This window comes from Pinus tabuliformis, chromosome Q, assembly GCF_031772625.1.
Source record: "Pinus tabuliformis cultivar Carrire ecotype Pingquan chromosome Q, CPIR1, whole genome shotgun sequence".
NCBI classification, from domain to species: Eukaryota; Viridiplantae; Streptophyta; class Pinopsida; order Pinales; family Pinaceae; genus Pinus; species Pinus tabuliformis.
In genome coordinates, this window is record NC_142296.1 from 282,210,400 (window position 1) to 282,282,488 (window position 72,089).

Below are 72,089 nucleotides of genomic sequence, written 5' to 3' on the forward strand. Positions count from 1 at the left end.
TACTCATTCAACAAGGACATATGGTGGGCTATCATAATGAAACAATCTTTGGTACTATCTGGAGATACCCCACCTATGATAAGGAGATGTACTACATTGTGCAAGCCTATCAAAAATGAAGGAATTATATTCTAGAGAAGGAGAAAATCATCCACATTGAGCATATGCCTTCTCAATTTATGCAAATATAAGGGTCTTACATAATGATCACCATAAAAAATGGTCTAGTTACCTTTAACAATTCCATTTGAACATCAAATACAAGAAGGGAAACACCAATCATGTCGCAGATTGCCTTAGTCGACCCTTAATTGTGGCACTTACCACAATTCTTAACTATTGTGGGGATGAGGCCTATGAGTGGCCACATTTATAAAAAATTAACCCAGAATCTCAGCCACACACTAGATGTGGATGGAAAACAAGAAACTTCCAAAATTCCACCTCTAAGATTCGCTACTATGCTACCTGGGCCACCTTTGTGTTCCTACAAGTGAACGTGCTAAGTTAATATGGGAGGCACATTATAGTAAGGTGACAAGGAACTTTAGTGTGGAGAAGATATTAACAATACTTCAATAATATTTCTGTTATCCAAAGCTTCGACAGGATGTCCAGTAGTATATCAGATCATGCACTGTTTGTGTCATTGCTATAAAAAAACATAAAAAAAAAAGTGATTTTACACTCCTCTACCTACAACAAACAAGACATAGGAATCATTTTCCATGGATTCCGTGTTAGGTTTTTCATCCACCAAACATCAAAATGATTGTGAGTTTGTGGTGGTCGAGAAGATCACCATTTTGACACCGTCCAAGAAGCGTATCACAACTAAAGTTATTGCTAAACACTTCTTTGAGTGTGTTTGGGTCCATTTTGGGCTACTTTAGACCATTATTTTAGATAGGGATAATAGGTTCCCTTTCACCTTTTTGTCCATACTATGGTGTCTCATGGATACCAATTTGACCAAATCGATGGCCTTTCATTCCTAATTAGATAGACAATCAAAAGTTGTATACAAAATTTTTATGCATATGAAGCTCCAAGTAGTCACATAAAATGGATAAAAACCTTCCATATGCTCAGCATAGCTACAACAAAGCCCGCCACAAATCTATTGGCCATATTCCTTTTTAGGTTTGCTTGAGGTTCCAATCGTTGGGTGCAATTGATGTAGCTATGTCCATTACATCTACACTGGCTAAGTCCTTCCATGCTCACACTAAGGTAGATAGGGCATCCAAATTGGTTTAGTAGATCCAACACCTTCAATAGTAGGCCTACGATATCCTATAGAAATCCAATGCCAAGTATAAGAAGTGACATGACAAACACACAGTTACACACAAGTTTTAGGTTGGTGATTAGGTGTGGTTACATCTGTGTAAAGATCACCTCATGGGCCCCAAAAGGAAGCTTATACCACTATGATATGGCTCACGCATAATAAAAAAGGAGGTGGGTGATAATACTTTTGAATTGAACGTTACCTCATCCTTGTGCTTGCACCCAATGTTGAATGTGGAGTTACTTTGACCATATTATCTACCTTTATTGGACACCGCAAAGACAATATCGAAATTTCTGCCCCACAGAGCTCAATCTTGATTGTGTTGAATCAGATACTCCCCACAACACATCCAACTCTTATGGGTTGTGACAGTTGAGAAGCTTCTTCACCAACACATTTGAGACCATTTATTCTTAAGTGGGAAGAATTATCTAGGTGGATATAAAAGTCAATCCATATACTCCAATGGATCAGAGCATATTTCTCCATCTTGTATGTTTTTTCCACATTTTTTTTTCCTGAATCTTAGGACCATTTTAAGGCACTAAATGGTATTTTGTTAACATGGTAAGGACCTAGGCTCTCCATAGGTCTATCCTAGGTTAATTTGAAATGTGTAATTCTCTCTTAGACCTTTCTAATAGGTTATCGAGCGTGTCAAACATATATTGTATTGAAAGGTTATGACTCGAGAAGTTGATGTTCCAACTAAACCAAATGGGATTCATTATCCTTTTGGCGTTTTATCTTCTAGAGTTATGTTTTTGTATGTTTCAGGTTTCCTCTTTGCTTTTGATATTAAAAAGGGCCTTTCAACCTCATTGTAACTAACTTTGGAAAAGGCACATAATAGTCACATCTCTTTGTCGAGATAAAGTACCACAATTTGAGCTACTTAGTTTTTATTCAACATTTTTATAATTTCATCATTTTCCATTTATTAATATAAATTAAGTTTCATTATCCCTATGTGTTTTGGTTATAAATATGCATTTCATTTCATTCTCTTCACAAATATGGATCACATTCAAAGTGAATTTAGATTCCACATCCAGAGAGTGCCAACTGTACACAATTTTGAGTAGACCCGCATCAAGAAATATTGAAAATATATTTTAAGAAACATGTTCTCCATGTATTTTCGATTTTTATTGATGTATGAAGACTGAAAAAAATGTGTACTCTTGGATGTAGAATGAGTGTCTACACTAAATTTGACTAAAATTATAATGAGATAAGTAAAACATACAATAAAAATTATAATTTTCATTTTTTCATTTAAAACTTCATAATTCTTATTCTATTATTTTTTTATTCTCTTTAGGAGGCCCATTTTAGATCTCAAAATTCTTTTACTAAAATTACATTGAAAATCTACTCCCACAATACCCGAGAAATTCTAATTACTTTTTGAGATCAAGCCAATAAGCAATTTTTTTAGGTTTCTTACACACACTTAAAATTCAATCCAACCACGGGGGCTTCCCTCAATGAAACTCTGACATATCACGTCCATTCAAGACATATTAAACAATACCCCTAATTTGACTACATATCGGAATATAGGTCTAAAATCACATTGTTTAACCCCCTACCAATACTAACCCAATACACCTTCACAAATAAAAAATCCCTATTTTCAGTAGATATTTTAGGTATCTATTTTTTCATTAACATTTTCATTATAGCCATTTATATTTTTTCATTAACTTTAAGCTCCATTTTTTATACTGCAAATATAAAACTTTTTACCTCTATTATATGATCAATATATTAGGTCATTTTTTCCTCAATATATATCCCCCAATATAATTGTATGTGGTATAGTGTTGCTCCCCATTGAAGCCTCATAATTCCAAGAATCAATAATTTTCTAAAAAACATGTAGAGATGAATTCAACAACCATCAATTATATCATTTCACAATAATAAAATAAAACTAAAACCTAAGTATTACTTTAAAAATGATGGATGCAAATTCTTAACAAACTATAGCTTTGATATTTTCAAAAAATATAAGGTAATATTTAAAAATAATAATTTCAGTAATTATTAAAAACATGTCTTACCACAACCTTTTTTCCATGTTAAGAAAACAATAAGCAAATTTCTATAATATCACTTAGATTTTCTTGGCACACCCATACCATGTTCAACAAACATTCACATACGTAGACGAAATGAAACAAAATAAAAGTGTTGTATATATTTTAAACAACTTATGTAATGCTCCTTCTGCCATGTATATATTCATTGGAAGAGATATTGGAGAATGCAGAGCATCTAAGTGCTAAATTATATGATGATTGGCTTCCTTATATGTCAAACGACTCTTTAAAATTATTGGTTAACAAGCCATCATCCAAGAAAAGGAAAGGCCATTTCTAACTTAGCAACTTAACATTAATGAGTTTATAAATTTTCATGGTGGCAAACAAAGAGTCTATTAATATGCAATTGCCAAGGAAATTAACCATCGAAGAAAAGGAAACACCATTTCTAACTTAGCAACTTAATATTCAACCGCGTTTTTAAATTTTCATGGTGGCAACCAAAGAGTCACTATTAATATGAAAATGCCAAGGAAAATGAAGATATCGGCAAATGCACATGCTAACGATAAAATTTGATTTTTCACCTTATATAAGCAATTCAATACGAATATGACCATAGAAAAGTGTTTTTATTAGTTAATTGTCAAGAAAATGAAATTTACAAAAGTGAGGATTGACTCAAGGTTGTTGATGTGAGAGAGCGGGAGAAATGCGGCGGCCAGGGTTCCTCAGCAAGCGGAGTTCGATTCGTATGGAGAGGGGCAGGGGAGGGAGCTCAAATTCCTCCTACAAAGACACAGTAGCCAGCGGAAGTAAGGGACCAACTGGAAACATTAAAAGCGATATGAACTACAGAATCAGGGACAATGAAAAGGAAATAGATGGGACCAGAACAAAATAAAACAGCAGCAGAAAGGACAAAGAGGAAGAAGACAAAAGTCTGGGTTCAAGAGACAAAAAACTAAAAGGACCTTGCAAACCAAAAGCAGAAATCACTCCCCGAGTAATATTAAATGATCCTGCTCTGCAGGAGCACAGGGAACATATGGGAACCTACGCCATCATCTGTAAATTCATGGGACTATGGCCCACTAAAAAGGCTTTATAGACGTGGATCAAGTATCATTCGAAGCCCAAAGGAAGCATTGACCTACATCTTGGGTCAAAAGGATTTTTCACAGTAGTGTTCTCCAACATCGAAGATAAAGACAAAATATTTGAAGGAGGACCCTATTTTTTTGCTGCAGCAGGTCTCTACATGAGACCTTGGAAAATGAACTTTGTCCCAGAGACGGAGACTTTCTCTTCAGTCCCTGTTTGGGTAAGGCTCTACTTTCTACCTCTTGATTATTGGCAAACTGAATCGTTGGCTGCCATTGGTAATAAACTAGGATGCTATGTCAAAGGTTCTGAAGCCAAAAGAAGGGGAAAATATACCTCCTTTGCTAGAATCTGTGTGGAAATGGATCTATCAGGAGTGCTTTTGGATGAAGTTATCCTGGAAGTTTTGGATGAGGAGTGGGTGAAGGTGGTAGACTACGAGCATATACCTTTCAAATGCTAAAGATGCCACGAACATGGGCATCTGCTAAGAGACGGCCCTTTCAAGAAAGAAGATAACAAAGAAAAAATCAATACAATGAAGGACATTGAATGCTTTCAGAAAGTGGCCAGTAAAGGAAGGGGAGGAAAAAAGGGACCAAAAAAACAACATACTGAGGGGAAAAAAGGCAGTCAGAATAAGTTTAAAGTGCTAGAAGAGTCGGTAGAAATCATAAGAGAAAATCAAGATCCAGAGGAACATGCTAAAGAAAAAGAAAAGAAAGAGGACATAAATCACTCTCCGGCCATTGACTCTCTAAAAGAAGCAATAAGAAGTGAAACAGAAATGGAAATGGATCAGGAAATGACTCAAAGTGAAATAGATCTGGAAGAGCACGAACTACAAGAAATCCTCGACAAGGAAAACTTGGATCTGGAAGGATTCCTGATGCAAGGAACCAAAGGAGGAATAGATTCTCTACCCCAAGAAGAATGCAACAGAATACAATAGTTGTTTTTATGGGAAACTCAGGAACAAGGGCAGGAGAATGGTAAGAACATCCACAAACAGGAGCACAGAGGGGTGAAAATAATGAAATTATATCCAGGATTAGCCACCAAAAATCCAGGAAAAAAGAAAAGTAGAAAAAAGAAAAATGAGCTCCTAATGGAGTGTGGAAAGTTAATGATAGATTCAGTTAAGATGAAATATCTAACCAGTTACTCCTTTACAAATCTTTAACTATGAAGTTCATATCATGGAATATCAGAGGTCTAGGTAGTAAAAGAAAACAGAGAATGGTAAGTAACAGAATGAAACTAGCAATGTCAAACATAATCTTCATAAGAAACAAAATGCTCCATTCAGCAAATAAAATAAATCCATAACAAATGGCTTAGTAAATTTGAGTTTCTAGAAGTTAAAGCAGAAAACACAGCGGGGGGCATTCTTACTCTTTGGAACCCCCAAAAAGTCATCATTGTAGATGTGGAGGCAACGAGAAATTACTTATCAGCTATCATTCAGCCAATGGGGATGTTTGATACCTTCCTGGTTATGAATGTCTATGGTCCTCAGAGAATAGATGAGAAGCTTAGATTTCTGAACTCCCTGGTAGATCTCAAAAGCAGACATAAAGAAATCCGTTGGGTCATTGGAGGAGACTTTAATATGATTAAATCTCTTTCAGAAAAAAAAGGAGGCACCAGAATCCTCAGTATAGATTCAGTAGGATTCAATTCTTTCACAGAAGACATGAAGATGGTTGAATCTAAAATGCATAATGGTCTTTTTACTTGGAATAACAAAAGAGGAGGTAATGCTCAGGTTGCCTCTAAGTTAGATAGATTTTTGATCTCCGAGAAGTTGATGCTCACAAATTCAGAAATATCTACAAGTGTTCTTCCATTTGGTGGCTCTGATCACTGGCCGATTCAATTAGAAATCAAGGGAATTGATGCTCCCAAGAACAGATCCTTCAGATTTGAAAATATCTGGCTCTCCCACCCAGATTTTATCAGCAACATTGAGGAATGGTGGTTCGAAGATCTACAGATTCAGGGCTCCAAAATGTTCCTCCTCCATAAAAGGCTAAAGCACATAAAAATCAAACTCAAAGAATGGAACAAGAAGGATTTTGGTAACATTTTTGCAAACAAAAAATCAATAGAGATCAAAATGCAGGAACTAAACCAAGTAATGATCACAGAACGTTTTGATAAATCCAAAAGTGAGCAAGTTGAAAAACTCAACCTTGATTGGGAGAATTTGTGTAAACAGGAGGAATTTTTTTGGAGACAAAAGTCCATAGTTCAATGGCTCAAAGAATGTGAACGGAACACTAGGTTTTTCCACCGTTCCACCATAGCCAATAGAACGCACAATAGAATCTCATCAATATTGAATGAAGATGGGGAGCTTCAGACCACTCACAAGAATATCGAAGCTGTGATGGTTCAACATTTCAGCGGTATCACAAATGAAAATAATCTAGACAGAGACCAACACATCAAAGAAATTATAAAGAATATTCGCAGGATGGTGTCTAGAGAAGATAAATTTAACATGAACAAACCAGTAACCGAAGCAGAGGTTAGTACAGTGATCAAATAAATGCAGAATGGAAAAGCTCCAGGTCCAGATGGTTTCAATGTGGACTTTTTCAAAGCCTACTGGAATGTTGTCAAACAGGATATTTTGGATGTGGTTGAGGAATCCAGAAGAAGCAGATCCATTCTATAATCCCTCAACACCTCTTTCATCTCCCTGATCCGCAAACAGGACTCAGCCCTGACTCCTGATAAGTTCAGACCCATTGCTTTATGCAATGTTGTTGGGGAACAGTCTAGTTATGTGGAAGGAAGGCAAATCCTGGATAATATTATTTAGGCCCACGAGGTTGTTCTCTCTCTCACCAGCAAAAAGCAAGCCGATATGATCATGCAATTAGACATTGCAAAAGCGTATGACAAGGTGAACTAGATTTACATCAAAAAGGTAATTTTCGTGTTTGGGTTTGATCATGACTAGATCGGATGGGTTATGGCTATGGTTACTTCACCTAGCTTTTCTATTCTGGTGAATGGCGCGCCCTCGGAGATCTTCACTCCTTCCAGAGGCCTCAGGCAGGGAGACCCACTCTCTCCCTTTCTTTTCATCCTCATGATGGAAGGATTGGGCCGAACCATTAAAACTACTAAAGTTTTAGGAAAGATCAAGGGCCTTCAATTAATGGAGAACGTCCAAGCCTTGACTCATCAGCAATTTGTGGATGACACAATGCTGCAGGGTATCCCCACAGTCAGGGAAGCTACAGCGTACAAAAAAAATCTTAAATGGCTTTGCCTTGGCTTCAGGTATGGAAGTCAATCTCTCCAAATCAATTTTTTTTTTCTTTAGCACTAACATTGCTATTCAAAGGAACATCTCAAGAATTTTGGGCTTCCAAAGGAAGGTCCTCTCTTCAAAGTATTTGGGAATCCCCCTTACAGATAAACCAATGCGCAAGAGTATCTGGGAACCGGTGCTCAACAAGATGCAAGACAAGATCAAAAGATGGACTTTTAGAGTGTTGAACCTAGCTGGCAGATTGATTTTGACGAAGGCAGTTCTTCAATCCATCCCTATTTTCTTTCTATCAACCCTGCCAGCTCCCAAAGGGGTTTTATAGCAACTCAGGAACATTTAGAGAGACTTTCTCTGGGGCAAGGAGGAGACAAAAAAGAAATGGGCCCTCGTTTCTTGGGATAAAATCTGTAAACCCAAAAGTCATGGAGGCCTAGGCTTAGATGATCAGGAGATTCTAAGTAATGTTTTAGGAGCCAAACTCTGGTGGAGATGGGTTAAAGAACCAGGGGTGCAATGGGCTAAAACCTGGAAAGAAAAATATGCCAGCTCCTAGCAAACAAGTGATCTCATTAGAATGTCAGGGAACATAAAAGGCTGTCACATCTGGAATAAAGCCTGGGATAACAGAAGCCTAGTTCAGAACAACAGCTTCTGGGAAATTAGAGCAGGTGAACAAGCTCTCTTTTGGGAAGATAAATGGCAACAAGAACCAATGTTGTTAAGGGAGGACTTTATGAGCATCAAGCAGGAAACTGATTCCCAAGGACTAATAAAAGTCAGGGATTTCTGGAATCTTCCTCATGACACCGAGAAATGGAGAAGCTGGAGGAAAATAGAATGCAGAGGGGACGACCCCATAAAGGCAAAAACAGAAGAACTCATGAAAATTTTAGAACAGAGGAAGATCTTGGTCACAGATGGGCAGGATCAGTTAAGATGGGGACAAAACAAAGAAGGCATCTTTAATATCCATGAAGCAAAAAGAATTACCCTTAACCTAGATCCCTACATTTCGGCTAAGTCCTGGCATAAACTTTGGAGCCACCAAGGATGGATGAAGATCAAACTGTTTATGTGGTTAGTTCATTACAAGAAAATATTAACTTGGGAAAACATTTAGAAAAGGGGGATTTATGGGGCCCTCTAGATGCCCATTATGTGATGCTCAAGAGGAAACAATGGAGCATATTCTCAACAACTGTACTTATATTAACTGGCTGTGGGATTCTTTCAACATCATTTTTCAACAAACAGACAAAGATAAAGGTAGCATCATTAATACCCTAAACAAGTGGAGAAAAAACTTTTCAGAGAATGAGATCCTTAATTTGGCCTGGACCTTGACACCAAGCTTCATTATCTGGAATGTTTGGAAGGAAAGGAATAAAAGAATTTTCAAGGATGAAAAAACTACTGCCCTTTGCCTGATGGAATTAATCTTAAAGTAGATTAAGGAGACCGTCTCCACCACCATGCACAGTTATCCCTCGAATCCTCCCACTGCGCTCGAATTGAGAACTCTCAAGCAATTGGGAATTCATGAGATCATCCTCGAGGGTCTTAGCAAAAAAGTACGAGTGTTGGAAAGGGAAAAGGAATTCTGGCATCCTCCACCAAAAGGTTATTTGAAATGAAACATTGATGGGGCTTCAAAAAGCAACTCGAGGACAGCAGGTTATGGAGGTGTGTTAAGAGATGAAGAAGGAAAAATAATTTTCACTTTCCACTGCCATTTAGGCAAAGCCACCAACAACATGGCTGAATTAATGGCGTTGGAACAATGTCTGGAGCTGCGTAAACTCAATCACAACTCCAATGTTCTCATAGAAGCAGACTCAGAGATTTCTATAAATGTAGTTAAGAAAATCAGCTATGGGACAGCGCCTGAAAGGGTGCCAAAACAATGGAGACTTATACAAGTGTACCAAAGAATCCATAAGCATCTCCAATGCCTTCGAACGGTTAGCTTCTATCATGTTCGGAGGCAGGCCAATAAACTTGCAGATCTACTGGCCAACCAAGGAGTGATTAATTCCGAGTGCAAAATAGACATGAAATGGCAGGAGACGCCTCCTAGTAGGCTTAAAGCTATCTGCGAGGCTCAAGCCACAGAGGACAAGGAAATTTATGATTATTGGGCTCGCGGGGTAGGAAATGATTAATTGAAGATAGTGAGATGGATATCATAGCTCTTCAGGGTGAGCGTAATGGTAATCACAATTCCTTTTTTAAGGGAGTGTTCCTTTTCCTTTCTGGATTCCAGGTTCAGGCGTGGAGAAACAGTAAGCGCGGAAGGAATCTCGGCTCTCCCGGCAGTAGGGATATTCCACTTTGTGGGGTTTGGAGGGATAAACCGCTTCACTGGCAATTTTCATCTGATCGCACTGCTTTCACACAGAAAGCGGTATTTTCTTTTTCGGAGCGATCACAATCAGATTCCTACACGTGGCAGGGAGGTGGTTTGGGAAACCGCCCTTCCCCGCTCACTATCGCGGGGTCTTCTTCTTCGGTGTGAAATAAACCTCCACCGTAGGATTCAGCAGATGTTAATCAACGGTCTAGTTTTTGTGTGCAACTTGGAGGTTTGGTTCCGCTGTACTTCTGATGTCTTGTCAGAGCATTGTCAACCCTGGCCGTCAGTTTGATTGCGGAATGAACAGCCCAGATCATTGGGCTCTTCCACTGGGTTAATTGCTTTTCCATGTTCAGCTAAATGGCTTGCCCTAAGGGCTCTCTTCTAGGTTTTTTTGTCTCCTTGGCATCGGGGAGATATTTGTTTATATTGTAAACTATTTTTCCAATTATTGCAATAGAAGGATCGACTTTTGCCTCAGCAAAAAAAGAAATTTACAAAAGCGAGAACAATGTTTGAAATTTTACATCATTGAAATCATATATATAATCATTAATTTATATATAAATAAATCACAAATAACGTAACATACTTATAATCCAAGAGGAACAATAATATATAATTGTTCATTTACATATAAATAACAAATAGCATAGCATACACAGAATCCAAGCGCAAAACGAGGTTACAAGGGTTGTTCGCTCTATTTTGGTAATTTCACGTTCCAATATTCTTCATAGCTTTATATACATAAAACTGATATTGATTTATCATATTACATTTGCATAACTTTCATCAATAAAATGTGATATTAGATGAATTAGAACCATTCTGTTTTACAAATTAATCAATCTGTTTCAAGTATATAACATTTTAATGGTGTTAATAAAATTTATTGATGTGTATAACTTTCAAGTACATAAATTTTAATAGCTTTCACATGGGCGACCATTGAACTGATTTCACTGACAGACGAGGTAACTGTTCTGCAGCCGGTATCACAGCGACTGAGTTCTGTATGTGCTCTGGCCGAGATGGTGACAGGTTTGGAATCCTGAATTGGCTGCGGCCGAGATGGTGACGGGTAGTGCGGTGATGGCAGCGCCTAACCAGCCATACATAGGGTATTCAATGTACATCATAATTATGGACGATTGGACGCTTTCCCCACTCCTCCGCGAAAGGGAAATTTGCAAGCTCTCTCAATTTGTCCACCGCAACAATGACAGTCTCAAGCCTCGCCGCAACTTTTGTGAGAAGACATGCAACCGTTGCAAGAGAAAAGTTGTCCATGAAGGCCGCATCCTGGACTGCTTTGGAACTTCGGACTGCAACAGAACCATCCGAAGTAAGAGGCCAGATCTTGTTTTTTGTTTGCGTCACCATTGGCCTTCTTGATTCTCAAAGCTTGTGGGTTTTCATATTTAGAGGAAGCCGTAATTTTGACATTAATGAAATTTGGTCTTGGGTCGTCTTCCACAATCTGCCACCTTTTATTGTCTATAAATAGCTGTGGCTGGGAATTCAAGCAATTATGTAATTCCTCCACTGCTTTATTCAAGTGCTGTTTCATAAGATTAACTCTGGTTCTTCAGGTCATGGTTTTGATGCTGTCCGCCAATTCTATTATAATCTTGCAGGCTTGGGCTATGATGTTTATGCATGGCTCTTTCAGGTGCTGTTGCATGAAATACGATTCCTGGATTCAAGTGATTTACAAGCACTAGCTGAGCTGTGTTTCCAAAAAAAAACCTTAATTCTAAATTTCAAGTTCCTAACAAAAAATTCTGTCAAGAATACCTAAATCTCAGAGTCTAGGTATATTGATTCCAGGGATATCTGAATCCAAATCGCCAGTGTGGTGCGAACTCCCATCTAGCAAAGTTGGCCTGCCAAAGACATATTAGGACGTTTTAAAACTATTTTTTGATTTTTATTTTCGTAAGTATGATGGAATTAGATACATGATATGTTTTTTTCATTTCCAAATTAAATATATTTCATATTAATATGATAGATATATCATTAAATTGAGCCAATCTCTGGAACCATGGCCGACAGCGGCCAATGATCTTCGTCTTCGAGCCCATTTCGTCAATAGCCACTTGTCTCCTACCGTCTAAGACCGACCTGCAACAATGTAACGCTCTGCATGCGCTTGGTCTCTGCCACCTTTTGCTGGATATTGGTGCACTTTGCGTTTTTGCCCTTCAAGCTTACTATCTCGTCTTTTCCTTATCTGTGTTTTTTAGTGCATATTACGGGGTTAGTTTCATTTTTGTGCATATTTCGGGGCTTAGAAGGCTATCATTCAGAAGTTAAAACATGGGTAGGTTTCTGCGGCTTTGAGGCGACCTCTTTCAGAGGACTTTTACAACACCAGTCTTCCTTCGGTTCACACAAGTCCCCCACAGGCAGTGAAGTTATCTTTTGCCAATTCTAGGAGGGCTCTGGTCTCCTTTCACTGAGATTCTTCCTTCTCAATAAGGTAAAAATGTTAAAAGGCCTCATCAGCAGAATTAGAGCCTCCTTTTTCATTTACAGCCCTTGTCAGGACATTCGCTTTCGCATAGGAAAATGGTGGTGTGTCTTCCAAATCTTCTGTTGCTGTTTCGACTGCAACAGCCCAACTGAAGCGAAATAGCTTCTCTGGTTCTGCCTTCGAATCCCCTCGGGTCTCCAGGGATTTCCGGCTTCTTTTTCCGGCAATAAGAAATTCAAATCATCTTTTCGGGGTCACATATCTCATCCATCTGAATTCACAGGCTTTTTCCTCTTGTTTCCTTTTAATGATCCTACCACCTTTTTGCTTGAACATGGCATTTTGGCGGCTGGTTTTCGTCACAAATCCCTTCAAGGTACTTTTCTAGAGTTTTCCCTATTCAGTGTTTTGTCCTTCTCTCTGCCAGAGACTCTGGAGATTGACCTAATCCTGTACCTTTCATAGTTCCCTCCCTGCAGAAGTTTTATTATCCAGGTAACATTCTCCGTTGGGCTTCCTTTCCTTGGGATCTTCCAAGGTACGGGAGATCCCCTTTTGGGATTTTTCTTCTGACCAATGATGGCAGAAGAAAGTGACTCTCCCGCCACGAAAGCTCTTTTCGCCGCGGCCATTGAGGCTGAGTCTGCTCGGAACCTTGCCAGTGGGAATCCAAGGTGGCACAACTCGCTGTCAGACTCTCTCCCCGCGGGGCTGAGGGACCCTCCCATTCTTGGGAACCTTAATCAACACAGGGGGCGCTATAAGCATAAAGCCCCGGTCAAGACGGTTCCTCCTCCCAAGGCGATCTCTGTCTCGGGTCCCTCCCTGGTGGATCGCATTGAGAGTCTCCAAAAGCTTGCACTGGTGGGAAAATGGTTCTTCCCGGAATTGGACGAGGACCAAATAAGGAACTGGGTTACAAAGTCTTGGTCTCCAATCATTGGATACACTCCGATTATCTCACGCCTCATGAAGGACTGGTTCTCGTTCCACTTCCAAAAGGAGGCTGACTTGGAGCTGGTTTTGAACAGACCATGGGTCTCGGGCAGAAGTTTTCTCTCTCTTTCAAGATGGTACCTCGGCTTCGATCCTCTCAAAAATACTCCCTCTCACAGCATGATCTGGGTAAAGCTCCCTAATCTCCCTCTTGAACTGTGGACGCCGGAGATCTTAGCCACCATCGGAGATGCCATTGGCAAGTTCATTTACGTCGACCCATGGGTTCGGGGGGAGAGGGATAAAAGAATCGCCTGGATTCTCATTGAAAGACCATACAAGGGCGGATATCCCGACCAAATAGAAATTTCTTGGGAGGGCTCAAAGATATGTCAAAGGCTTGATTTTTGGGGCATCCCGTTCCGCTGCTCCTCTTGCCATCGAACGGGTCACCTCATTAGAGATTGCCAATTCCGCCGACATAGGAAAATATCTCTTCTCTCGCAAAAGGTAGCGCAAAAGGATTCTGACTCCCACTCTGAAAAAGCCTGTCCCCCGGGGGAAAACTTCTCCTTCAAGTCCACAGATCTTCGAAGCTCGCAGGATGATTCTCTGTTTAGGCCTGAGTCGCCTAATTTTGCAGGTTTTAAGAGCTCCCCTTTATCGGCCGCTCTCAATGAAGCAGCTCCCTCCCCTCCACTCATGAACGCGGCCGGTTTCTCCAGTCCTCCAGTCTTAGAACAGCTTGAAGAGGACGCGGTCCCCCCTCCTCCGGCGATGAACGTGACTGATTTTGTAGTGGGATCTCACCCAATTCTCATCTCCTCTTCCTCGCCATCTCCCATTCGATCGCCTCCTCACATCCAAAAAGGGAAAGAAGTTCTGTTGTCCCCGACCCCGTTCAACTCTCCATCTGACTCTCCGCTCAACAATTTTGACAGTGATATAGACCAGCTTCTCAATCGTCAACCTTCCATTCTCGAACCACTCACTATCCACAAGCCTTCCTTCCCCAACATTAGTCCCAACTCTGCCAAAAATATCACTGTAAGGAAAAAGCATAGAGGTGGGAGCCGTCATTTCAGAGGTAGGACCATCGCCTCCGAATTGGGTATCTCAAATCTCCCCCTGATAGATGTTCCAATCTTCGAGTCATCTCCTCCTCGGCCTCTTAGAGCGAGCGCGGCTGGTCAGCCATCTAAATGACCTTCCTTATCTCTTATAACATCAGGGGTCTGGGAGCCGCCCCAAAATTTCTGGCTCTAAGAGAGACTCTTGTTTCTGCTCGGCCCTCCATTATCTTCATCCAAGAAACAATGCATTCCAGCACGACTTCATTGGCTTTCTTCAGAAAGATGTTTCCATCATGGCACATGGCCGCCACAAATGCAGAAGGGCTGTCTGGAGGTTTGGTGGCTATGTGGGATCCGCTCATGATCAAGGCAAAAGCCTATAAGTGCAGCGCCGACATTCTCATCTCGGCCTCCATCAGAGGAAGATCACAAATCCTTAATATGTTGAACATATATGCGCCCTACAGGCACAGACTCCCTTTCTGGGATTCTTTGTTCAATTCGGAAATTTTAGACATTGACTCTTTGCTTATTGCAGGTGATTTTAACCTCACTCTCAGCTCGGAAGAGTGCTGGGGTCACTGCCGTCCTGTGGACAGTATGGCCGACAGGATGAGAAGGGAGCTCCTAAATAGGGACCTAGTTGATATTCCCCCAGAAATCATGACTCCCACATGGGACAATGGTAGGCTGGGCACAGCCTACATCGCAAAAAGAATTGACCGCTTTCTCCTACACTCCAGCATCATCCAAAAGTGGGGAATGCCAGTCGCAAAAACTGGAGGGGACTTTTCTTCGGACCACAAGGCCATTTTCCTGGACTGGGGGCATTCCGACCGCAGAATGGGCTACTCCTTCAAATTCAACTCTACCCATCTCCAGGACGAATCCTTCAACGAATTCATCAAGTCCAGTTGGGGGGACATCATCCATGCACAGGACGCTTCTTTTCTCACTTTTCGTGACAAGATTCAACTGCTTAGGGAGAAAACAAAAACATGGCAGTTTGAAAAGAAGCGAAGCGATTCACAGGATCTTCTCCACACCAAGCTAGAATTAAGTCGGCTGGCTTCTTCAATTCATCTCAGTGGCCTGACGTTCGATAAAGCAACTCTCATCAGCTCCCTCAAAAGAAAGAAACAAGATCTGCTCAAGAAAGAGGAAGCATCTTGGAGGTTAAAAAGCCGAGCTATTTGGCTCAAGGAGGGGGACAGGAACACTAGATTCTTTCACAACTTCGCAAACGCCCGCAGATCAAAAAATGCAATATGGAAAATCGAGGACGGGAATGGGGATTTTCTTTTCTCCCAACAGGATATATCCGCAGAAGCTACAAGATTCTTCAGGGAGCAATACAAAAGGCAACACAATGATCTAAATGACATGCTATGGGCAGTAGATCACTTGCCGGTTATGTTTGACGATGCTGCCAATGATGATTTCTACAGGCCCATCACGGAGGGGGAGCTTTCCGAGACTCTCAAGAGCTTCAAAAAAGAAAAGAGTCCCGGGCCAGACGGCTGGCCGGTGGAATTCTTCACTCATTTTTATGACCTCTTTAAAAATGATCTGTTGGGCATGGTGGACGCCACTCGCCTTTCGGGTAGCATTAACAGTGCTCTTTCGGCCACTTTTATTGCTTTAATTCCCAAGCAAGACAAATCTACATCATTTGGGGATTTCAGGCCGATCGCTCTATGCAATTCTCTATACAAGATCATCTCCAAAATTATTGCTGAAAGAATGAAGAAGTTTCTAAACATCTTCATAACAAAGGACCAGCATGCATTCCTAAAGGACAGGCTCATCATGGACGCGGTCGCTATGGCTCAGGAATGCCTCTTCTCTATTTGCACAAAGAACACTGATGCTGCAGCTCTTAAAATTGATCTCAAAAAGGCTTTCGATTGCGTGGATTGGAGCTTTCTTAGATTTCTCCTTGCAAAAATCGGTCTAAGGCCCATGGCAATCAGCTGGATCATGGCGTGCGTCGAAAGTGTCCGCTTTTCTGTGATTATAAATGGTATCCTGTCCACTTTTTTTCAGGCTGAGAGAGGGCTCCGACAGGGATGCCCTCTCTCCCCCCTCCTTTTTATCTTAGTGATGAATTGTCTTAGTTCTCATATCAACCATGCTGTTGCCGAAGGTAGATGCAAGCCTGTTAAAATCTGCAAAGACATCTCCCTTTCCCACAATCTTTTCGTTGACGATATCTTAATCTTTGCTATTCTATGCAAATCCACCTGGGCCTGCCTTTTCGTGATTTTCAAGAAGTTTCAGAATGCTACAGGCCTCAAGATCAACTGCGGGAAATCAATGCTATACCATAATGATACAAACCCCATTATTGCCCAGTGGATTGCCGACCGCTTTCAGATCAATCTTGCCCAAATAAAAGATGGTTTCACTTATCTGGGGTTCCGCTTAAAAGCCAAGGGATATCGATGTCGGGACTGGACTTGGCTGGTTGATCGTTTCTACAACAAGATCTCTAGATGGGAGATGCGTTTTCTGTCCCTTGCTGGCAGATTCATCTTGGTTCAGGCGGTACTCTCCCAACTAGCGGTGTATTGGAGTCATCTATTCCTCCTCCCAGCTTCTGTTATCAAGAATATGAAATCCATAGCAGCTAATTTTCTGTGGGGAGGTCGATCGTTCCACTCTAAAATCCACCTTGTCAAGATGGACTCAATCACCAGACCGAAAAAAAATGGTGGATGGGGCCTTCTGAACATGAGTCTTTTTGGGAAAGCGCTCATTTGCAAATCTCTCCACAGGGGTTTATATGGGAACAGTCCATGGAGTACACTGATCAATCAAAAGTACCTCAAAGGTCGGAATCTGGCTTACTGGCTCAGAAGGTCCTCTCTCGGCATCAGGAATGGATCCCCCATCTGGCTCAGCTTCAAAAAGATCCAATCCTTTTTCCTGCAGAATTTAAAATGGACCTTTTTCTCAGGCTCTAGCGTCTTCATTGGCATAGATCCCACCTTATATAATCTAGAATCCATGATCCCTCCAATTTTACTTTCCTTTTTTCACACTAGGGGCATCTTCACTTGGGACAAACTTATTCTTTCTTGGTCCTCTCTTGAGCCTATTTGGAAATCTGATATCCAGTTAGCCATCCCCCCTCCCCTTCGTCCTCTTTGGCTCTCATTCACATCCAGATCTTCACAACGAGGGATTCTCCAATTAGGTACCAAGGATGAACTGATCTGGTCTACTGGCTCCTCAATCCATCCCATTTCCGTCTGGTCCCTCTACTCTGCTTTATCAGCTGTCTTCCCTCCTCTTCCCCCTGTCTTTCCTGTCAATCTCTGGAAAGCCCCTTGTCCTCTAAAATCCATCCTTTTTTCATGGCTCCTCTTCTCCAACAGGAACCTCTCCTGGGATGTTCTTCAAAGGAAAGGATGGAACGGACCTGGCAGATGTCAACTTTGCCTTGCGGAGCTGGAAACGAACATTCACATGTTCTTTCTCTGCCCCGCCTCCTCTGCTATCTGGTTTGAACTATCCTTGTTTTATGGTTTTCCTCTCAGGTTGTTTTCCTCTGTTCAGGAAGCTTTCTTATGGTGGGGCTCCCAATGCCCCTCCTGGCATGCTCTCTTCATCATTACATGCTGGAACATCTGGAAGTGGAGGAACAGTCGCATCTTCCAGGACTGTCGCCTGCCGCTGGTCTCAATTATTCCAACCATTATGGGATCTATGCCCACTTCGCTCTAATTCGGTTCCTTTTGCTTTCTATTTTTAGTCATGCAACATATTATCGCTAACAGCGCATCTGTATTTTTGCTTTTATATTAGTTTTTTGTCACAACTGGACCAGCGCCTCCAGATCTTTTTGGATGATACTCTCTGGTCGCACATCTCTCTGTTTCTATATGTAATTTTGGATGATACTCTCTGGTCGCACATCTGTCTGTTTCTATATGTAATTTCTGGCTGAGGCTATATGCTTCCATGTATTCACGAACTATCCGTCTAATTGGGGACCCATCTGATCTGCTATTTTTCCTTTGTTAGACTGCTTGAGGCATGATGCCTCCATGTATTCCGATCATTATATATTCTTAATATAATATATATCGCTTTTCTCTTCTGAAAAAAAATATATCATTAAACATCAACTCAATATAATATATGCAACATTATAAATTTAATATATCGATATTGTTAATATTAATATTAATATTAATATTAATATTACAAAATTGAAATTGAAATTAAAATTAATATTAATATTAACAAAAATACGAATATATTATTAACAATGTTGTAAATATTAACAATTTCAAAATATTTTCGAAATTAACTTGACAAATGCAAATGATATATCGCTAATAAATACACTTGACAAATGCAAATGATATATCGCTAATAAATATAGAAGAAGCATTCTAGGAAAAAAAATATTATTCGATTTATTCATTCTTAACATAATCTATTAATTAATGATTCTATAAAATGCTTAAAAATATATGTTTAGATCACATCAACCTCAAAATATTTTAATTCTAAAACACCATTTCTCCCGCATGTTATATCACATCAACCTGAATATATTTTAATTCTAAAGCACCATTTCTCACACATGTTATATCCAATGTTTTACAACTCGGACTCGGACTCTGACTCGGCCGAGGATCGACTCCGACTCCGACTCCGAAACGGTAATGACTCGGCCGGCTCGATTTCAATGACTCGGTCGTTGTAAAAAATACATTAAATATTTTTTTTTATCAAAAAACATAATTTTAAATATTTTAAACATAATTTTAAAGATTTTCATTCATGTTTCCAAACACACAGCATTATAATATAGATGGAAGACAACATATGATCAAAGTAGGCTCTTTGCTTCTGTTCAATTTGTACATTAAACCTTGACTGTCAATCTTGACATTGTCACTAAACTATACAACAACCACTGTTGCCCTTGACACAAACACTGCAATGCTCACAAATGAATATGCAATAGGGAGCTCATGGCGCAGTTGCTAAATCAACTATGCCAAGCTGCTTTCAATCTTACACTGCTGCACTGGTGCCGAAAGGATGCTGCGAGCAGTGAGGCTCAGAGCTAGATGTCTTAGGTCAGCTCTATGACCTTGAAAATATCTCAACCTCTGCCCAAGGAGGCTTACTGGTATGCGTCTTATAGCTGCTCAGATATAGCAATGAAGCACCTTCCAGAGTGCTACAACAATGATGAAACATAAACCTTTACTGCCCCCTATCTTAGAATGAAGGACTGTTGAATCTTGATGAAGTAAGCCAGGACTCATAACCTTAAAATGACCTCGGAATATCTGTCTGAAAGAGCAAAGTTTATACTGAAAACTCGAGATTTGTTTAAGAGCAGCAATACTTGTGAATTTGAAGGGGGGAATGTTTGACCGAGGAAATGTGAACACTATTTTGGGAGTGGCCAACTCCAGATAATGCAACACAAATATGGCAATTTCATAGACATGTGAACTTTATCAAAAGTTCATCCGAACATTTAGTAAGATTGTAGCACCTATGAATATTTTGATGACAGCAGACAATAGGTTTTAAGATCCAAGGTAGCTGAAGAGGATTTCCAATCTCTTAAAAGTTAAAAGATGACTAATGGAAGCTACAGTTTTAGCCATTACAGATGGTAACAAACTTTTCAAGGTTGAATCTGATGTTCAAGTTTGGTTCTTGGGGCACTAGTTAGCCAAGAAGGACATTCCAGTGCATACCACCATGAAAAGTTTAATCAAGAAAAAATTAAATAGAGAATTTCCAATCAAGAATTATATACAATTATACAATATCTATGTCATCAAAGGCAATACTTGATGGCTAAGGAGTTCATGCTATATAGTATATATAGATCATCAAGCTTTGCAACACACATCAACTTCACATCATGCCAAATAGTTAAATTAATTGCAAAGTTTTGTTTCTAACTTACTAAGATCGAACACAAGGCAGGTAAAGCTGCAAAAGATGATGATCATTGTAGGACAATGGTTCACATCAAATTCGTATCAAATGACACTGTAATTGCAGTCACAAGTATGGGTATGACAGAGCAGTTTATAAAACAGGAGGCAAGGTTTATGACAGAGCAGTTTATGACTGAGTCAAATTGGATCCGGCCGGGTTGACCGAGTCACACATGACTCGGCCGAGTCATTCAATGACTCGGCCGAGTCATGTGTGACTCGGTCAACCGGACCTGTTACTTGGCCGGGTCACTCCTCCAACAATCAACTCGGTTTGACTCGGCCGTTTCGGTTTCGAAACGGCCGGTTTGTAAAACACTGGTTATATCACATCAACCTGAATATATTTTAATTCTAAACGTTTGCATAAATTAAGGCAACTCATACAAATACAAGTCATTCTAATCACGGTTGCCAATTTTGAAAATATTCTTGAATAATAGAAAAATAATTTAATTTTTTTTAGTCTATCCAATTTCGAAATATTCCAGAAATGAACAATACAAATTCCAATGGCAGATCAAATAGTGACTAACAGGAATTCAATTCCTGTCAAACAAAGGAAAAACAGGATTTCAGAAAAGCACTATTCAATTTATTTATTTTTCACATGATTTTTTGGAATATCAATTATAATATATTAATGGTTTCGTTAAATGCTGAAAAGACGTCAACCACCATTTCAGATCCCGTTTTATATATATAACGTCAACCTGAATATATATTAAATTTAATCTTTTGAACTGAAGTGAATCTAAATTAGCATTTGCACTAGATGTTACAAAGGAAAAGCAAATACAAATACAACAAAAGAATACTTTGATAAAGAATAAAAATATATTGAACGCTCAAATCAATGCCCCATTAACTGGAAGCACTTAGTAGACATATCTATCAACATTAGGATTATACACAATGATCAAGAAATTTCCCATATACAAACAACAACTTCCACAACAACCTTTTGTCACATCCACATTTTAAGAAATGAGAAACCATTGTAATCCCTTCACGATAGCTGTGTAACTTTTATATTATGTGGATAAGAAAATATTAACTGTTGTTTCAAACTACGCAGTGTAACTTTTATATTGTGTGGATAAGAAAATATTAACTGTAGTTTCAAACTACTGTGTGTTGTCCACTATATTCATGTCACTGAATTATTAGATCTAGTTATCTTCTGATATGCCATGTTTGTGGTCTTTGAGTTCACCATTCAACAGCAACAACTTGGTAGCTTAGAGTGATTGCGACAGCCAACATTCCATAATATGTAAAATAGAGAAAGGTGAAGAACATGGTGAATATATACCAGAAAAATTTCAGTGCAACCACTGAAATCCTATCATGGTGTACGTGAGCAATCCATACATGGCTGTTATGTAGGGAATCTCAATTACAATCTGAAACAAACAGCATATTGTGCAATTTAGATAACATATTGGTATATTTCAATCTAATGTAGTAATGCAATGTCAATATCTATTATAATTTATCAAATATAATGTATTTTCCTGATTGAAATATTTATTATTAGAATGAAAAATAGGTGAAGTTTTAGTTGTAGGCTATCATATATATATGTGTGTGTGTGTGTGTGTGGGCGAAAGAAGGTAGAAAATCATTTTAAAGTTTGGTTGAGAAGGTTTATAGTCATTAAGCTTGCCTGTGATAGAGTATAGGGTAAAGCAGAGTACATTCCAGCTGCGTTTTCTCTATAAAAGGCAGTTCTCTCCACAACGACTATGGATTGCACTAAAGAGGAATTAGTGACTTCCAGAAATAAAGTTGCACCATACAAAGCCCCCCTGACCTTTAACAAGTCGTTTTTAGTTTCTCTGCAAAAAATAAAAACAAAACAGTTAATACTTATTGTTTTTAAAATTATCGGGTCCCATGGCAAGAAAATAATGGCAAGAAATATTTTATGCCAATTTTGTGATTCTGGTCATGAATTTGTTCTTTTTAATATTCAAAAGGATTTTTACATTAAAAGGTCTTAACCCAAAATTCCTCCATCAAGTTGCAATGCTTCAATTTTGGCATCACTTCTGATATATTGTTTGGAACATCTGTGGATCATGGATATATAATACTAAAATTATAAGCCATATAAACTTTCTATTTATTATCATTGCTAAGCAAATGTTTGTCGTACTTACATTTTCATTCCACACTGCCAGTAGATGGTGCCAAAAAAGAGTGCCGATATAAATGTGAAGAACAAACGGACTAAATTGTAATCTGTGCTTCGCCAATATGTCCAGTGCTTCTTCCACAGACAAGCAGTAAATTGGGCCCATGTAGATTGGGCAAACTTGGTTGGAAAGTAAAGATCCGTGGCACCTTGAACTTGTGTGGATAATTCTTTAACTAGCTCTATATGATACCTACAAAAAAGATAACACCATATCACTCAAATAATTGATCTAATATGATATTCATATTTCTTTGAAATCTGTTATGGGCATTATAAGAGCGTTTGATCTGGACTTACTGGAAAAGAGGAGACTTCTTATAAATTTCAGCAAAATCTATCTCAAGGCACTCCTCAGCAGCTCTAAAGCTGATTTCTAGCATCCATGTTGCAGGGTTACATTTATCAGTAATCTTTGTCACACCTTCAATAGCCTGTCCAGGACATTTCAAGTTGCTAGATTCAATGAGACTTGGATAAATTGTAAGATGCCTTAATAACATATGCTGCATTAGCAAACATTAATCATATACCTGGAAGTACTCTATGACATGGATTGAATGGCGACCTAGTGGACCGCCATATATAATTTGACCACCTTGTTTCATCAACAACAACTGCAAAAAAAGAAAGAATGCTATTGTAGTTGGGATTGTTTGGGAAAGTAAGCATCATTAAATATTTGCAAGGTGTTGTTCAATAAGCATTGCTTTACACACATGATTATCAGGTTTTACCTAGGTGTCCAAATGCATTGCCCTTCAGAGTGGGCAGTGAAAATTGTTTTAAACATTGATATTGGTGGGCTTCTAAAAGATCTTCCTTTCTAGAAATTTACAGAACCATCTACTTCTTCCTACAATCCATCTTATAACCTTTTCAAAACTAGCCATTTTGCTAAAGACCTTTGATATTAAATATTTTACTCCATGGCCTTGGATTTGAAATTTAAATATAGCTCTCCGAACTCTAGATACATCACTACCAATTGGCCCCCTATGATTATTGTCAGTGGTTTGGATTTCTAGTGAAAAATATTTTTCCTTCCATGACATGTGGTCTCATGCATGCTTTCATATTTTTTTTGTGGGTGTCTGATCGCAATTTCAGATTTGGCTATATTAACAACCTGTAAGGAGTTAGAGATGTATCTTACCTCATCAAATCCTTCAAAAATATCTATACTTGGCTGATGGATAGTACAGACTACAATTCGGCCTGTGTCCACTGTATTCCTAACTGTACGCATGACGATAGCTGCAGCTCTAGCATCCAGACCAGATGTCGGCTCATCCATGAATATGATTGTAGGATTTGCAACAAGTTCTACAGCAATAGTTAGTCTCTTCCGTTGCTCAGTTGATAGACCACTCACACCAGGAAGACCCACCAATGTGTCTCTCAAGCTATCAAGCTCTACAAGCTCCAGCACTTCATCCACAAACATCTGTTAAATAGAACAATCTCAATCTTAGGAAACCCAATATTAAGAATGAAAGAAAGAAACTATATTAAAGTCCACAGGTGGTTCATAAGCAGCTGTCAACATTTCTGTTGCATCAGGAGTATATTTTTAAGATTAAAATCACCATAAATATTTGCCTGCTTGCTCTTGGTATCTATTTCTAGTGAAAGGCGCAAGTAAGCAGAGAACACTACTGATTCTTGTACTGTTATCTGAGGAAAGTGAATATCATTTTGCTCGCAATAATCTGAAACCCTGGAAAATGTCTCCTGTACCTTTGGAAAACCAGAGATATGTATATCCCCCTCAATATAACCTCCCGTTTTTCTTCCATAGCACATCCATGAATATGATATTCATATTTCTTTGAAATCTGTTATGGGCATTATAAGAGCGTTTGATCTAGAATTACTGGAAAAGAGGAGACTTCTTATAAATTTCAGCAAAATCTATCTCAAGGCGCTCCTCAGCAGCTCTAGAGCTGATTTCTAGCATCCATGTTGCAGGGTTACATTTATCAGTAATCTTTATCACACCTTCAATAGCCTGTCCAGGACATTTCAAGTTGCTAGATTCAATGAGACTTGAATAAACTATAAGATGCCTTAATAACACATGCTGCATTAGCAAACATTAATCATATACCTGGAAGTACTCTATGACATGGATTGAATGGCGACCTAGTGGACCGCCATATATAATTTGACCACAATGTTTCATCAACAGCAGCTGCAAAAAAAGAAAGAATGCTATTGTAGTTGGGATTGTTCGGGAAAGTAAGCATCATTAAATATTTGCAGGGTGTTGTTCAGTAAGCATTGCTTTACACACATGATTATCAGGTTTTAACTAGGTGTCCAAATGCATTGCCCTTCAGAGTGGGCAGTGAAAATTGTTCAAACATTGACATTGATGGGCTTCTAAAAGATCTTCCTTTCTAGAACGAAGCCACTGGATATGGTGCCAGAATCGAACCGTTCAGTCTCTTCAAGTAAAGACGGTATTTCTGCAGCAAAACATGACTTATTTCTTTGTAAGGGATATGCCTGAGAATCCAACAAGCAAGCTTTCCTCTAGTCACAACATTCAGTCATAAGCATTCTGAATTTGCATCTGCCCAAACCTAAGAGAATTGGATTTTCTAAACAAGTGCCTTGCAAATGTTCAATCTAATTAAATTTATTATATTTTTGTTTAAAAATTAAGGATTAAACATTGTTTTTTATTTTTATATGCATCAAGTAAATAATTATTTAATAAAAACAATAAATTGAATCTAAAGGGAAATTCCAGTCCTTTACTATACATCTGTAACAATTTTTATGTGTATTCAATTTTTATGTGTATTTTGTCATATAGTTTTCATACCAGCATTTTGAACCGTACATTACAATGAATCAAAATAGTTGAATTTTATCATTACTATGAGAAAAAGCAGTGATGAAAGAACAAGGCTGGAAAGGGTTGTGGGCTGGCAATGGCATTAATCTACTTCGGATAGTTCCTACCCAAGCAATTGAGCTTTGCACATTTGAATCTACAAAATGATTTTTAACATCTGTCCAAGACCACTGGGAGAAGAATGGATGTCCCCGAGTTCAAATTGTTGGGCGGACTCTAGATTTGCCAGTATCCTGGATTTCCCCAGTTGCTATAAATGGTGCTGTTGCAGGTGTCACTGGCACATTGTCTTGCTATCCTTTGGAGGTCTTGAAGGTAGTTTTTTTGCTTCTGTAACTAGTAACGCTTTTATACAACTTTCTAGAAAGGTGCTTGAAATAGATATTCTACTAAGGATCCAAGTCACATTTCTAGATATATTGCATACTCAAGCAGGAATTTCTTTGGCAATCTGTGAGTCAACTCAGTAAAGGTAATTTCTTTCTTATCTTGCAAATCAGGACTGTTTCACTGTGCATCCCGGAGTGTATCATAGCATCATGCACGCTCTAAGGAAAATATCACAGGAAGAAGGTCCAGGAGCTTTATATGCAAGCCTTGTACCCACTATAATTGGTATGGTTCCCTACAGTACATCTTATTATTTTGTATATGAGTCAACAAAGAGAGCATATTGCAGATCATGCAACAAGAAGTCTCTGGACCGGGTAGAAGCACTTCTTATTGGAGCCTTTGGAGGTGGGTTCGCTTTCTAGCTTATGCCTACTTTAAACGGAATAAAACAAAGTAGTTAATTATTAATCCACATAAGATTTCCTTAGTTATTATTATGAAGTTCATTAATTTATTGTAAACCACTTAGTCCTGACTTCTTGTTTCTATATGGGCAGGGCTTACATCCAGTGATTCAACTCACTACAAGAGTGTTTAGACGGTAACCTATGTCTACGTGAGTAGTCACACTCCTCCAACCTTTTCTCTGCCTTCCATAATGTTTTTCCTCAGCAAATCATTTAAGTAGGACTATATCTCCAAAATAGACCTTGCAGGGATACCATATATGTGCTGTAATATAAATTTTGTATTGTTTCTGAGTTTGGGTCAGAAGCAAGGTGCATTTTACTGCCCAGTATGATAAAGATGTATAGCATTTATATGTAAGGCTGACTTGACTTTTTCTTTTCTTTCTCAGAATGCTGACAATGGCTGACATGAGATATATTATATATTGATCTAATATAATATTTAAAAACACAAATAAAATATCAACCCAACTCTTTGTAACATCCACCCTTACCAATCAAAATAAAGAAACAAATAAAATTCATAATATAGAAAAGAAAATTAAAGGAAAAACAATAAGCATTAATATTACACACACCAGCATGATTAATCGTTAATTCAAGATTTTTAGATGCCTAGAGATTTGTATCTCAATTTCTTTTTGACCTCTCTCAAAACTTAATAGATCTAAAATTAATATGAATGTGCACTACTTAATACCTCAATTTCTTTTTGACCCTTCTCAATACTTAATAAATCTGAAATTAATATAGATCTGCACTATTTAATAACTTAATAGATCTGTAATGAAATTAAAATAGAACCGCACTAGTTTAACTCACTACAACACATTATTTAGAAAACAACCTGGGGACACCATCCATTCACAAATTCAATCATCACAATTCAACTGCTTAAGATATGATTGTCAACTGTATAAATAGACTGCAACTATATTCTCACCATGGTTCGGTGTTGAGAAATATAATAATCCAAAGTTCGTAATTTTTTGTTTTCTTATAGCATAGCTGAGAAATGCATTGCATTCAATTAAGTAGGATTATTAGTTCCATGGACCTTGCAGGTGTAACTCATATATTTGGGTAATAAATTTGTGTATATTGTCTTCTGTATTTTTATAGAACCTATCAATTATGTGTCATTTAACTCACTTGGACACAATATGTAGGACATAATCTGTGTTCACTTAAACAGACATACTGGCAATTGACAAATTCGATCATCATAGTTCATCTACTTGTAATACGGCTGTTTAACCAACACTGTATGAATGAAATGCAACTACAATAGCATGGACACATCCATGACCATTCATATATTGCTTCTTTATCAGCCAAGTAATATAAACTATCGCATTTGTTACATCCATTCACCGGGTAAAGCAATCGCACTGGGATTTTAATCCTACAAATATGGAAGGGAGCTTTCTATCAGACGTTTTCCTCGAAAGTTTTAAATGCTATACGATTCACGTGGCAGAACGTTCGATCTCTCTAGTTTATGCAATCATATTAACCATGGAAAGAACTATAACACTGGCTCCTGTCTTTTTCCTATCTGGGCAGACATGAATTTGAGTAGATCTCATGCAAAATGTGCCTGCAAATTGCCAACACTCCACAAAAGCATAGTTCACAGAGGGATTGGATACACAATATTTTTAAGACTTCTTGTTTGTAGGATAAAGGATCTACTTCCATGCAGTGATTTGACCACCAAAATCTATAAAGATGTATATGCTTTCACCACATACTCAACTATAGACAAACAGACAAACAAACATAATAAGAAATTAAAGTTTTATCATACTCAACTACGGACAAACAGACATAGTAAGAAATTAAAGTTTTATCATACTCAACTACGGACAAACAGACATAGTAAGAAATTAAAGTTTTATTTTCCATTCTTTTTAGGAGCTTCTGCCCAACTTTTCCAGCATTCACTGTGCTCTTGGGTATAGAGAAAACAAAAACATCCAAAACACATTTAGGACACATTAAAAGATCAAATAAATATCAATGTCATATATTGCAATCATGTTAATGCCTGCAATAATTTGGCAGGCATTTGTAGAACAAAAAATTAGATTCCATGGAATAGCTCATTCCACATAATTTACAAATGTTGCAACAATGAATCATTCAAAACAAACAACAACTGCCTACAATTGGGGACCAAGCCAGGTCAAATTTATTATGAATGCAAATCAGAGGCTGCAGGGTATCCTAGTCGTTCAATTTCCCAGTTTCCTCGAGGAGCAACCGTGTCGTGTATAGGTACATATTCCTGCACAGAATATCCAAACTACAAATGTTTTTAATCCCCGTCACCAGAATATATGAATATATAACTAAAAGATGAGCAGTCAAAAGTTCTAATCCATTAATGATAACATTTTATTTTGGATACCAATCCCTGACCATGTTCTTTACTAGACACTGCAAACATCAAGCTAGAATCACTTCTATAACATTCTCCCTACCTCCATCCTGGCTATAAGTTCTTTTCCTGTTGGAGAAGACACAACAATATGCCGTGCAGAAGGCTTTATAAATCCCTCTTCAACACCCTTATCAAATAAGGCAAGCAAGAAATTGTAATAGCCATCAACATTAATTAAACCCACCTACACTTTCAGTAAGTTATGACTGATCAATACTCTCAATAATTGGCAATACTCTTGAAGATCAATGGTAAGGGTACTGAATGAACTCTAAAACAATTCAACATTAAACAGTGGATATGTACCGGCTTATCATGAATGCCTAGTTGTGACCATGTGATCATCTCTAGCAGCTCTTCCATTGTTCCATAACCACCTTCAATCAGCCAAATCTTGAAGAAATCAGGGAATGGAATATCAAAGGATTTGGAAGTTTTATTATAAATTATCTGCATACTGTCTCTCACCAGGCCCTAATCAATGCATATTTACCATTAGCATAGATTCATCGTAACCTTTGATCTATTAAACATAGAGAGATATACTTAACAAACAAACAACAAGAGATTCAAATTTCTAGTTACCAGGTATGATGGATCTATATCAATTTAATTTTAAGTTTTTTTACATAATTACAAATGGCCTGAGCTCCTTTCTTAACATTGATAATTGGACCTTCACATTTTATTTTCATTTTAGTTTATTAGAATTACCTACCGTCATGGCACATTTCAGTGGCTATGGAGTGCACCTGGCTTCTCAAGGTGCAATTAAAAACTAAGCAATTAACAGCAAACCATCCTATTTATCATACCCCAAAAAGTTTCTTAAAAATGCGAAGTATCAAATCACCTGGAAGAGCAATAAAAGCATCAGCTTGATGAGCCATTTCAGCCTTCCTTTCATGCATGTCAGCAACAGTCTTTACTTCAACGGCTATATGACCAGATATCTGTGATATAATTTACCATCTCAAACAGTTTAGGTTGTAGGATCTTTATGAAACATCGTTAGAAAAACTATTTCAATTACATAAAAAGCCAGAATAGTCATGGCCATAGCATCAAAAGCACATCAATCAGTTGCAATATGCAAAATCCTAATCATCCAATTTCAGAGCAATCAGTCCTTGGAAAAGAAAACTAGAAGCCTTATGACAGAAATTTCACTGCAATACATTGTTCCTCTTAGCATGTTTGACTGATGTTATACAACAAAACATCAGGTTGAATAGGTCATTGTTCTTTATTTTATCTCCCTCTCTTATATCCTCTGTTCTGTTCTGTGTACCTTCTGATTAGCGTGATACTATTCTGGTTGGCCTGGATTTAGAGAAGTTTGAGATAACTGTCCCATTTTCATTTTGGCTTGGTTTTAGAGAAGTTTGAGACCGGTGTTCCATTTTCATTTTGAGTTATTTTTGTTTGAAAACATTTGATACCCGATCTTCTGAAACCTCAATAGGACTGATGTATCAAAGATGGACTAAAGATTAGTAATATGAGAAGGCCAGTAACCACTAATTTCCCAAACTGTTTGGGGCAGCAGATATAGACACCAATGGTTCAATGTCATTTAACATGAAAGAAAAGTTACTTGTAGATAAGAACAATCACTTGGTTGAAATTTTTGAAGTTAATTAAACAGAGAAAAAGGATGCTTCCCTTAATTTCAGAGTGACAGTTCCTTTAAGCTTCCATCATTTTCATTTAGCTTGAATTGCATTGCTTGTGAAAACCATGTAAACAAACAAAGTTATCCTATAACAGAAGAGAAGATTCACTATCCTGCGATAAATTTCACTATCCTGCGATAAATTTCAGGGTGAAAGTTCTTTCAGGCCTCTATCATTTTCATTTAATTTGAACTGCATTGATCTCAAATGCCATGCAGACAAATAATTGTATTCTATAACAGAAGACAATAGCTCCTATTCTGTCTTCAAAGGTCCTTAATCTAAACATACTAAAAACCTAGCTATACAATTACAACCAAACAGTTGAGGTACATTGAAAGAAAATTTGAACCAGAAGTACATAAGCAGTAAATCAATTATTATCATTGATTGTATATATCAAGAAATGGATGTGTCCTGACATGATGGTAACTAACTGACTAAACTTGTGAGATGCTCTTTCAGTATCTCTGCTTCCCTAGCTAAATAGATATTCATTTCTACTAAGGAAATGTGTTTAGATCTTGAGATGACTAGGTAAAGTATCCAATCCATGACTCAAGGAGAAAATTCCGTCTCTCGAAATATAGGCTTAGACAAATCTCACATCTACCCTAGAATGTAAACCCCTGTCTAATAGCTCCCACAGGTCTTAATTCATTTTTTATTAATATATCGTAATTGTCATATTTTCTTGACATTTCTTGTTAGGATATATTAAGAGTTTACAGGTTCAGTCTGATGCTAAGAGCAATGGTACATCACACAGGCAATACCTAACTTCACAAATAGTGTGATTTTATTCCTTCCTGTCGAAGGTTATTACCCAAATTCTTTTGTCTGCAATAGTAAATGAAAGTTGTGTATGGGCCCTACCCGCATGGGTCAGACAATATCCAAACACAAAGGGAAACTTTGAATCAACCAAAATGGCTAAGCCTGCAAATTCCTATGGACAAGATAGAATTGAAGGTTTAATAATCCAGATAAGCAACCTAATAAAGAGCAGAATGTGAGCAAGCACCTGAAATGGTGAAGGACATAAAAGACCAAATTCCCAAGTTATTCCTGAGGCAACCCCATTCTTGTGGCTAAAATTAGCCTTCGCGTTAGAGGGCTTGACACCCTGTTGATCAACCAAGAGCAGAAATAACACCCTGCAGAGCAACCGAGAGCAGAAATAAGGAAACTATTGTAAAACCCTAACCGGAGAACAAATCGAATTCTTCCAATTGTCAGTGGTCACTTACCAGGGTTTACGCATTCTTGCAATTGTCAGTCATCACTTACCACGGTTTACTCTCCACATTAGAACATAAATTTTCCTGTGGGGTCTTCGGATTCAGCAGGGAAGTCATTTGCGTGATGGATTCGGGCAACCTGGGAGGAACCCTACAGTAAATTTAACTCAGATTAGACATGGGAAATTGAGCTAAAATCTAAATTAAACACCTTAGGGCACGATAAAGGCTACATCTGTAGGGCAACTGTGTGAATCAGGAAATCGAAACTCCAGCGAAGCCATCACTACTGTCTGCGAAGGGTTTCGAGCGGGTAATCTCTCCAGCATGAGATAAACAGGGAGTTCAACCAGCACATGCAATCTTAACTGATTAAAATTCCAACTATAATGATCTGATCCAACGGCATAATCTCTTTTAATCGTCTAACACATCAGATCAATGGTCGAAAATAAGACACGGTGGCATATAAGGGAGTTCTTCCCAAAGGGAAATGCCTTACGACGTAATTAGTAAGAATAATTTGCTCTGGAATAATACCCACCAGAACTTCTTCTCTAGCTTTTGAATTTAACACACCCGTGTAACCCGTAGAGACCATATTTTTCTCGCTGGCATTGTTTGAAGATTCCTTGGAAAACTCTTTGACGCAGCCTACAATGTATGTAGAAACAAAATCTTTGCGTAAGTAAAAGAAGTAAATGATTACCATTAACAAATTCTGTGGTCCTCCAAGCCTATGAAGGTCATTTTTACAAAAAAGTTATTCTAATCTTAGATTTTGAAAATATTTTAGAATTTGATCAACAAGATCGAACATAAAATTGCTTCACCTTCTAGAGACATAGCAAATCCTTCGAGGTTGAGTATAATCAATTTGTGAAGATCATCTCCCGCCCAAACTGGATAGATGAGTAAACTGGTAAGTATAGCTATACCGCACCCTAAAAGTACTATCTCCAACCGTACAAGAGCATAGTTTAGTAAGGGTTCCTCGCGATATCCGAAGATGGAAATGACACTGAAGGTGAGAAGGAAGATCATGAATCCATAATCATATCTCGCAAAGAAGGGGGAAAGCCGTGTGAATGTCGCCAATCCACCTGTAATCATATGGACAGTCACAGACATTAATTAATTATCTGATTTATAATGAATAGAATGTGTTTTTGAAACTTTGATATCATTTTTTTTAATTGATTTCAAATTATTAAAATATTCATATGTAATTGAGCTCTTCCACCTTACATGTTTATGCATAACATACTTTTACTCACAAAAGAGAAACACCCCAGCAGCAAGTATAATTGGTTGGAACAGCTTTCCACCTTGACGTGCAACGAGGTTTACCAGCACAGACAAAGCTCCTCCCGGAAACGTTGCGAACATTCTGTTTAATCCTTTGCCCAAGGTTGCTCCTGCCACAATAGAAAAATATCAAGAATATTGCACAGTATATCATTACTAATATTGCGTCTATTATTAAATTTGTTACTTACCTTTTATCAAAATATTTCAAACGTTATAATTGAGTTTATATATATACACATTGGTTTTTTTTAATGGAGGCCATAATTTTGTCCATCTTTCAAATCCTTTTTGTTAAAAAATTATATTATTTTATGGTATCTAAAATCATTAAACTCTACGGTAAATTATAATTGAGTTTATATATATACCCAAGGTTTTTTTATGGAGGTCATAATTTTGCGTATTTATTGATTTTTTTAATTAAAAATTATATTATTTTATATGTAGATATAGATTTAGCACCCTACAAAATTTCTGGGTAACTGAAATCATGAAAAATTTCTGGGTATCTAAAATCATGAAACTCCATAATTGTAACATTTTCTCAAAATTTTTGTTAATTTTCTTTATCAAAATCTTTCCAGACAACCAGATTAAACTACTCTCGTTTATAACTACTCTCATATATACAAATAGGAGTAATTACCTGCAGTGAATTCGAAGATCATAACCACTGTCATGACGGCCCAGACAGTAAGGTCGTGAAAGGAGTCGAACAATATACCATTGAAATAGAAGATGGAAACCAGGACAAGTGCGATTCCCACTTTTATAGCCTGAAAAACTCTCCTTGGATCCTCAGCTCCATGTTGCCAGACTGCCTTAGAGAGAGAAATAATGTACGATTTCAGCCCTCCGAATACTTGTAGGATCTTCTCAAACACTCGCTTATGAAATCGTTTGCGAGTTGCAGGTTCGAGGTCGAAGAGGCTTCTGGAATGCCAATCTCCCATTCGAGAATGCTGATCTCCCATTCGATATTGGATACATTGACCTTCGATCTGCCCATCCCTACCATTTATTTGTTCAAATTTTACTTCACAAATTGGAAACTAATTCAACTGTATATTATAATGATCATAAAATTAATGAACAAAAGAATTTTTTTTTAAAATATGAATTAGAAATTAATTTAATTCATCATAAAAAATGATATACATAATATATATAAACACAATAGATAAATAGTTGATTCAATCTCCCAAAATTCTTGAACTCTAACAACTACACACTAGTCTTTCAATTTCTCAAATTTCTTGAACTCTAACCCAGACTAGGTTTCTAACACCACCTCCAAAATCAGTTACAAAGTGGGTAGGGAAGACTTTGCTCCTCCCAACTCTGTTGCTGAGTTGTTGGGGATTTTTGTGGTAAAATCCCAAAAAAACAAAATGACTAAACACACACAGAGACAATGCTCTGTTTCTCTCCTCAGGATCTTAGCACAAGGAAGCTTTAAAATTTCTGAGCAGACAGAGATTTCCACACATCAACAAATTCCTATTCATTAATAAAAGCAACTGCTGTTACAAATTTGTTCCTCTCTCTCAGAGGGATTCACCAAGAACATTTAACAAAAGGAATTACTCTGTCTTCTCATGAGATTTTACACTGCTGTGTGTAAAGATCTCTTTTACATTCACTGTTCAAAAAAAAACTTTACATTTACATTTACTGCTTGTTTCATTCACTGCTGCTGCGTGCTCCTTCTTTACATTGCACTATTGTGCATTACAATACAGTTCTTACATGGGCGCCTGCGTCTCCTTTGCAAAAAAAACTTTTCTTCACGCTGCTGCGTGGGTTACAATACGTTATACATCGAATACAGGAACATTACTTATATATGACAGCAAAACAAAACAAAAGAACTTACATCAGTTTTTCACTTTCCATGCTTTTGTAAAAAGGAATTAAATGTTTTTACCAGCCTTTACTTGTGCCCATACTTCCGCTGAAACAAAATTAAAAACTTCACCAAAACTTACCAACCCACAGTACATTCCATTTACTGTTTTACTGACATTTACCGGCGGTCAATAATGTAACTTTCACTTCATGTAAAATTTCATTTAATGCTGGCCTGTACTTCAACCACTGACTTCATTTAAATCGCATCGCAGAATCCCATTTGGTCGGAACACAAAATTGGGGCACACACATATGGTGCGATCTGCGATATGCGATCGGATCGCATCGCACCATCGCAATCGGGGAAATCAAGTGAACAAAGCGGAGGAACCAAGCACACATGCGATATGCGATCTGCGATCTCATCGCATCGCAAAGGTAAAAAAAATAGTTTGTTGCAGTTGAAATTATATTTCAACACTCCCCTTTAATTTCAACTGCTGGGTTATCAATCATACCCAGACATTTCCTCAAATACTCAAAACTTTTCTGTCCCAAAGGCTTGGTCAAAATGTCCGCAACCTGTTCTTGAGTGCTGCAATGTTGTAAAACGATTTCTCCATTGTTCACCAATTCTCTGATGTAATGGAACCTTGTATCAATGTGTTTCATCCGTTTGTGAAACACAGAATTCTTGGATAGGGCAATAGCTGAGCTATTGTCACAAAAAATAACTGTTGCTTTTGCCTGCTCTTGGCCTAAGCTCCTCAACATTCTTCTCATCCAAACCGCTTGACACGCTGCTGCTGTAGCTGCCACGTACTCTGCTTCTGCTGTAGACAATGCCACAATTGGCTGTTTCTTGGAAGCCAATGAAATGGCTCCTGAACCCATGTGAAAAACATAACCAGAAGTGCTTTTCCGATCATCTACACTTCCAGCCCAATCGCTATCGGTGTAGCCAACTAAGTCTGAGCTTTTTGAAAAAGTATAGAAAATGCCAAATCTTTTTGTACCTTTGGCATACCTCAGAATTCTTTTTGCTGCCTGCCAATGTGCTTCTTTTGGCTTCTCCATGAATCTGGAAATCAAACTAACAGCAAATATTATGTCAGGCCTAGTTGCAGTTAAATACATAAGGCTGCCAACTATGCTCTTGTACAAGCTAGGATCAAAATCCTTGCTGCTGTCCTCTTTGCTGAGTTTTAATCCCATTACTGTGGGAGTGATTGCTGCCTTGCACTCTTGCACATTAAACCTGCTCAACACTTCATTTACATATCTTGCTTGAGAGATAAAAATTCCATTTTCATTTTGATCTACTTCTATTCTTAAGAAGTATCTTAGCAAACCCATGTCAGTCATCTCAAATTCCTCTTTCATGACTGATTTAAAATTTTCAATGAGGTAGTCATCATTGCCTGTAAAAATCACATCATCAACATACAAGACTATAATTAAAATCTTACCATCCTTTTCTTTGATGTAGACTGTGGGTTCTCCCTCACATATTTCAAATTCATTTTCCAGTAGATAGGAGTCTATTCTACTGTACCACGCTCTTGGAGCTTGCTTCAGCCCATAAAGAGCTTTCTTCAATCTGCACACTTTGTGCTCTTGGCCTTTCTTCTCATAGCCTAGTGGTTGTTCAATGTAAACCTCCTCCTTTAACACTCCATTTAGGAATGCCGACTTCACATCCATCTGGTAGACTTTCCATTTGTTTTGTGCTGCTATGGACAACACTGCTCTCACGGTTTCCATTCTTGCAACCGGTGCGAAAGTCTCCTCATAATCTCTCCCATATTGCTGCTTGTATCCCTTTACAACAAGTCTTGCCTTATGTATTTCAATTTTTCCTTCATCATTGCACTTGGTCTTATAGACCCCTTTAACTCCAATAACTTCTTTACCTTTTGGTAGCTCAACCAAATCCCATGTCTTGTTTCTTTCTATGGCATTCATCTCCTCATCCATAGCTTTTATCCATTTCTTATCTTTAATAGCATCTTCGAAATGAATAGGATCATCAACATGACAATACAAGGCAAATAAGGAATTCATTCCTTCATTATAAATATCACTTAAATTTCTGAATTTCTTACCTCTTTCACTTGGTGTGCAAGTGCTTGAAGATGCACTTGAATTTCCTCCTTGTGGTGTGCTTGGAGAAGCACTCTCATTTCTCCTCAAGGGTGTTCCTTGCTGTCCTTGTGTTGGCGCTGCTGTTTGGGGATGTATTTCTACCATCTCCTCATCATCTTCATCATGAGACAAATAGTTTTTAACATTCACTGTTTTCTCTATGCTTCCATCCCAAGCTTCCTCCTCAATAAACTGAACATCTCTGCTCACAAAGAATTTCTTGGTGGATGGGATATACAGCCTGTAAGCTTTGGATTCCTCACTGTATCCGATGAAGATACATTTCTCCCCTTTGCTGTCCAACTTCCTCTTTAGCTAATCAGGAATGTGTGCATAGGCCACACATCCAAAAATTTTCATGTGGGTGACTCCTTGCTTTCTCCCACTCCATGCTTCTTCCAGCACTTTGTTCATTACAGCTTTTGTAGGACACCTATTCAAGATATATACAACACAGTTTACGGCTTCAGCCCAATAATCATTTGGCAAATTCTTTGCTTTCAACATGCTCCTCGCCATATCCATAATGGTTCTGTTCTTCCTTTCAGCAACTCCATTTACCTGTGGGGTGTACCTTGCTGTAAACTGCTTGTGTATTCCATTTTCTCTGCAAAAACATAAAAATTCTTTGGAGATATACTCACCTCCTCTGTCTGTTCTCAAAACTTTTATGCGCAGCCCACTTTGATTTTCCACGAGTGCTTTGAAATTTTGGAATTTTTCAAACACTTCCGATTTGTTCTTCAAGAAATAAACCCATGTCTTTCTTGTAAAATCATCAATGAATGTTAGAAAATATTGGCTGCCAGCTAAAGATGAATTTTGCATTGGTCCACATAAATCTGAGTGGACAATCTCTAAGGGTGCCTTTGCCCTTATGCTTTTCCCTGAAGGAAAACTTTCTCTGTGTTGTTTCCCCAATATGCAACCTTCACAAAAGTTGTTCGGTTTCTCTATCAATGGTAATCCCCTTACCATTCTTTTTCTGCTCAACAAGTTAAGACCTCCAAAGTTGAGATGTCCAAATCTCAAGTGCCACAACCAATTTTCATCCTTTGGTTGGCTTTGGAAAGCCTCTTGGGTAACTGCTGCAATTTCTTCTTTGTTTTTCAAATCTGCTCTTATTCTGAGAGGGAACATTCTGTTCCTCGTCATCCTCACTTTAGCAATACATCTTTTGCTGGGTGTAATATCCATGATGGTGCATACATCATTCTCAAAGAAAACATTGTACCCCTTATGGACAAGCTGTCCAATACTCAAGAGGTTACATCTCATTCCATGAACATAATAGACATCTGCTATGGTTTTCCTTTCACCTTGCTTTGTAAATATTTTAACTTCTCCTTTACCCATAACAGAAATTTTTCTATCAGTGCCAAGTGTGACTTGTGACTTCACACTTTGATCTAAAGCAGAAAACAAAGCTATGTTTCCTGTCATATGGTTGCTGCAACCGGAATCTAGAAACCATATATCTTCACTATTTGTTTCAGCCATGTTACAAGCTAACAATACATTATCTTGGTTGACATTTTCTCTAGTAATATTTGCACTAGAGCTATTACTCACATCATGCTGCTTCTTTCTACATTCACTGGCATAATGCCCATATTTTTTACAATAATAACATTGGACATTGGGTTTTTCATACCTTTGTCCTTGAGCATGATGTTGTCCTCCTTGTTGGCTACTGCCTTGACCTTGGTTCTGATTTGGATTGCTGCCTCTTCCTTGAGTAGTTGCTGGACTGTTCCTTCCACCTCTGTTCTGGCTTCTGCCTCTTCCTCTCTTGTTTCCTCTGCCTTGACCTCTTCCTCTTCCAAAGGAAATCTGGGTCTTGAAGGCTTGCTCTAGAGATGAGTTTTCATTTCTACTCAACCTCTGCTCATGTGTGATCAGTGATGCATGAAGTTCATCAACTGAAAAGTTTGAGAGATCCTTTGTCTCTTCTATGGTGGTGACAATCACATGGAGCCTTGAGGGTAGGCACCTCAATAGTTTCTCCACAATCCTCCTTTCTTCAAGTATCTCTCCATGAGATCTTATTTGTGTGACTAGGCCAATTACTTGAGTGAAGAATGAGTCAATATTGTCTGACTCCTTCATGCACAGGTTCTCAAAATCTTTCCTCAGCAACTGTAGTTTTGCTGTCTTCACTTTCTCCATGCCTTCATAGGCTGTCTTGAGAGTTTGCCATGCATCTTTGGATGTCTTAGCTGGTACTAACCTTGGAAACACGCTTCCATGCACTGCCTGATACAAGAAGAAGAGGGCTTTTGAGTCCTTCTTCTTGTGGTTCTTTAACATATCCTTCTCTCCCTGAGTTAATGCATTAAACTCATTTTCATCTGCTGGTTGTTCAAAACCATCCTCAACTATTTCCCATAAGTCTTGGGAAGCAAACAAGGCTTTCATTGTTATTGCCCAATAGTCATAGTTTTTACCATCAAATAATGGGAGCTGCATACCCATGCTATTGCTGGTGCTGGTGCCAGCCATTTTTGCACTCTTAACTATGCTTCAAATACTTCTCTGTGTATTTAAAATAACAGACTGTCCTCAACAGCAACACACAAAAAAAAACTTGAGAAATACTTTGGATTCTTTTGCCTGAGTCTTCACACTGCTGGAGAAGTTGCTGCAATAAGAATCCTTCCTTCAGCTTCTTTGAACCCTTCAAAGAGCCTGGATTAGCTCCGATACCATTGTTGGAGATTTTTGTGGTAAAATCCCAAAAAACAAAATGACTAAACACACACAGAGACAATGCTCTGTTTCTCTCCTCGGGATCTTAGCACAAGGAAGCTTTAAAATTTCTGAGCAGACAGAGATTTCCACACATCAACAAATTCCTATTCATTAATAAAAGCAACTGCTGTTACAAATTTCTTCCTCTCTCTGAGAGGGATTCACCAAGAACATTTAACAAAAAGAATTACTCTGTCTTCTCCTGAGATTTTACACTGCTGTGTGTAAAGATATCTTTTACATTCACTGTTTAAAAAAAAACTTTACATTTACATTTACTGCTTGTTTCATTCACTGCTGCTGCGTGCTCCTTCTTTACATTGCACTGCTGTGCATTACAATACAGTTCTTACATGGGCGCCTACGTCTCCTTTGCAAAAAAAACTTTTCTTCACGCTTCTGCATGGGTTACAATACGTTATACATCGAATACAGGAACATTACTTATATATGACAACAAAACAAAACAAAAGAACTTATATCAATTTTTCACTTGCCATGCTTCCGTAAAAAGGAATTAAATGTTTTTACCAGCCTTTACTTGTGCCCATACTCCCGCTGAAATAAAATTAAAAACTTCACCAAAACTTACCAACCCACAGTAAATTCCATTTACTGTTTTACTGACATTTACCGGCGGTCAATAATGTAACTTTCACTTCACGTAAAATTTCATTTAATGCTGGCCTGTACTTCAACCATTGACTTCATTTAAATAGAATCGCAGAATCCCATTTGGTCAGAACACAAAATTGGAGCACACACATATGGTGCGATCTGCGATATGCGATCGGATCGCATCAATCGGGGAAATCAAGTGAACAAAGCGGAGGAACCAAGCACACATGCGATATGCAATCTGCGATCATCGCATCGCAAAGGTAAAAAAAATAGTTTGTTGCAGTTGAAATTATATTTCAACATGAGTGGGTATGTTTCATGGCATCTCAAAGATAATTGAGTAGTTATTCAATGAAAGAACCATGATAGGATGATAACCAGAACGCAAACGGTAATTCAGAACCGTTGCAAATCTGGGCTGCAAGCCTTTACAAAGGCCAGTGATTCTAGTCTTATGCCCCCACTAATCCACATAGCTCGCTCTGGTGGACAATCGTTCACTCTGCGTCACCCACGATTGATTTTTTATTAAATTCAAAGGTGTGCTTCATGAATTATATAGCCTTTTCCATAAATTTCTTGCTACTTCGTCCCGAAGTGTGCATGTACCTTCTCCAGTATTTGTCGAAATCAGATTGTGGGGAACATAGATTTGACCTTCCGACGCTTACATATTTGTTGATTTACGACTATTTACAGGTGTGGTTCATGAATGATTTTGCTCCTTCTCCCAAGTCTGTCGCAGAATGGGTATGTTTCATGGCATCTCAAAGAGAATTGAGAAGAACCATGGCAGTATGATAACCAGAACGCAAACAGTAATTTAGAACCGTTGCAAATTTGGACTGCAAGCCTTTATAAAGGCCACTGATTCTAGTCTAATGCCCCCATTAATCCACATAGCTCGCTCTTGTGTACAATCTAAGTTCGCTCTGCGTCACCCACGATTTATTTTTTATTAAATTCAAAGGTGTGCTTCATGAATTATATAGCCTTTTCCATAAATTTCTTGGTACTTCGTCCCGAAGTGTGCATGTACCTTCTCCAGTATTTGTCGAAATCAGATTGTGGGGAACATAGATTTGACCTTCCGACGCTTACATATTTGTTGATTTACGACTATTTACAACTCACACGGTTCTTTATATTAAATATATTGAATACGGGTTAAAAACTTAAGGGTTATCCATGACAATTCGCCCTTAAGAATCAATAAGGGTTACTTATGATCTGACATTTACCCTATCCAAAATCGCTTCTTCAGAGTTGACCCAGTTCTTGAATATTTAATGCAGTATAAGATAAAAACACAATGGTTATTACTAGCAATTGCCCCAAAAGGTGCAAAGAGAGGCCGATAGAAATGTTAAATTGAAAGAATTGTATTTTGGTTTAAAATAATAAATATTATAAGGTGACGTAAAATCTGTGCACATATGTCAAGCAGGACTATACCCAGAGGTCGAGTAGGAAACCATGCCAGATGTCTCAACGAGAATGAAAGTGTTGACGACAGTGGCTTGCCTATAATGCGTCTAGGCTCTCCCATTGATTTGTGAACATTCCATCTTACTTGCAATAGTGCACTGTATCGCTCTTATACTGGTCATTTGAATTACTTGCTTAGTGACCTTTGATATTGTTCTATCTTTTTGAGCTCAGGTAAGACGTGAAGGTCCAGAACCTTCCTCGACCAGAAGGGACGAATCACTTTGAATACATAGTTTAATTAGTATATATATAAAAGCCTTGAACATAATTTCAGGAAATAGCATACAAAATCCATCCCTAGACAATAAACTACAGAAACTTTAAACAGCATAGTACCACGAAATTAACCTATTGCTTGCACTTGCATATGAGCTTGTACGCACACGCAAAAACACTTATTTGAATTCCTCTGCATTCGCCTTAATGTGATTGGCTGTTGTGGGAAAATCCTCGTCCAGAAATATATCCCAATGCCCATCCCATCTGATGAAAAACTCAGTATCCGTGAAATACTACACCCTGTGCACATCAGGCGCAGGAGTATAGAGATATCCCCGGGGTCCAAATCGAAGCACTGCTTCTTAGTGAAACATTCTTGTGTTCCTCCACATGTATCTGCCGGAAACATTCCAATGCTTCGCCATGAAACCCATTATGCACAAGTCCAGCAATCATAGCTGTCCATGTGACCACATCTCGATGGCGCATTTCCTCAAACACTTGGGTTGCATCCTCCACAGAACGGCACCTGCAATACATATCCACAAGCACACCTCCCACAAAGACATCAAGCTCATAACCGGTCTTGATAACCTGCCCATGAATCTCCATCCCCTGTTGCAGGTCCATTAAGCTTCCGCATGCCTTCAGCATGATTGAGAACGTAAAATTATCGAGCTCCGTGCCAGATAACTTCATCTGATTATAAATCTCCATAGCCTTGGTTTCACAGAACCCATTCTTAACATAAGCTCTGAGCAAAGCATTCCACATAAACATAGTCCGCTCAGAGGCTTCATCGAATGCCGCCCGCGCATCGACAATGCTTCCACAGGCAGAATAAAGATAAACAAGCTTGGCAGCCAAGTAGGGATTCTGATGAGCCCCTGTGATTCTCATGTGGGCGTGGACCTGCTTGCCTTCTTCCAATAATTTCTGGACAATGCATCAATCCAGGAGTATATGGTAGATTTGGGTATCCACAGGGATTTCTCTACTGAAGTCCATCTAGTGCAGAATGCGAAGAGCTTCATCAACCAGCCTTTCTCTGCACAAAAGAACAGTGCTTGCCAGAAGCTAGGGAAGAAGAACAGCAACAACAATTCGTAGGGAAAAAGCAGTGAAAATATCTTCAATAGTGACATAAAAGAATGGGAAAAAGTAGTAAGGCAACTCAAATGATATTTGGAAAAAGCAATAAGGCAACTCAACTGATATTTGGAAAAAGCAGTCACCCTTCAAATCAACAGTTAAAAGTGTGTCACCTGATCCAACGGAGTAGAGCAAAACTTCAAAGCAGTTAAAAGTGTTGGCGATTGTTGATCCATACCCTTAAAAACTGATATCCATTGCCATGCATTGATAACATAATAGATAAACTTCAAGGAACTAAGCATTTTGGTAAGATTAATTCAAATTCACTTGTAATTAATGTGATTAAGGAAATTAGTTGTACAATAAATAAGCAGTAATATAAAAGGAGATCTGCCTCATTGTATGCAATGGCCCCATTTGATACAAAAATCATATTTTACATCTTCCATGCATTGTGTATTTGGTCTTTCATATTGACAAACAATACCAAGAAGAAAGAGAAGAACCAATATCATCCTTAGTCGGTTAAAAACAAATATTGGTATGTTAACAAAAATGATGACCCATCTAATGACAAAGAGAGAGGAATGCTCAGTAAATTTCAAGAAAGAAGGAAATTCTCATCAAGAGGATACTAAGGGTAAACAGCCTGAAATCTTCTGAATTTGAGGACTCCCTCGTTATCTTCCACCATGCTTTAAGGTGAGACAACTATATGCAATCTTTGCAGCAGCAAAGGAGACCCTTGATAGTATCATGGGAGACATTCAAAATGCTGTTGAAGGATCAGTTCTACGATATTGGATATCAAGAAGATCCATTTAATTGTGATATTTTCACAAACACAAGAAAAATTGTTCAGGACTACACCACTGAATATAAGAAATCAGCAAGCTTGCTAAATCTCAAAGTAGAAGTTCCTCAAACGTTGATAAAAAAATTGAGGAGAACTACATGGCTACATCAGAAAGGAATTTACCCCATTTGAAGTAAAGAACCTTAATGACGCTGGTAAGAAGGCTCTCTCAGTGACTCAAAAGACAACACCAGGAATCACTGCAAAACTGCAATCATTGCAGTGTTGATTTATAGGCACACTGAGAAATAATGCTGGAAATTACACCTGAAATTATATCCTACAATTTGGAAGAAAACATCTACGAGAATGTTGAGGGACAAAACTGGAAAGTTTCCAGAAGAGAAGAATATAGCTTATATGAGTGCAGACCACCAACTAAAGAGGACACATTATTTAATCCATTGTCACATATTTAAAGGCATATGTCACCTTTTGAGGTGTTTTGGGATAAGGACACAATGTTGAGGTCTTCTCTACAGATTTAGAGGCTAGCTCTTTCCTTATGGAGATGACAAGTGGCATTGTGGGCCTATTTTATTCACTCAAAGGGAAAAAAGGAGGATACCAGGGTCTTTTGTAAAGAAATATTATTTTATTAATCAGGTTTTAATTTGAATGTTATAAATAGAAAAGAGGATTCACTTGCTAAAGTCACGGTTGGAGTTGTGGCAGTTCCTCTACAAGCTTAGTTGAAAAACATTTGGGAGAATGCAATTAAGGGGCAAATTCAATGTGAGGTTTTCGCTCTATGTTTCTCTTTTATCGATGACTAGGTTTTTTGCAAGGATTGCCATTGTTTTTCCAACTGATATAAGCTTTGAAGAAGGTCAGTCTTGCTCCAATAAGAGGACGTTAGGGTTTAGGTTTTGCTAATGGCAAATATCTTAAATACTGGCAATAATTCTAGACCTTGCTTTAGCATATCACAGCACTTGCACTTGCAACGATTATATCAGATCCGGTTTAATATTGCTAAAAAAGGAATGGATGTTTTTACTTTGAGACGAATTACAGGAATATTTTCTTAAGGCTATACTATTTAAGGGCAGATTCAGTTTAAGGCAGAATCAAGAGAGTAATACTTCACTTGGAATTATTTGTATAGCATTTTAGATGTTTTTGTTTTCATTCATTTGCAATCACTATTTCTTATGATAACATTGATATATGCCATACTTCGAAATATTATGGCATTACTTATATTGTGATCATACACACGTACTAAGACAACGTTTCAAATTGATAACCACAACTGCTTACAACCTAACACTTTGATAAGCGCTATTTGAGTGTGTCAATACCCACTGGTTCTAGAGATGTTGGATATGACTCAAATTCGCTGCATTTTTGTGAATAAGATCACTCTCTTAAGGAGTAATACGTGAAGCAAAAATGATTTATCACAAAGTCTGAATAACATTATGCTTATGGTCTTCAGTTGCAATTTTTGAATAGTATTTAAAATTGGACTTTATGGATTACTCGTTGCAATTTCCATACGTGAATGGTCTTTATCTAGACAGGGGTTTTAGATTCAGCATCACCTTGTGACTCGAATCAATCTAATTTTATAACAAATTATGCATCACTTGGGATACTTCACAATTGTTCTCAACATTAATCTACATTTTGTAATCATTTAAGCATCACTTTGGGATTACTTCACACTTGTTCTCAACATTAATCTACTTGTTTGTAACCATTTAAGCATTCACTTCGGGGTATTTCAGACTTGATCTCAACATTAATCTACTTGTTTGTAACCATTTAAGCATTCACTTCTGGGTATTTCACACTTGATCTCAACATTAGTAATAGTATAAAAAGGATAATGTGACATTCACTTCTCCTTTTGGGATTAATTCAACAATTTACTTGCAAATTCTCACATCTTTGACGAATGAATCGATTTGATTGAGTTAAGCATAAGAGTAGTCCAATCATGCTAGTATTTTCCAATTTCTCTCCCAACAATCTAAGTTTAAATTGATCATGTGGATTCCCCTGGGATAGGCAGTCTCCTTGGTCGGGCAAGGCCATCAAGGTGACAGTGAGTGGCTTGAGTATTATTCGTCTAGGCTGTCCCATTGAGGTTAGGACTTTTCCTCCTAGGTGATAATTTGAGTGGTAACAGTGAGTTTGGGTGATATTTATGAGTTAAACTTTAAAGAATAAGTCAGGATTGATTCAGATTCAGCTGATTAGACTCTGTTTCCTCTTAAAACATAGTCAAACTCCCGACTCCACTTGGACTGCGAAGAGTCTGATAACACTGCCAAGAAGCTTCGTATGGCATAAATTGCAGAGCAGTAAAGGCATTAGTGGACTGAAAAGAAAATGTCATACAGATCAACTTGGTTAATAATTTACTCAGTCCATCTATATTTAAGAAGCACATCTATAATAATTGAAAAGCCATTGACCTTGAAGAAGAGGGGATGGTTGAGGTTCTGTTATTCCATCTGTTTGAGGACTGCAAGCCAATCTACTCTTTTGGGCTTCATTATTCTCACCCACTTCATGATTAATTCAGATGGATCATCCTCTTCTGATAAACAAATTATATGTTTCATCAAGGCCTTGCTCCTTCCAGACAACTTTGGAGGCAGAGCTTCTATGAGCCTTTTTTGCGCCTTATCCAATCCATTGTCGTCTACATCAGCCCACCTCAATCCCTTGCCCTTTACTTGCTGGTTGTCTTTATCTCCCCCAACATCAGAATCTGATCCGTCCTCTGCATCTTCAACCTCAACTTCATAATACTTTTCTTCTTCGGTTGTCGCTGTTGCTGTCGTTAATGGGTGTCCGGGGCTTTAATGTTTTGGACTTTTGATTTGTGGATTTTAAATCATTTGCTACGTCTCTTTCCATCCATTTTACCTTGTGCTTTTGCTTGTTCTTGCTGGGTTTAAGGCAACCTTTGACTATCATTTAGCATCTTAGGAGGAGGAGCCTTGGTTTTGTCTAGTTTTAGGCCTTCAGCTGCTGTGTAATTATTTGAATAATGAATCTTAATATTAACTTAAAAGGGATAAATGTATTATCACTCTATTCATCAATCTGGAATTGTTCTCTGAACGATCTGTGGGTTTGTTTCAACTTTTCAAGTATGGTAGATGATTTACGAGTGTTGGTTGTGATCTGTTGGGTGCTGTAGCTAAATTTCAGTCACCTATCCCATTTTTTACAGAGTTTGTGGCTTTGTTGGCTGTTTCTTAACACTTTATGTTTGGTTTATTTGCCATTGAGGTAGTAAAAAAATGACTGGTGCTATATATCTTTTGTGCTGAGGGTGCTATATCTTGGATCTGCAGGTGATGAAGACTTTGGAAGGCCTAAGTTTTCTGGTCATGTGGATACAGATCTTTTCTTGTCTCTTGCACCTCGAATGGAATACTTTGCCCTCCTCGGAAAAGACTCTGTGGTAATTTCATCATACCATTCAGAGAGACAAAGCCAAAGCAAGAACATAAAGATCTTATTAACATGCTGCCTGATGAATGTCTTTTTGAAATATTCAGGCATCTACCAGCAGCTTGAGACCGCAGCGTATCCGCGTGTGTCTCGAAGCGTTGGCTTATGCTCCAGAGCAACATGCGGAGAAGTGAAATCAAGAGATCCAAGCCAAGCCCCAAAACTTGTGGAGAAACACCTAATAGAGACTGCTCAGAACAGAGTACACTGTGTCAAGAGAATGCAAGTTTTACCGAGAACAATTTTGAAGAGTTTTCCGATGATGGATTTGGTGAAGTGGAATATTTAGAGTCAGAGTCAACGGAGTTCGACGTAGGATGGAAAGGAACAGGTGAAAAGCAGCCAAGGTGGGCTATTGGAGACCTGTCCAGGTGTTTGGAAGGAAAGAGAGCTACTGATATTAGGCTTGCAGCAATTTCTATAGGCATGGGTGGTCGAGGAGGACTAGGCAAGCTCAAAATCCGAGGAAATCACCCTTCCCGAGGGGTGAGTGAGCTAGGTCTTAGTACAATTGGTCTTGGATGCCCAACACTCAGGGTCTTATCTCTCTGGGATTGCCCTAATTAGCGACAAGGGACTGTTGGCAATTGCTAAGGGCTGTCATCTATTGGAAAAGCCTGACCTGTTCAACTGCCCATTGTTAGGAGACAAGGGTTTGGAAGCTATTGCAGAAAATTGCCCTGACTTATTAACCCTCAACATAGAAAGCTGCCCAAATATCAGAAACAAGTCCCTGGAAGCAGTTGGGCAGCACTGTCCCAATCTTAAATCCTTATCCGTTAGTGACTGTTCTCTTGTTGGTGACCAAGGGATTATGTCTTTAGTGTCGAGTTCAACAAAGCTGGAGAAGGTGAAGCTGCAGGCCGTAAAAGTTACTAATCATACTTTAGCTGCTATCGGACTTTACTGCAAGAATTTAACTAAATTAACATTTGTAAATCTCCAGAAAGTCACAGAGAAGGGTTTTCAGGCTCTGGGAAATTCTTCAGTTATGCAAAATCTGAAACTGCTGTCAATTACCTGTTGTCGAGGATTAACAGACCTGGGTTTGGAGTCCATCGGACAAGGTTGCCCTAGTGCCCGCAAGTGTGACCAAAACTGCAATTTCGCTTGAAAATTTACAGTTAGAGGAATGCAATATGATATCTCACTTTGGCCTAATAGATGCTTTAGGAAGCTGTAGTGGAAAGCTGAAGGTGCTCACACTTGAAAAATGCACCGGATCAAAGAGTCTGGACTTAGGGAAGTTCCAGTACCCACCTGTGAACCTTTGAAATCTCTTAATATTCGCTCATGCCCATTCCTTGGAAATGGATGCTTGGCTTTACTGGGACTCTGCAGGCATGGCGCAAGATGCCACGGGCTTAGGAATCTTCTCGACCTCGACGAGACACATACGGCGATAGACAGGCAGGAATGATAGCAGAAGCGAGGGATATCGACCCCTGCTAGGCGGCCATAACAAAAATTCCTACCATTCCGCCTGAAGGATGAAGACCATAACAGAAATGCTTGAACAATTTCCCGCTGAATGTGGACGACATGTGGACGACAGGTGTCAGCCTCAAAAACAAAAGGACGACGAAAGTTTCTCTCAAAGGAAGGCCTATCGGCCTAATTAACTGGTTGGAAATCTAATCAACTAACATTTCATTTAAAACAAGTCGCATAGTGTGTAACCAGACCAGCTGTGCAGTATGGAACATTTTGCATAATTAATTAATTTATTTTTAAGTTGTAAATGCATGGAAATCTAATTAACAGACTTTTCATTTAAAACAAGTGGCATAGGGTGTTACCGGACCAGCTGTGCAGTATGGAACATTTTATATAATTAATTAATTTATTTTAAATTAAAAATAGAAGGTGATCTGCAATGCAAATATACACTTATATATATAGATATATAAATGCTATTGATTTTGAAATAAATGGTATCATTTATGATTCTTCCCATGTCATACTTATTCGTTACATATTTAATAATTGATTTTGAAAGTATTATTTTTTACATACAACGTAGCATGTCATCTCTTATGTGTTAATTAATTAAAGTTGAGACAAATGTAGACAATTATTTTAAGTCTTATCATTAAAATAAATAAATAAATAATAGCATAAAACCAGGGTAAAAATTAAAAATTTGATATTGGTTAAAATAATAATTATAAAAGATTTATCTAATTTTTTTAAAAGATTTATTTTTATGGTTGCAAAATTATATGGTTGTGTTATAATAAAATTTAATTTTGTTTTGAAGAATGAGTTTTTAGTAAATTATAATTTTTAAATTTATATTTAAAAACCCTTATGTATTTCTTCTAAATGTTTTAATGGCAAACAAAACGCTGGAAAAAAAAATATTCATTATTTTTTTTAGTCTTAAGAGTTTGGATGGATAGAATATAAAAATATATATTTTTCTTTTAATTTTATTATTTTTGATATTATTAGATGTATCATTTTCATAAATATTTATCAAATCCCTTGGTTGTGACCTCCTTTTACTAATAGTTACTTGTTGAAGTAAGCTACTAAATTCATATAGAATTAAAGGAAATAAATAAATAAATAATAAAAAATAAACTATGTTTATGAAACATTTTAGAAATTACAAATTCTTAAAAAAAGGTGTTACATCATATATATATATATATATATATATATATATATCCCTTGGTTGTGACTAGTTTATTAATAGTTAGTTTTTTTTTGCTTAAGCAAGAGTCGGTCCTTATATTCACTTATTTGTATAAAATAGATTACATATAATACATTAAACCCAAGGTAGAAGAGGGCCAAAGAATTTGGCTATCACTTTGCACCTTGGGAAAAGAGCCAACGACTCGAGAACTAAGCCTAGTACCCAAAAAACTTCTTGAACCGTCATCCTAGATCCAACGGTCGAGGAACAAAACGACACAAAAACACGTGTCCCTGAAAAAACTAAAAGTGGACCCAAAGAGGAATTAGAGCCCATCGTATAAAGATTTCAGGTCCGCTAAGGAAGCTAGGAATATAACCCGGACCCACTAACGTGCACAGTGAAGCTAGGCCATTGATCTACAACTGCTTGATCCACCGGCTGAGAGGAATATCGGGTTGAAAAGAAGCAGGAGGAATACCCGCCTGATGAAGGCAGTATTCTCTCTCCTCCTTGAGCCGAGCGTTGAGCGATTAGTGGCATCGGGTTCATTTCTAGAAAACCACTTCGAGTGTTCCATCTTAATTGTAGCATGACTAAAATTACCATGGATTCGCTGCATCCATTGCCAACCATTCAGTGGAGAGACACATGTGTGCCACTGCCACGCAGCTTTGATCAGAATGCTTCCATTTTTCCTAACTGCATGCTCGTCATCCCAGCTCCCTACAGAGTCAATGAGGAGTTGATCTGTGGTATAAGATAGGTTTATATAAATCCCTTTGCTGTAAATCATCACCCGCCCGAGAACCCTAGGTATGTACCATTCTAGGCTGATAATATGGACAAAGGATTGGGTGCTCTTTTCATTAATGTCCCTGGATTGCTGCTGCATGTAGACTGTACAACAACTAATTCCAAAACTTTGCAAACTATTAGAATCCCTTGTTCTGGTAGAGTTCTCGGTCCACATTCACCTGTCTGAGACACTCATCCCTCAATCTGCCCAGAGGGACCTCTTTCCATCTATATTTATTGCTGCTTTTAGCACAGAGAGCTCCTTCATTGGCTAAAATGTTCGCCAATTTGTTGGCTGTCCGTTGCACATGCGTGAAACTTAGGGTTCTCATGTTCTGAAGGTGGGATTTGATCCTTTGATAAACCTGAAGAAGCCTCCAATATCTTGAAACTTTTTTCGTAGCCGAGCCATAACAGATTTTCTTGACCGAATTGATAATCAACTCAGAGTCTGCTTCAATTATGATGTTATGAAGATTGTCGTTCTTCAAGATTTCTAAGCATTGCTCAAGGGCCATGAGCTCTGCCATATTGCTTGTGGCTTTCCCCAAATTACAATAAAAAATGCATTGTATGCAACCCTTTTCATCCCTTATCACTCCCCCATAACCAGCCATGCCCGAATTTCCTTTTGAGGCCCCATCTATGTTGCATTTCATAAATCCCTGAGTGGGAGGATGCCAGAAGTCTTTATCAGTAACAATTTGATTTGTATTCTTGTTATTGCCTTGAGGAATAAGTCCTTGCATACCCAACTGAAGTAGTATCTACACATCAGCATTTGAAGGGAGATTCTTAGGGGGTTTTTGCATTAGAGTACCCATCGTCTCCTTGAGCTGTCTTAAAATTTGTTCCATGATGCTCTGGGAAGAACCATTTTTATTTTTGAAAATTCTATTGTTGCATTCTTTCGAGACATCCCAGATTAGGAAGCTTGGAGCTAAAGCCCAAGCTTTGTTGACTATTTCATAATCAAAGAAGTTTTTCCTCCAATTCTTTAGGGTGCTGGTGATGTTGCCCATGTCCCTATCTGTTTATCTGAAAATTGAGGCAATCGCATTCCACAACGTGGAAGTAAATGTACAGAGGTTGAGAAGGTGATCCATAGTTTCTTCTTGTAATTCACATAGCTAGCATTTGGATGGGCCAAAAACACCTCTTTTCTGGAGGTTTTCCAAGGTTAGAATTTTCTTATGTTGCACTAACCACATGAACAATTCAATTTTCATCCATCCTTGGGTCTGTCAAAGATTCTTCCAAACCCAATCCAGGTTTGTCGAGTCAAGCCCAAGGGCTATGCGTTTTTCCTCTTTAAGGTTAAAGGTTCCTTCATTGTTATTGCCCCATCTCAATTGGTCTGAATTAGCTAATATTAGGATCTTCCTTTGTTCCAGGATGGCTATTAGAGCATCAGCATGTGCCTTCAAGGAGGCATTATCCCTGTAATCTAGTTCCTTCCAAGTTCTCCATTTTCCTCCATTATTTGCCTGATCCCAAAATTCATTTACTCTGAGTAACCCTTTGATGTCAGTATCATTCTTGAGATTTGAAAAGTCTTCTCTTGATAGTTTAGGTTCATGTTTCCACTTATTCTCCAAAAACCAAGCAAGGTTTCCATCTCTAATTTCCCAGAAACTATTTTTCTGAACAATGTCTCTACTCTCCCAAGCTTTGTTCCAGATGTGGGAGCATTTGATGATTCCAGACATTCTAATGGGATCCCTGTCTTGCCAATTGCATATTTCTATTTCGAAATTTGTGCCCAAGGGGCATCTAAATCTTTTAGCCATCTCCACCATAATTTTGCCACCAAAACTTTGTTTAGCACTTCAAGATCATCCAATCCTAAACCTCCATGTGTTTTAGGTTTACAGATCTTTTCCCAGGCTACCAAGGCCCATTTTTCCCTTTCTTCCCCTTTAGCCCAAAGAAAATCTCTTTGGATATTTCTGCATAGTTGCATGACTCCTTTTGGATCTGGAAGGGCTGAGAACATGAAGATGGGAACAGATTGTAGGACAAATTTTGTAAGCACAATCCTACTTGCTAATTTCAAAGACCTTCTTGTCCATTTTTGTGTCTTGTCCTGTAGCTTATTAATCACAGACTCCTAGACTGTCTTTCTCAGAGGTTTGTCTGTTAGTGGTACTCCCAAATATTTGGATGGTAGCATATCTCTTTCAAAGCCTAGAATTCTGGAAATATTTCTCTGAATAGCAGTGTTAGTGTTAAAAAAAAAATCTTTGATTTGGAGAGGCTTACCTCTGTGCCCGCAGCCATTGCAAAGTATTTTAGGATTTGTTTGTAAGCTAGAGCTTCCTTGACCATATATATGCCCTGTAGCATGGTGTCATCCACAAATTGTTGATGGGTCAAAGCATTTCCATTCCCGGTTAGTTTGAGACCCTAGATCTTACCTTCTTCTTTGGCAGACTTGATGGCTGGGCCTAGCCCTTCCATCGTAAGAATAAAGAGAAAGGGGGAGAGAGGATCTCCTTGTCTGAGACCTCTCAAAGGATTAAAGGGCTTTGATGGAGAACCGTTTAACAGGATTGAAAAACTAGAGGTAGTTACAAGGGCCATTACCCATCTCACCCAGTTGTGGTGAAATCCATAAGCTAGAAGAACTTTCCTTATGTAGGCCCAATTTAACTTATCATATGCCTCTTCTAGGTCCAGTTGCATAATCATTCATGCCTACCTATTGCTTATAAGAGAGTGAACCACCTCATGAGCTTGAATGATAATGTTGAGAATTTGTTTACCTTCCACATACCTAGTTTTCTCCATAGAAACCAGAATTGGTGGTAGGTGTTTAAGCCTGGTTGCAATTATTCTGGAAATTATTTTATACACCACATTGCATAAAGCTATAGTTCTGAATTTGTCTAGTGTCATAGCATTATCCTCTTTTGGAATTAAGGAAATGAAATATGTGTTGAGTGCCTTCAAAACAATCCTATTTTTCCTGGAGTCCTCCACCACATTAAGGATATCCTGCTTGACAATACCCTAACATGCTTTAAAGAAATCTACATTGAAACCATCTGGGCCTGGCGCTTTCCCATTTTACATATCTTTGATGACTTCACTGACCTCCTCTTCATCCACAGGCATGTTTAGATTATAATTATATTCTCTTCTCAGCTTAGGAATGTGCTTTGTGAAGTCACTGATGAATTGTGATCTGTCTAAGAGAGATTCCTCTGCTATGCCTTGGAAATGTTGAACCAACACAACTTCTATATCTTTGTGGGTGTTGAGTTGGTTACCTCGAGAATCCTTGATTGTTGAGATCCTGTTGTGAGACCTGTGCTCCATGGTAGATTTGTGGAAAAACCTTGTGTTCCTATCTCCTTCTTTTAGCCATTGTACTCTTGATTTTTGTCTCCAGAATATTTCCTCTTGTTTGCATAATTCTTCCCATTCATGTTGATGATTGTTAGCTTGTTCTTTTCTTCCCTCGTTGAAGCCATCCGTGATGAGGATCTGATTAGTTTCCTGTATCTTCCTCTAAACAACTTTTCTAGCTTCAAAAATGTTGCCAAACTCATTCTTATTCCAATCTTTGAGCCTAATTTTGATATGTTTCAATCTTTTATGCAAGAGAAACATTTTCGTACCCTGAATTTGCATATCTTCTTTCCACCATTTTTCAATATTGCTTATAAAGTCTGGATGGGTGAGCCAGATATTTTCAAATCTAAAAGGTCTGTTTCTTGGAGTTCCTATATAAGAAACCTCAAGTTGAACAAGCCAATGGTTTGAGCCACCAAAAGGGAGTATCATCGCTGACATCTCAAGGACTGTGAGAATAAGGTCCTCTAAGATAATGAATCTGTCTAGCTTTGAGGCTACTTGAGACTCTCCTCCCCTTTTATTGTTCTAGGTAAACAGGCCATTACTTGTCTCCGTGTCTACTAACCTCATATTGTTTATAAAATTCTAAAATGCTATGGAGTCTCTGCCTAGTGATCTGGTTCCACCTTTTTCTTCGAATAGGGATCTGATCATGTTAAAGTCCCCTCCCAAAATCCATGGTATTCTTGAATGTCTGTCTTATAGATCCTCCAGTGAAGTAAGCAGTCTGAGTTTGTCGTCAGGCTTCTATGGAGCATAAACATTTCTGATTAAATCAACTTCCCTGTCTCCTAAAGGTTGAATAACCACTGATAAATAGTTCCTAGATGCTTCAGTATCCAAGATAGATAGTTTCTAGGGATTCCAAAGTGTGAGAATACCTCCTGCTATTTTGTTTGCTTTGACTTCTAGAAATTCATATCTAGTAAGCCATTTACTGCGAATGTCTCTTATTTTTTCTACTGAACATTTAGTTTCCTGGATGAAAATCATATCTGGTTTTTCTTCTTTCATTCTATTCCTAAGATTCCTTTGTTTCCTTTTACTCCCTAGACCCCTAATATTCCAAATTGTGAGCTTCATTAAGAAATATTTGTAAAAGAGTAACTGGTTAGGTCTTTCATCTTACATGAATCTATCATCAATTTTCCACATTCTATCAGCAACTCCTTTTATTTTTTCCTACCCCTTTTCCTACCAGGGTTCTTGGGAGCAAGTCCCAATGTGGTCTTCATAGTTTTCACACCTTTGTTGTCCTGACTCTCGAGGTTTCTTTTCGCTCCCAACCCTTTTTCTTGAGTTCTCCATAGAAACATCTGCTGCACTCTATTGAACTCCTCTTGTGGTAGTGAATCCATTCCTTTAGTGGTTCCCTGATCCAGGAATTTTTCCAGATTTAGATGCTCCCTTTCAAGAATATCCTGTAGTTCATGATCCTTCGTTTCCACCTCACTCGGGGTCATCTATTGGTCCTTATCAAGTTCCATGGTACTCAGCATATCCTCCTTTTGTTGGTTATTTTCATGTGTGTCCTCCATATTTTCTTCCTTTTCCTTCTCCCCTGGGTTGTCCTCCAGAGTAGGATTTTCCTTATCTAGCTCCTCTTCTTCTTCTAGTATCTTGTACCTATTTTGGCTTGTCTACTTTTCCTCGTTGATTTTTTTTTTAAACTTTCTCCCTCCTTTACCTTTATTTCCCACTTTGTGAAAGCTATTAGTTTCTTTCCCTGAGGTAGCTTTAGGTCTACTCTCTATTTTGTTTAGAGGGCAGTGCCTGAATCGATGCCCATGTTCATGGCATTTGTGGCATATGAAAGGAACATGCTCATAGTCCACCGCTTGTAGCCATTCTTCATAAAAAACTTCCAGAATCACTTCATCTGGTAGAGCTCCAAAGAGATCCATCTCCACGCATATACGAGAAAAGGCTGTGTACTTTCCCCGCCTAGTGGCCTCAGATATTTTTACAAAATGCCCTAGTTTATTTCCTATTGTTGTTAATGATTCTGGCTACCAATAATCCAGTGGTAAGGAGTAGAGTCTTACCCAAATCGGGACCGAAGTGAAAGTCTCTCGCTCTAGGACAAAATTCATCACCCAAGGCCTCATATAGAGGCCTGTGGTAGCATAGAAGTAGGCCCCTCCTTCAAACACCCTGTCTTTATCCTCAATGTTAGTGAATACTACAATGAAGAAACCCTTTCATCCAAGGTGTAGGTCTATATCCCCTTTACGTTTCTAGTGATTCTTTATCCATGCCTGTAAAGCCTTCTTTGTTGGTCATAACCCCATGAATTTACAAATGATTGCGTGAGTCGCCATGTGACCCCTATGCGCCTGTAACGTTGGATCACTCAACACCACTCTGGGTGTGATAGTTGTCCTAGGCTTACACGGTCCATTTCATTTTTTGGTTTTTGCATTCTTATTATATTCCTCTATTCTTTTCTCTCTTCTGATGTCTTCCTGCCTATTCTCCTACTCCTATGCGTCTCTGTTGTCTTGTTTTCCTCCTCCTAAAAAACCTTCTTCAGCCTCCAGCGGTTTCTTGCCGCGACTGGAGGCTGCCTGACTGTAGGAGGGAGTGATACTCCCCCCCTTGCACCCCTCCGTGGTGCCCAACACTTAATTTCTTCTGCAAACCCTAGCTCTCAAGCCCTCCCCCATCACAACAATATATTCAATATCAGTTTACTAATAGTTAGTTACTTGTAGCAAGCTCCTAAATTCTTCTAGAATTAAAAGAAATAAATAATAAATAATAAATTATGTTTATCCAACATTTTATAAATTACAAATTCTTAAAAAAACTATGTTACATCTCATGACATTGAATATGTATATCTATCTATCTATATATATCTATATCTATCTATATATATATATATATATATATATAACAATTTCAACAAGTGTATAGATAGTCAAATTAATTAAATTTTTTTATTAAAATAAAAAATATGATATGAAATATAGGATAATGTATTTTGCAATTTTCTAAGTTTAGTTACATTCTTTATTAGTTGGTAATATTTAACAAATATGAGTTGCAACATGTTAAATTGTTTCCAATAAATATTGTAATTCCTTACATATGTAAAGATGCTATAGAATTATCCATTGATTTAAGTATTGATTACCAAATTTAATTTACATGTCTACATTTTCTCATATTATACAAAATATATATATATATATATATATATATATATATATATATATATATATATATATATATATATATATATATATATATATATATGTAAAATTGTATATAATTTTTTTGAAAAAGTCACTAATTAGAAAAATATGATCTCTAATTGTATTATAAAACTTTCTTATAATTCCAAAATTATAAAGCATATTTTTTCATCATAATGTGTACATTTACTTGCAAAATAGGAGTTAAAAATGGTGGTGTATATTCTTATATATTTTGAGGGAATGGATCACATAGAGAATACATGTATTAAAAAAGATTTGGGTTAGCAATTTATAACGTAAATCATTCGTTTTCTAGTGGATAGAGTTTATAATTTGGCTCTTTCTCACCATTTTTTTAACCCTCTTTGTATCGTTTTATGGAAATATAATTTAATGTTGTTATTCATTGTTTTGAAATAAAGTCTCAAATTAAATACATGGATTTTTATACTGAACAATGGATATAGATCATGTTCTTATTATGGAAGGGCATTCAAATATATAATATTTAATGAAGTACATATAAATAGTTGTTTATAATGTATGGTGTTAGTTGTTGCATAATCTATGTCTTTTTAAGTTTGAAGTATGTAGTTTGAAGTATGTGAAGGCATAATCTTTATTTTGCAAGAGTTTAAGTCATTTTACTAATTATAAGTCATTGGTATTTAGCATCATTTCTTTTTTTCACTAGGCATGAGAGGTGTTTATGTAGAGAGAAGAATAGAAGGATTCTACTGCAAGGATCCAAACCAATTTTGGAGGAGATTTTTACCACTCATCAAGCATGACTTGCAATGGGGCATAAATGGTCTCAATGAATCAATAAAAAAGAATAAAAATGTGCCCAACAAAGTTCACCTATGAAAGTAGTATATAGTATATTAATATGCCGACATCAATTGGCCATAATATAGTACAATGGTATAAATAGTATCATATACATGTGCTTTGAATAAAAGGGTGATGACTAATATAACAATTATTATTGATCTAGGTATATGACACCAAATTCCCCCTTCTTCAGGAGAGGGTGTGGATAAAACTTAAGAAGCCTTGTTGAATGGGAAGTAGCTATAAGAATTCTAATAATCCAATTGATGGGATGCTCATGTTATTGGCTCTAAGAATGATGAAAATCAAGCTAGTTAATTCTGTCGAATTCGCTGTCTAGCTAGATCATAAACTATTGAAATCTAGGCATGCGAGGGAATACATAAAGGCAAACCCCCTCCTATGGTATTGGGACAACTCATAAATTCCTAGTGGATCTGGTACATACATCTCATGTATTAGAACATTAATTTTACAACTCACAATTGTGTGACAATGAGTTAAAGTCAAGCAAGTGACAAAAAAACAAGTAAAAATAGCATGAAGATATCCATATGCTTGATTTAAGGAACCCATTCATGAGTAAAATTGAACCAAGTTACACCACCCTCAAGGATAATCCCTTAGAATAAATGTGCTAAAGCTGATATAAGAAGTCCCACTAGAGTTGAGACCATGACGAGTCCTCAACCATGGCACAGGGTGTATAGTATCATGTGAGTGACAAATATTGACACTATTGGTGGAATATGGTTTTAGGAATGGACTAATGACTTCCCTTGTTGATATAATAACATGCAAGGTTGACCTATAAATGATTAAAAGCATTCGACAAGAAATAATTAATTACTAGGATAGAGGTTTTTCAACGGTATATAAGTAATCAAGTGGTGCATTTGGAGGTTGAATCTCTGGGATATAGGATGAATGTGACTCATGGAGGTGTTGAAATAATGCAATACGATTCAAATTGGTGCTAAATATACTACATGGGACATAAATGTGACTCATCTTTGATTGTTTGAACAATTGTGAGACAAAATGATGCTACTAGTGACTGAACCAAGTAAAAATGGTACACAACCCTTCTAGAATAAACTAAGAGGTTATAAACATGGGAGTACATGGGTACATGTTTTGTCAACATGATAAAGAGAAATTCAGTTATTGTTGGATATGATATGAAGACAAACTTGACTCCCAATCCAAAGGGCGTTGAACACCATAGAAACATAAATACAAAACGGGTAATGCTATTGAAGTGCCCATGTGGGGAAGGTTATAACAATTTATATATGTCATATGAGAGATATGGAGGGGATTATTCATATAACCAAGTGTGAAGGTTCCCTAAGATGATTTCCATTGAATTATAATAAAATGCAATGAATGAGGGGGTGTTGGTGATATGTGAAATGCCATAGCGAATGGACCTAAAGGATGCCCTATTAACATTAGTAAAGGCACTATGCTCACGAAAAATTTAGACAAGTAATTCAATGTAATACAAATTGGTCTCAATGTAAGAGATATAAATACGAATAAAGTTGATATGAAAATAAGGGGGCTTTGACACCTCATGGAAAAATTGTTTCTAGGTGAAGCATCAAAGGATTAATAACTAATGGAGACCATTTTTTGTGCAATATGAGAAATTTTAAATGGTTTTGATGGTTCATAAAATGAAGCTTGGATCAGCCTATAATTTCCAAGTGAAAAGATGGATTTTGTTATAAAAGGGGTTTTCCCTCCAATTCCAACTCATTTATGCATGTGGTGGAGTAGATCTTGGAGAGGAGAAGTCCTGAAATATTTGTAAGATCATTTTCAGCTAACGAATCTATGGACTTTGGATACGATAATTTTGGTTGGGTGGTCTTACTTTTCTAATAGTGACTCAAAAAGTCCAATGGGGCTAAAGAATGTCTCTTATTGCATTGGGGACAAAGTTTCCTTGGGGGAATCAAGGAAAGAAATAATAAGGTGATGAACTACAAGAGGAGGTCCATTGTTATCCTACCCCACCAATTCAAACATGTGCAATAGATGTAAGTGAGGTGTTGCATATAGTAGAATATTTTAATATATGGTATTCATCATGAACTATATGTTTTGTGTACATGGCTCTCTAGATAGGTCGTTGGGACGAACTATCCAACTAGTGAGAGAATCATATATATTATCTAGACCTTTTAGCTCTATGTCAATGGTGGATAATGATAAAATCAAATATTGGAAAAAATGGCCATTATGCTCCAAGCATGAGATGTTTATCCCCAACATATGATGATGTGGAGGAACTAATTGGGTATGAAAAGGTGGGAATGATGCCACTAGTTGGATTTATATGTAGCGTGTTATGAACACATTGAGTGTATTTAGAGTAGTGGAATCCAAACTATGCATTGTTGATGATATTATCTAAAAGTATACATAATATGGTTATGCATCTTTAAATTTTTAGAAGTCACTAGTTTATTAGTATGTTATCATTTAGGTATAAGCGCAACAATGTAGTGGGAAAAAGGAAATGGGGGAGTGCCAATTTATCTTGATACTACACATTTGAATTAAAGGAAATAAATTTACGGGTTCAAAAAAAGTGTTATCATACCAAGCAGTCGCTTGGGATATAATGAACGAATGCTCACTTAAATGAGACAATGACTCAATAACAAAACTATAAAGGAGAATTGGTTGTTGAGGTATGAAGTAGCAATGATTAGTTGGACCATCCCCAGGATGATATAGAGTGGTATGGGACTCAATATGGTTATCATGATAGAGAAGAATAGTGGTTCCAGAGACCAAATTACTAGATGAAACAAAATTTCTATAGGAGTAGAATGATGGCTAATGGAAGAAGGCTCCATTATTGTCAAGAATGAAGCGGCATGGGACACAGAATGTAAGTGTTTATATTCATGAATAGATTCCAAAGTAGGCTATAAATAATTCAATCCCATAAATAATGGAATATATAGGTTATATACAACATTCTTCACCATTTACACATTAGGGGGACACAAATTTATGATTGGTGAATGGTTCTTTGCCTTGGTAGAGGAAAACCATGAAGGGTCGTAATTGGAGGATTGGAGATTTCACTACAAGTAACTTGAAATTTGTGTGAAACAATGAGTCTATCACAAAAATGTGGAATTATATAGTATGAATGGTAGTAGTAACCATATGTGTTACACAAAGTGCAAGGATGATTTTTGTGTCATGATCTTTTACTCTTGGAGAATCTAGGAAGAACGAATTGTACCACTAGAACATTTAGGTTTTATTATTTGTTAACCAAACTAATAAGCTCCTTTATTTGAGGAAGAGAAGGAAAATTATTGGTATTGTGACCAAGAAAATTGTACAAAGCACAAGGAGGTGGAGGCTTCAATGTAGCGGTTAGGGTGGCCAATGCTTGAGTTTTCTTCTCATTTTTATCTTTCTTCTTAGCCTTGCCCCACTTTCTAACTTATCTCAGAAAAATAGAATACTCTAGGTAGGGTTTTACTATAACTAAAGCATTGAATGGGGCCATAGGAATAGCTTGAATGGGTGTCAGTGCCAAAGAAGGATATAGCTTTGAGGGTGGGGTAGGAGTTGGAGGATCTAATTACTGTATTGGAATCCCCAACATAAACTTTGGAAAATTCAACATGGTCATCACTGGTATTCTAACCACTCGCATTGGTTGGTGTAAGAAAGCAATCTAGCCATATGTATTATGAATAGGGGGATGGTCCTAGTTGCAGGTGTTGAATTTGAAGGTGTATATTGCTCAGGAGTTCATTATTAAAATAAATATCTAGGCCTTTAGGAGGCTTACGATTTAGACCATGCATATTTGAAAGGAGATAGGTGTGGTCAAGGTAAGTGACGGGTTTTGGTGAGATTTAATTAATGTGAATCCTTTGTATATTGCTATGATCATTTCTCTCAAGGAAGAGATGGACTGATTTCCAACCATCGAGGAGATCATGTTCTTATGATTAAATTGAGTCTTAGGGTTGTAATATGTGAGGCTATATATGGTGACTATCTTCCCATTATTAGGGAAGATCATTATGTAGTATATGGATGAGAAAGTTGCCTTGATGACATACATGAAGCAATGACCTACGAGGAGATTATAGGTAAGGGGTTTTTCAATAACCTCCAAATGTAACGAGAATTGCTTTGCAGTAAGATTAATAACACAAATTTATTATAAACATTTCAAATATGAGGATTGACCATCATTTGCGCACAAGGTGATTCTAAATCATGTGACTTTAAGGGAGCTAATATTTCACTAACATTTGGAACACATGCACATATAGATACATGTTCATTAACAATGCAACATCGAATAACTACATTATTGATCCATAATAGGACTTGCGAAGTTACAGTTAGCGAGAGATGTGGATCATCTACTTTATCAGCATCAAAGATGATCATGTGATCATCTAGTGAGTCAACACCTAAAATAGAAAGTATACATTTTTGTTCTCAAGGAAGTGTGTAGAGGAATTCCAATGCTAACATGGCAATGGGTGACTATGATAAGCTATCAATAATTCTATAGTTATATGTGGCTTGCATAGTTACATTAGGAACATAATGGACCCTTAGAGTTCTTAAATTGTAATTTAATATATGGTCAAGGAATCTGTAGAGTTCCATTTGGTGATGAAAAATTCCCTATGGATATATTTAGTTGAGTCCTAGCTGGGGAATCATATTGATGTGATTAATTGAAGAGGTTAATGTCAACAAAGTCCACTATCAAAAACCATTATGTTCCGTTATCACACTAACTGAGGGCTAGAGCAGAAGGAGAAATTTGGCCATCACAGGTGGAATCATACCCATGGTAAGGAAATCTATATGAAAGTAAAAATGGTTTTGAAGAAGGGGGTTACATTGAGGATAAAGGTGGTTGGTTACCATGCTTATTGTTATCCATCATTTCACATGCACAATGCATTTATGGGAGAAGAAGACACTCATGGGTATAATGACCATATGTACCACAATAAGAACAAGGCTTGTTCATTTCAATATCCTTATGTTTCTTGGGATGATTACTCAAATATTAGTTTATGGTATGTGAGCTTCCTTCGTTGTTATCATTGAGCTATTGGCCTTGTTTGCCTAGCTTCCATTTATTTTGGGAATTTAGTTTATCTATCCAATTATTCTTTTTATTTGAACTAGGGTGGTTATTTATGTTATTCTACACATACATTTAACATTATAAAGTGGTACATGTCAAGTGATGGAACATTGAGGTGGTTGTGCCAAAGGGGTTGGTGCACTTGGATAAGGAAAAGGGTACTATGGGTTAAACATGGGGGATTCACTGGGGGAGCAATACCATACCACTTGCGTTCATATTGGGGGATATATATTGAGGAAAACATGACATAATATATTAGGGGATATATAGGGGGTAATAGGTTTTTATATTCGTAAATATAAAAAAATGGAGCTAAAAGTTGATGAAAAAATATAAAGGGGAATAAAAAATCTCAATGAAAAAATCGATACCTACAATACCTAGTGAAAGTAGGGGTTTTTAAAATTAGGAAGGCTTGTTAGGTTCATATTGCTAGGGGGTTAAATAAAGTTATTTTTAGAGGGATTTTCCAGTATGTAGTCAAAATAAGGATATTATTTAATATTCCACGAACACATGTGATATGTTAATGGTTCATTTAGTAATCCCCCGCGGGGTTCAACACACACTTTGGAAGGTGGAAGTAGTAAAAGAATGCCTAGGAATATGCTAATGTGAATAAGTAAGGGAATATGATGTAATGGTGCCCCATTGTGAGAAAATTCAAGATGATTCAAGAGGGGAACATTTGTAGGAGGTACTAATCCCCCCTTTGGGTTGGCCACATTCCATTTCTCCTAAAGGACATGGGTGAGGATTATGGTATGTAATGGATTTGATCATGCTATCTATGACACATTAAGATTCCCTTAATAATAAAGTTTCACCTAAGAGACAATGTGGGGCATTGAGGATGATGGTATAAAGGTAGCCTGATTGGGCATACATCAACTCATACTACATGGGTGGAAGGAAAGACTTTAGGAACCAGTCCATGAAGAAATGGTCATTAATTTCTAGAGCTTTGCATGAGCTCTACCATGTACAACACTCTTAAATCTGATTGGTGATATAAGTGGTATATTTTTAGAAACAAGAATTCAAAATGTGGATGCATTTGTTGTGGCAGGATGGTAGTTAGAAGTAAGAAAATCATACATTCACAATGGTAGATAACAATCCATGGGTGAAATGAATCTATTCAATTTAAGGATTAACTATAGAATTGATTAGTTTGTATTGGAAGATATGAATATAGACTGAATTATCTGATATAGAGTTCATGGAAAACCAAATATGGAAGGATCATATATGGTTGGTGTGTTCCTCTTTAGAATTTCCCTCAAGTTTAGGGATTTCCAAGGGATGCTTTGCTGCCTTTCGGTACAAAGTCAAATTATGAAGGAAAGGATCATTGTTTACCTCGCTCATGTGAGGAAAATTCAAACTATCCATGAGTTAAAAGAAGGGTCGAGTCACATTCATTCATATATTGGTTTAAGTGTTGGTTCATACATTAGAACCCATGTTAGATCTTGTATTAACTTACCAAAATATCCTCCATTAGTATGACTTTCATTGGGGTTGATGTCTATATTGGATGTTACACCTACCATATTGGTTGCAAGTTAATGTTGAGTGGAACTAGAGCATGAGGAACTACTATATGGGTCTAAAGAGCTAGAGTCTGAAAGTTGGCTTAGGGGAGGAACCTGGACTTTTAAATTATGTGTGAGTAATCATTTGAAAGGAAACTGAGGGTGAAGGTATCAAAATATCTACCATTTGCACTTTATGAGAGTTATGGTGTTGGGAGAATGTGTACACAGTCAAAATGGGTTGAATATAGAAGGTTAGAGGGAATATGGGGTGAATGAAATGAAGAGAAGAAACTAAAAAATACATGCATAGGTGATACAAAGTGGTCTTTTGTATGATTAATTGTCTAGTTTAAGTCAAGTAGACTCACCCTATAAAATGAAAGGAGTCTATCCTAACAAATAAACTACACCCCAAACAAGTCCTGGACTGTGTTTTGAATGATATTCCGAATAACTTAGGCATCACAAAATTATGACTAGTAGGAATAAGTGAAGGTATAAAAGAAAATTGCCCCTATGGTTGTTAGGTGATGAAATGCATAAAGCTATAAATGGTTATCCTAGGTGAAATTGATTCCCAAAATTGCCACTTATAAGGTAGTTTTCCTAAAAATTGGCCATGATGTTTATCTTCATCTCATTGGCGTAAGAGAATCTCAACCTTTTCGTGCCAAATTAGGACCCAAATTCTTGACCAAGAGTTAGGAGCCTCACGAGGAACTACTAGATCTATTTTCTATGGCTTATCCATTCATGGGTTTCTTCTCACTTGAATTTGGACCTTTGGATGATGAAGAGTTTCAATATCCTTAAGGAAAACCATTATGTATCGATACATAGTAGCCAATGAGAGTTATTTGGATGTGTATCCCAATAGCCCTAACCTAGCTAATAGATTATTTTTGGTGCCCATGTGGGCCTAACAATGTTTATTAGATTATGGTTAATTTTAGGACCTTATCTTGGGGTTTTAAACTAAGTGTTAACTTTAGTGGCGTATAATTGCATGTAAGTGTGACGAGTTGCAAGTGTAAAATAAAGTTCTTGCAATAAAATTAAAGATAGTTTAAAGTTGGAAAATATTAAAAACAATGTAAATGAAAAAATATAACATTTACCATTTAACAACAAACTACCTACCATTTAAGGGTTTTATGCAAGAAAAAAGGTGGAAATAGAGGAGAAAAATGAGGCCAAAACAGGAAGGTCAACAATGAGGAAAGATAATGGGTGTTATGCCACTGACATACAACCAATTTTTTATAGAAATAACAATAAATAAATAGTGGGTTTGGACTGTTAAATGTCCTTTAAATGATGTATTATTGAATAGGGATCCAAAGAAAAAACAAAATGGAGGATAATAATCATGAAAAAAAGGGTTTCTTAGTTAACGTACTCTATGGATGAAGTAGATAAATAGATCTCAAAATTGTTGTGAAAAGTTTACTACTAGCTTGCTACTACAAACTACCTCATCAGTGCCCAATATTTACCCTTGCGAAGAAGTATTGGAAATGTAGAAAAACCTGTAGATTCAAAACCTAATTCCATTTGCTAAAGAAAGAGACAAGAATCTACTTCTACTCTTTACAGTGGAATCCCATAAACATCGATCAAACAATAATAAATAGAGGAATAGACTCAAAGCCACGTAACACAATAAATATTGGGGAAAGCCACAACTCAAAAACCCACTATCTGTTTTGTATTAATATGGAAAATCAAGATGAAATTACAATGCTTGTTCTCTCTAGAAAAATCCCAACACTCATCAAATTCAATCACCAACTCATAAGCAAGCTCAAGGCCAAATGTTAGCCTCCTCACAATCTCTCCAAGTATATATTCCAATGTGTAATTCCTATGAAGGATGGCTTGTATTTAAAGGGAAATAAAGCCTCTAAAATAGTGCAATCTCTCAATGATAATTCATTGATTGCATGCACTATCAGTGCAAAACATAAAAATATAAAAAAAATAGTACACTCTCCTTGCACTCTAGTCTCAACTAGGTCTTTCTCAGAATCAACATGCATGATTTTATGATGGTGGAATCTTCAGTTAACTAGAGTAGCACTAATTAGGTCACTAGTGTCCCAACTGACTATTTACTCACTATTAATTCCTGCAACTGATTGGAACTAATTTAACTGGACTTAACTCGATAAACTGAGTTAACTAATTACAACTCATTCATAACTCATCCTTAACTCCTATAAGTTAGGGAGAAGATATACATGTCTTCTAAAAGACTTCCAATTCAAATTTCCTAATTTAATTAAGTTAATTAAACATAATTAATTATTTTCAAATTGCTATGAAAAAAATAATTCTATTTTAATTCACAGTTTAATTCAAGGACAAATTAAACTAGAATTTCTTGTTTCCATTTCTCAACACTCCCTCTCAACAAGAAAGGGATTATCCACTGCCCCGATCCTGTCTCTTTGAAACTTGATTTTACATCTTGGAAATGCCTTTGTGAAGATGTCAGTATCTTGCTTCTCCGTTAGAATGTAATCTAACAAAATGATCTTTGACAATACAAAATATCTGATATGATGATACTGGATATCTATATGCTTGGACTAATCATGAAAATCTGGGTTTTCAGAGAGTTTTATACAACTCTTATTATCACAATAAATCATTATCGGATTCATCTGCTGACCAAAAAAACCAACGATGATCTTCCTCATCCAGATAGCCTCACATGCTGCTTGACTTTCAACCATCTACTCTGCCTCCGCTGAACTAAGTGCAACCGATCTCTGTTTCCTGCTATACCAAGAGACTGCAGCAAACCCAAGAGTAAAGATCCCTCTTGATGTGCTCTTCATGTCAGATGGACTCCCCGCCAAATCTGCATAGGACAAGCCTTGAATATTCACTCCCTCTGTCCATCTGTACCACAACCCCAACTAAGTAGTGCCTCTAAGGTATATCAATACATGCTTTTCCACCTTCCAATACAGCTTGGTAGGCCTAACCATCGCTTGACTAAGTTGGTTAACTGGATAACACATATCTGGTCGTGTGTTCACCAAATACATGACTGGACCCACAAGTTGAATATAAACAGTAGCTTCTGCTACTTCTCTTGAAGTAGCATCCTCCTTCCTCCAATTACCAGCTAGAGGAGTATCCATGGGTTTATTACTCTCCATACGAAATGTCATAAGTATCTCATTGGCATACTTGCCTTGAGTTACAAACAACTCCCCATCTCCCTGCCATACCTCCATGCCAAGAAAGTAATGCATGAGCCCCATGTCCTTCATCTCAAACTCTCTTGCAAGGTCCTCCTTGGAAAATTTGATGAGCTTCTCATCACCTGTCAGTATGAGATCTTCTACATAAAGTAAAATGATCAAAATCTTACCTTCCACCACTATGTGATATAGGTTCGCATTAGCTTCACTCTTTGTGAAGCCCAACCCAGTGAAGTAGCTATCTATCCTGGTGTACCAAGCATGGGGTGCTTGCTTCAGCCCATACAACACCATCTTGAGTCGGCACACATGCAACTTATGGTCCAAGGTTTCAAAACCTTCAGGTTGCTTTATGTACACCTCTTCCTAAATCATGCCATTGAGGAAGGAAGTCTTCACATCCATCTAATGGACACTCCAACCCATCTGTGCAGGTAGTGCAAAAATAGATCTAATAGATGAGTACCTTCTAATAGGAGCAAAGGTATCATCATAGTCAATCCCCTCTAGCTGTGAAAAACCACAGGCCACAAATATGGCCTTATGCTTCTCAACACTACCATCTGCAGCTTGCTTCACCTTGTAAAGCCAACAGGAGCTCACAAATGACCTGTCCTCCAGTCTCAAGACCAAATCCCAAACACTGTTTTGAACTATGGAGTCATACTCCTCCACCATTGCATCAACCCAAACTAGTTGCTACACTATTTCCTGAAAGGAATATTGCTCTGTCACAACACATTCACCCATTAGTGCCATGTTTCTAGTGTACCTCTCTGGTGACCTCCTCTATCTGTGCTTAGAAGAGGGTGCTCTCACATTCTCCGGTGCATTGTCCAACAATTTGTTAGCCTCTCTAGTGTGCTTTCATCCCTCTCTAGAAGACTCTACCCAAGTGGATGTCTCCACTCCTGGAACCTCTGCATGTGGCTACTCCACATCAATCTGAGGCTCCTCAACCTTAGTAACTGAAAGTTCCTTCTCCACAGGTATCTCAATCTCCCTCTCAAGGGATACTTGCATGGCCTTCTCCTCAACAAAGTTGAAATCTCTGCGAATGATTGTCATCTGACTAGTTTTCATGTGCACCCGATAATTGTGGGGAGTGTCAATGTACCCCAAAAAAACTTTGTTGTTGGATCAAGCTTCTTCCGTGCATCTTCAGTCACATGGCTATAAACCGATGACCGAAAAATATTGAAGTGACCAACATCTGGCCTCTTACTGAAATAATATTCATTTTGTGTTTACTCTCAAGTATCTGATGTAGGCTATGATTCTCAACATAAACCATTGTGTTGCATGCCTCAACCCACAAGTGTAGTGGTAGGCCCTGATCATGCAAAATCGCCTTTGTTTCCCCTATTATGCTCATGTTCTTCCTCTCAGAAACCCCATTCTATTGAGGGTTATGAGGTGTTTTCAACTCTCGTTTAATCCCTTCCGCTACACAAAAGTTCTTAAACTCATTGGAGACATATTGAACACCGTTATCACTCTGTAGATATTTAAACTTCTTTCCTAACTCTTTCTCAACCAATGCTTTGAATTCACAAGACTTTGTGAATGTCTGATCCTTTCCCTGCATGAAAGATATCAAGCATTTATGAGAATAGTCATCCACAAATATAACATAATACCTGTGTTTGGCGATGGATACTATTGAGAATGGTCCACACACATCTGAATGGACTCTCTCCAGAATAGACTCTGCTCAACTATCTCTATCTATAAAGGAAGACTTGGTTTATTTTCCCAAAGTACAACCTTTGCATGTATCAACATGCTCAAGCGTACCTTTCGGAATACCAGTAGAGATTTGCTGCAATACCTTCAAAGCCCCATGATGCAAGTGGCCTAATTGCCTATGCCGCAACTCACCAATGTCTTGGCTCAACATCTTTTCCTCTTTTGAACTCAAAGCAACACAATCCTCTACCTCTATCTTATAGATATTATGAACTCGAAACCCTATCTTCTTTACCTAACCCATGGCTATGTGTCGAAGCAATGCCTTTCCTTTCGGAAAGGTCACATCATAGCCTCTATCCTCAAGTATGGCTATGGATACCAAGTTCTTCGTTAGTCCGAGTACATGCATAACATTCTTCAAGGTAAGTGGAGCCGCATGATCCCTCTAAAAGGTAATAGTGCCCACACCAGTAACACTATACTTACCGTCATCCCCCATCTCAATATGCATCTTGAGATATTTCTCCTCCAGTTCACTGAATAAATCTTTGTCATCAGTCATGTGAAAAGAATCTCCACTGTCTAAGTACCAGACACTTCCCATCATTGAAAACACCATGCATGCAATGAGGGAAAAGTCCAATTCGAATTGGGAGGCCAAAGCCTCACCTGCCGCTCCTCTTGGGGACTTCTCCTTGGACTTCTTCAATGGAAAATTTGTAGCAAAGTGACCCATCTTGTGACAATGGAAACATTTCACTTTTGACATGTCCTTATTCTTACATCCATGATAAGAACTTGACTTCCAATGGGAAATTTTACCTTTCCCTTTCCTTTTCTTCATTTCTAAGGCAAAATTCTCTTCATCATCAGTCTTTGATGAAGATCCATCCCTGGTGTTCCTCCAGATATCATCCTGCATCAAATCCAACCATAGTTGTTCCCAATCTGGTAGATTCTCCCGATTATTGACAGAGCCTTGATAGCTATGCCAACTCATTAGGAGTCCAAGAAGAGCAAGGCTCACCATATCCTCCTTGGTAGCTGCGATTCCAACACTTCCAAGTTAATCCCGACATTGAGTGAACTTTATCAAGTACTTTGGAATCATCTCACCTTTCTCCATCTTGATTTTACGAAGTTTATCCTTCAGTGCCAGCTTCCTTTGATCACTGCTATTCTGATACAAGTCTGTTAATTTTTGCCACATAGCATACAAAGTTTCCTTTCCATGGAGACTAGAGACAATGTGGTCTCAAACTCCCTCAAGGATTATCTGCCTTGCCTTCTCCACACACTTCTTCCATTCAGCCAAGTTCCGTGCATCCATAGCTGCTGGCTTGGGGACTTCTTGATCAATGAATTCCTTCAAGCCATTATCTTCTAGCACAACCTCCATCATGTTCCTCCAGGTTATATAATTTGAGCTTCCTTCCAAGGCATACTCAAGCATCAACCCATGGAATGCCATTTGCCGATCCTGAAGTATGTATGCAAATTTGACTTTCACTTGTAACCCATAACTTAAAACTTCGAAATCTCCTATAGAGACATGATTTTAAATCAATGATACCTACCTCATCCGAACTCTGACTCGACCTTTTTTTTTTGAATTTGGGTATATTTTCCCAAGGAATCCAAATATGGAATTTGTTTCTGAAAATTGTTCACATAAATTCTCATAACTTCTTTGCAAACTCTTGGCCCAAAAAACTCAATCCTGCTCCGATACCATGTAGAAAAACCTGTAGAATCACATGATAATGGAATTTTTTAAAGAAAGAGACAAAATTATACTTCTAATCTTTACACCAGAATCCCATAAACATCGAGCAAACAATAATCAATAGAGGAAGAGAATCAAAGGCACATAACACAATAAATATCTAGGGAAAGACACAGCTCAAAACCCCACTATCTGTATTGTATTAATCTGGAAAATCAAGATGAAATTATAATGCTTATTCTTTCTAGAATAATCCCAGCACTCAAAAAATTCAATCTCCAACTCATACGC

The 72,089-nt window shown here is 37.7% G+C and overlaps 3 protein-coding genes and 2 pseudogenes across 3 annotated transcripts; 1 reads left to right on the top strand and 4 right to left on the bottom strand.

Moving 5' to 3' along the window:
* Positions 1-21,781: 21,781 nt before the first annotated feature.
* LOC149219333 (ABC transporter G family member 29-like) lies at positions 21,782-25,608 on the bottom strand (annotated as a pseudogene).
* Positions 25,609-28,443: 2,835 nt separating this feature from the next.
* Positions 28,444-31,824, bottom strand: LOC149219334 (putative cytokinin riboside 5'-monophosphate phosphoribohydrolase LOG9). The gene is made up of 6 exons (XM_089386789.1): positions 31,811-31,824; positions 31,585-31,717; positions 29,738-29,837; positions 29,191-29,261; positions 28,925-29,068; positions 28,444-28,728 (listed from the first exon to the last, which is right to left on the bottom strand). The coding sequence occupies exons 1-6, from the start codon at positions 31,822-31,824 to the stop codon at positions 28,636-28,638; spliced, it is 555 nt and encodes a 184-aa protein (XP_089242915.1). The 3' UTR covers positions 28,444-28,635.
* A 410-nt stretch (positions 31,825-32,234) lies between these two features.
* LOC149219335 (aluminum-activated malate transporter 14-like) lies at positions 32,235-34,086 on the bottom strand. The gene is made up of 4 exons (XM_089386790.1): positions 33,759-34,086; positions 33,079-33,219; positions 32,635-32,904; positions 32,235-32,479 (listed from the first exon to the last, which is right to left on the bottom strand). Exons 1-4 carry the CDS (start codon positions 34,084-34,086, stop codon positions 32,235-32,237), a joined length of 984 nt encoding a protein of 327 aa, XP_089242916.1.
* Positions 34,087-42,499: 8,413 nt separating this feature from the next.
* LOC149219336 (pentatricopeptide repeat-containing protein At1g71460, chloroplastic-like) lies at positions 42,500-43,090 on the bottom strand. Its single transcript, XM_089386791.1, has one exon. It carries the CDS (start codon positions 43,088-43,090, stop codon positions 42,500-42,502), a length of 591 nt encoding a protein of 196 aa, XP_089242917.1.
* Positions 43,091-43,153: 63 nt separating this feature from the next.
* On the top strand, positions 43,154-49,038 carry LOC149219337 (EIN3-binding F-box protein 1-like; annotated as a pseudogene).
* Positions 49,039-72,089: the final 23,051 nt, after the last annotated feature.

Bases quoted from the DNA above. Each gene is read 5' to 3' on its own strand.
- LOC149219334 (XM_089386789.1), bottom strand. The intron at 29,838-31,584 runs GTGCTTGCTCAC...ATTATATCACAG, and splicing joins TATGTCCTTCACCATTTCAG to ATATCTGGTCATATAGCCGT. The intron at 28,729-28,924 runs GTAGGGAGAATG...TATTCTGTGCAG, and splicing joins AACTTATAGCCAGGATGGAG to GAATATGTACCTATACACGA.
- LOC149219335 (XM_089386790.1), bottom strand. From the start codon at position 34,086: ATGGGAGATCAGCATTCTCGAATGGGAGATTGGCATTCCAGAAGCCTC. The intron at 33,220-33,758 runs GTAATTACTCCT...CTATTGTGGCAG, and splicing joins GATCTTCGAATTCACTGCAG to GAGCAACCTTGGGCAAAGGA. The intron at 32,480-32,634 runs GTGAAGCAATTT...ACTTACGCAAAG, and splicing joins ATTTGCTATGTCTCTAGAAG to ATTTTGTTTCTACATACATT.
- LOC149219336 (XM_089386791.1), bottom strand. From the start codon at position 43,090: ATGAGAATCACAGGGGCTCATCAGAATCCCTACTTGGCTGCCAAGCTT.